The 63,225-nt window shown below is 34.1% G+C and overlaps 3 protein-coding genes across 3 annotated transcripts; all 3 read left to right on the forward strand.

Annotated features, from left to right (window-relative positions):
- Positions 1-27,390: 27,390 nt before the first annotated feature.
- Positions 27,391-30,393, forward strand: LOC107913741 (uncharacterized). Its single transcript, XM_016842392.2, has 5 exons — positions 27,391-27,623; positions 27,955-28,101; positions 28,169-28,276; positions 28,894-28,960; positions 30,356-30,393. Exons 2-5 carry the CDS (start codon positions 27,985-27,987, stop codon positions 30,379-30,381), a joined length of 318 nt encoding a protein of 105 aa, XP_016697881.1. The 5' UTR covers positions 27,391-27,623; positions 27,955-27,984; the 3' UTR covers positions 30,382-30,393.
- Positions 30,394-34,578: 4,185 nt separating this feature from the next.
- LOC107913757 (protein SENESCENCE-ASSOCIATED GENE 21, mitochondrial) lies at positions 34,579-35,444 on the forward strand. Its single transcript, XM_016842404.2, has 2 exons — positions 34,579-34,958; positions 35,049-35,444. The coding sequence occupies exons 1-2, from the start codon at positions 34,885-34,887 to the stop codon at positions 35,272-35,274; spliced, it is 300 nt and encodes a 99-aa protein (XP_016697893.1). The 5' UTR covers positions 34,579-34,884; the 3' UTR covers positions 35,275-35,444.
- A 1,523-nt stretch (positions 35,445-36,967) lies between these two features.
- LOC121202921 (protein SENESCENCE-ASSOCIATED GENE 21, mitochondrial) lies at positions 36,968-37,751 on the forward strand. The gene is made up of 2 exons (XM_016842393.2): positions 36,968-37,292; positions 37,408-37,751. Exons 1-2 carry the CDS (start codon positions 37,219-37,221, stop codon positions 37,634-37,636), a joined length of 303 nt encoding a protein of 100 aa, XP_016697882.1. The 5' UTR covers positions 36,968-37,218; the 3' UTR covers positions 37,637-37,751.
- Positions 37,752-63,225: the final 25,474 nt, after the last annotated feature.

Here is a 63,225-nt window from a genome sequence, read left to right on the forward strand (position 1 = left end):
GTTTTTAAGTTTTTTCTAAGGATTATATTTTTCAAATTTTCGACATTAAGACATTAATTAATCAACTAGGTACCAATTTTTGGGCGTTATGAGGGTGCTAATCCTTCCTCATACGTAACAGACTCCCGGACCTGTTTTTCTAAAATTCGTAGACCAAAGTCGTTTTTTAGGTGACCCAATCACACCTTAATAAAAGATTGGTGGCGACTCCAAATTTTCATCGACAACTAATTTTTTTTTTTTCCGACAAATAAAAAAATAGTTTCGATAGCTTGGCGACTCCGCTGGGGAAATTTTTTAAAAAAAATAAGAGAGTCGAGCCACAAAGTTGATTAATTTTTGTCTTATAGTCGAAAAAATGAAATTCGTTTTAAAAATCATCTTGCATTCATGCTTAATTGATTTAAGTACTTTAAATTATTTTGCATTGTACATTACATGAGTTGAATAATTTTACCTTTTTAAGTGGGAGTGAGAAACTATTCCTTTGTGAGGTTTTCACCTCCGTATAGGATAGTGGATTGCTTTCGGAATACATCGGTACCTTTGCCTTCGTGAGATTATCATCTCCGTATAGTCATAGGGAAAATGTGTTCCCCTGAACCGAACTTGATCTATAGGAGCCTATAATGGGTGAAGATCGAGGAATCTACTGGTTCGGGTACCTTTACTTTAGAGCCAAACCGCATATAATGAGCCTTAGGAGCTTGCCTTAGGTAAAACCACACTAAACCCTAGTAGATGTTCTAATAGACGTTTTACTCTTCCTTGATTATATGCTCATATTTGATACTGACTTTTGTGTTTTATTTTGATTGCATGACATGGCATTTCATTTCTTCATAAAAGGCGTCAGTTCATATTCAGTTGCTAGATAGAAAGCTTATCATGGAAAAAGGGTTTCTTGATAAAGTGGAGGACAATGCGGCTGTTCGAATTTGGTCTGAGGCTATACAATGAGAGAAAGACGATAGTTTGGCTAACGAGTATGTATCAGAATTATTGGATTTTACGCGTATTAGTGTAACTCAAAACAACTTGCAAGAGTTGAGGGAAATCTGGGATCAGTTGAATAATGAGGTTAGACAGTTATTTTATGATAATTATGGGGATTTGCCTTATTTGCTTGATGTGAAGGTAGACAAGCATTTGTTTCGAGCCCTCGCCCAGTTTTGGAATCCTGCTTACAGCTGCTTCACATTTGGGAAGGTCGATTTGGTGCCTACGATAGAAGAATATGTGGCTTAACTCCGATGTTCAAAGTTTCAAGTGGACAGGGTTTACTCGAGAGCAGTAAATGTGCCAACCTTTTCAAAAAAGCTGATGGGTATAACAGGGATGAGTAAGCAGTGAGTTGCTGCACAGATTAAGCAAAAGGGGGATAGTAAATGCATTCCTTGGAGAAGTTTGAAAGATGCAATTCTAACGCACCCAAACCTGAGGAAAAGGTTAGATGTCTTTACTTTAAGTATAAATGGCTTGGTTGTCTTCCCCAAGGCCTTAGGGCATGTGAATGAAGCAGTCATCGATTTATTTGACCGGCTTGATAAGAAGGTTACACCGATTCTGGCAATTTTGGTAGAAACCTTCAGGTCATTGAGTGCATGCCGGAAAACAGGTGAGGGCAGATTTATTAGATGTGCACAGCTTCTACCTGTATGGTTTCACAATCACTTTTGGAAAGTGGATAAGGTTTCGTATCGGGTTTTCTCTAAAAATTATTCATCACTAAAGGAGATAGTAGCTACGCCGAGGAGAGACGACATTTCGGAGGAGAAGTGGATGGCAATTCTTCAAAATCTTCAGGAGGAAGACGTTGAGTGGAGAGCTCATTGGTTGCTTCCAGATAAGACCTTGTATAGGTGTGGTAATTTCGATTGGGTTCCATTACTTGGGATTTGGGGAGCTATTAGATATGCCCCGTTATTGGTGCTACGACAGCATAGGTCAAGACAATTTATACCTGCGACCCAAGGGATAGTTGATTGTGAATTTTCCTACAAAGATTATGGTTATAGAAAGAAGATTCAAGAGATGTCTAGCGCGTGGAAACAGACTCGTCGAATGAATGGGTTAGCTGTGGGTCCAACGATAACTCCTGAGTATAACGAATGGTGGGGTAGGAGAATCAACGAAAATATACCGAAGGTAAGTCAGAAAGGTCGCCAGCCAATAGAGGAGCATTTGCGAGTTATCCCTTCTGAGTTGGAAATCATAAGACAAGATTTTGAGAGAGAAAATACGAATTTAGAAAAGATAGAGCAAATGAAAGAAGAAAAGACGAACTTGAGATTGGACATAGACGTTCAGAAGCTCGAAACTGAGAAATTAAGAAAAGAAAAAAAACAAGGCTGATGAGGAGCTAGGTAGTCTAAAGACGGATTATAAAAAATTACGTCTGTCAATAAGAACTGCCGGGCTGGGAAAAACGTCAGAACAGTGGCGAGCAGAAATTCGTGAAGAAAAGGACAAAACCGATAGATGAGAACAAAAATTCCAAGAGATGCAGAGGCGAAACGAGGCTTTAGAAAAGAGTTTGTCAGAAAGCCAAAAAAAGGGCGAGTTAAAGGATAGGGTGATCGTGTTGAAGGGATCTCTTCGTCAGTATTGAAATCGAAATTTCGTAATAGAGTTGAAAGCAAGCTTGAGCAAGATTGAAGAAATGAAGAAAAGAATCAAAGAGTTAGAAACGGCGCTGCAAAATGGTGAGATTCAGATCAAGCACTTGAAAGCAAATGAAAGTCGTAATAATAAACAGCTCCCCTGCTTTCAGAGTCAAGTTAGGAACAGAGATCATCTTATGGAAGAAGCTGTGGTCCAGATTCGAGAAGTAGCCGATCACATACAGACTTTAGCAGTACAGGCTGACATGCTGAGTGTGAAGTATGAATTAGAATCGGATCGGGGGCAAGAATTAGCTTTGTTACTTAGAAAGATTAGAGTTCTAGGTACTAGGGCAAAGTCTTATTTGTAATTCACATTATGTAAAGAAATTTAATTTCTAGTAAAGTTTTCTTAAATGGAATTGAATCAAAATTGACGCCTTTTTTGCATTCATTTCATGCATTGCATTACTCATATGCATTTAAAAATATTAAAAGATTCTAATTAATTTAAATCACTCATCAGTTAATCTGGAAACCAACCAGCCTATCAAACACCGCTACGGTACTCGATTAAAAACTAGGGACATGGATCAAAGGATGGAAAAGCTAGAACAGTTCTAAAAAGAAATGCAGGAGCAACTTCAACAGCAAATGAATGAGCAGCAAAAATTAATAGACAAAATGATGGAATCTCAAGGGAGTATGATGGCTTAGTTAGCTCAATGGTTGAACAAGAGAACTGATAAAGGAAAAGGCTCTGTGCTCAATGTTGAAGAAAGAGACAATGAGGGACCTGTCTATCCTCCAGACCAGCAAGTTGAGATATACCCGTGTAGGTCCTCTGTTACCATTAATCCTCAGAAATTTCAGGGTGACGCTGCAACGCTAATGAATCTTCAGGCAGGATCAGGCTCTAACCCCGGAGCCAACCTTGTTAATCCTGCTATCCCTGATTTCGATGAGACGGCTGGAAATGAGAAAATGAATGATGAGTTGCCAAAACAGCTAGAGGAAAAGTACAAATGGCTGGAAGAGAATTTTAGAGCGATGGAATGTGCGGAGAGCTACTATGGGATGGATGCTAAAGAATTGAGCCTGATTCCAGATTTAGTACTCCCTTACAAGTTCAAAATGCCAAAGTTTGAGAAGTACAACGAAACTAGTAGCCCCGAAGCTCATATTACCATGTTTTGCAGACGAATGACTGGTTATGTCAATAATGACCAACTCCTGATACATTGCTTCCAGGATAGCCTCATAGGGGCAACATCCAAGTGGTACAATCAATTGAACCGTACCTAGATTAATTCATGGAGAGATCTAGCACAGGCGTTCATAAAGCAGTACATCCATGTGACTGACATGGTACCTGATAGGATCACTCTGCAGAATATGGAAAAGAAACCCGGTGAAAGTTTTAGGCAATACGCACAGAGATGGAGGGAGGTTGTTGTCCAGGTTCAGCATCTCTTCTAGAAAGAGAGATGACGATGCTTTTCGTTAACACATTGAAGGCCCCATTTATTACACATATGTTAGGAAGTGCTACTAAAAGCTTTTCTGACATAGTTATGAATGGCGAAATGATAGAAAATGCTATCAGAAGTGGGAAAATAGATGTTGGAGAAAGTAGCAGAAGGTCGGCCTCGAAGAAGAAGGAAAATGAGGTCAATAATACAAGTTCATATTCAAAAACGATTAGTGAATCAGCCGGGAAAAGTGGCTGTTAACTAACAAGGATCATCAAAACGAGGATCCGATACAAGGTAAAATACAAAGAAGCTTCAAGTGGTAAAATATAAGGTAAAATACAAGGATCATCATACTAACATTGCTCTTGAATTCAGAAGTACACCGAAGTGCGTTGATGAGGATGCTAAATGAGACCTATGTGGCCAATGATATTTCTGTCGGCAAATAAGATCAGTTGGTCAATAATATCAGTGCTGATAATTTCATATTCTTCAATGATGATGAAATACCTCCTGGGGGCGTGGGATCTACTAAGGCTTTGCATATCACTGCACGATGCAATGGGCATATTTTGTCAGGAGTGTTGATTGACAATGGATCAGCTTTGAACGTGTTGCCATTATTCACACTTAATAGGCTTCCCATAGACGGTTCGCACATAAAAACATGTCAAAATATGGTGAGGGCGTTTGACGGTACAAAAAGAAAGATCATGGGAAGAATTGAGATACCCCTATTGATTGGCCCAACAGTTTATGAGGTAGATTTTATTGTGATGGATATCAAACCTTCCTATAATTATTTATTAGGAAGACCATGGATACATTCGACGGGGGCAGTACCGTCATCATTACATCAGAAGCTGAAGCTAGTGTTAGAAGGTCGGCTAGTGACAATAAACACCAAAGAGGATATAATAGCAGCTGTATCCAATGAGATGCCGTACGTGGAGACTAATGATGAGTTAGTAGAATGTTTATTTCAATCTTTGGAGTTTGTAAATGCGGCATTTGTTCCTGAAGGAAGTAAAATTTTGGTGCCTAAATTATCCAAAACTACAGAGATGGGTTTGCAGTTGTTGGTAGGAAAATGAGCTTTACTTGGAAAAGGACTGGGAAGATATCTTTAAGGGAGGATTGAGGTTCTAGTACTAAAAGGAAAGCAAGATCACTTTGGCTTAGGATACAAGCCAGACAGATGACAGAGAAAGAATGAGTTAGAAAAAAGATAGGAAATGAGAAATGCGAGTCTAAGTGGGGAGGAAACCAAATGGGAGCCAACGATAATTCCACATGTATCCAAAACCTTTGTATTTGGAGGAGTTATTCATGCTGAGAGAAAGATACTGGTTGAGGAAAGCATTGAAGAGAAGTTGGGAAATATGCACATCAATGCCATTCATGAGCATGTGAATGAAGAGATGAGCTGGTTAGACATTCGTCCTTATAAGCCTGGGAGTGTTCTAGACAATTGGACTGCGGAAGAAATACCTAAAGTCTTTAGAACTGTCGCAGAGTAATATTCAGAACAAACTTATTGTTTTAGCCTAGAAATAACAAGAACTCTTTTGTGAAATAGGCTTATGTTTGAATATCATTATTTTAATAAAAAACATCTTTGCAATTGTTTTGAGCAAATATTCTTTCATTCTTTCCATACAAGTAAATATATTCTTTCATTTATAATCACATTGCACAAGTAATTGTACATAAATTCATACATTCTTTTGTAACCTATTAGGTCCCTGTATATCAACGACGTGAATGACGCCGCGACGAACTCAGAGTGTCCTTTTGAACGAAACATGTGTTTAGAAGGATCACATAACTTTGAAGGTAATAAAGATTGTGGTTTATCTCTGGATTTGTTGAGGATGGTAGAACAAGAAGAAAAACAAATCCTACCTCACAAAGAATCAATAAAAATTGTGAGCTTGGAAGAAGGAAAAGAGGTGAAAATTGGAACTGAGGTTTCCGCAAAGACAAGACGAGACCTCATTGAATTACTCCAAGAATTCAAAGATGTCTTCGCGTGGTCATACCAGGATATGCCCGGACTGAGTACTGACATTGTAGTGCATCGCTTACCTATAAGGGAGGATTGCAGGCCAGTTCAACAGAAGCTCAGAAGAATGAGGCCTGATATTGTGCTTAAAATAAAAGAGGATGTCAAGAAATAGTTTAATGCTAGGTTTTTACAGGAGGTCAAATATTCTGAATGGGTAGCCAACATCGTTCCAGTTTCCAAAAAAGATGGAAAAGTACGAATTTGCGTGGATTACAGAGATTTGAACAAAGCAAGCCCAAAGGACAATTTCTCATTGCCATATATTGATACTCTGGTCGATAATACGGTGAGATATTCGTTGTTTTCTTTCATGGATGGGTTCTCAGGATATAATCAGATAAAGATGCATCCGGAGGATATGGGAAAGACTACATTCATTACTTTATGGGGAACATTTTACTAAAAAGTAATGCCATTCGGATTAAAGAATGCGGGAGCAACATATCAGAGAGCCATGGTAGCCTTGTTTCATGATATGATGCACAAAGAAATTGAGGTGTATGTTGATGATATGATCGCCAAATCCAGAACAGAGGAGAAGCATGTACAGGTCCTAAGAAAATTGTTCTTAAGACTAAGGAAGTTTCAGCTCAAGCTCAATCCGAAATGCACTTTTAGAACCAGGTCAGGAAAGTTATTGGGCTTCATAGTCAGTATAAGAGGAATCAAGATTGACCTAGACAAAGTCAAGGCAATACGAGATTTACCACCACCACGTACTCAGAAAGAAGTTCGAGGTTTCTTAAGAAGACTGAATTACATTACTCGGTTTATTTCACAGTTGACCGAGAAATGTGATCCCATATTTCGCCTTTTGAAGAAACATAATCCTGATGTCTAGAATGAAGAATGCCAGAAAGCCTTTGAAAAGATAAAGCAATACTTATCCAATACTCCAGTGCTATCACCACCTAGCCCAGATAGACCCTTGATTTTGTATTTGACACTATTCAATAACTCCATGGGATGCGTGCTGGGTCAACATGACGCGACTGGAAAGAAGGAAAAGGCGATATACTATATCAGTAAGAAATTTACTGATTGTGAAATGAGATATTCGCCTATCGAAAAACTATGCTGCGCCTTGATTTGGACAACCAAGAGGTTGAGGCAATACTTACTCTGTCACACGACTTGGCTAATTTTAAAATTAGACCCTTTAAAGTATATGATGGAATCAACGGCGTTGACAGGAAGAATGGCTAGATGGCAAATCTTGCTTTTCGAGTTTGATATAGTATATGTAAGCTAGAAGGCCATCAAAGAGAGTGTGATAGCAGATTTCTTGGCTAGCAGAGCTTTAGAAGATTATGAGCCTCTGGACTTTGATTTCCCGAATGAAGATTTGATGTATGTGGCAAATGCTGAAGAAAATCTCCAAGAAAATCATTCTTGGAAATTAAAATTTGACGGAGCATCGAATGCGTTAGGCAATGGGATTAGGGCAGTCTTGGTATCTCCAAATGGAGATTATCATCCTCTCACCAGTAAATTGGACTTTGATTGCACTAATAACATTGCTGAGTATGAAGCTTGCATCATGGGTATCCGGGCAGCCATAGAGCGAAAAATTAAAACACTAGAAGTATACTCAGTATTGGTAATATACCAACTATGAGGGGAATGGGAGACAAGAGACCCTAAGTTGATCCGTTATTGGAGATTAGTTCTGGAATTGATCGAAGAATTTGACAACATTACATTCTGTTATCTCCCACGGGAAGAAAATCAGATTGTTGATGCTTTGGCCACTTTAGCCTCCATGATTAAAGTGAACAGATTAGAGGACATAAAGCCCATTCAAATTAGTATTTATGAGATTCTGGCCCACTGATATAGCATTGAAGAAGTGGAGAATGATAATCGTCCCTGGTACCAAGATATATTGCTATATGTGAAGAATCATGAATATCCAGATCAGACAACGGAGAATGATAAGAGGACATTGAGGAGACTAGCTATTGGCTATGTCTTAGTTGGAGAAATCCTATACAAAAAGGGAAAGGATCGAGTATTGTTGAGGTGCGTGGATGCTGTAGAGGCTAAGGAAATTTTAGAAGAAGTCGATGAGGGTGTTTGTGGAACGCACGCTAATGGATTCACCATGGCTAGACAAATTATGAGATTCGAATATTACTGGTCCACCATGGAAAGAGATTGCATCAATCATGCCAAGAAATGCCATAAATGCCAGATTTATGGGGATAAAATGCACACGCCTCCTTCTCCCCTTCATGTTATGACTTCTCCATGGCCTTTCTCCATGTAAGGTATGGACGTCATTGGACCAATATCACCGAAGGCTTCTAATGGACATCGTTTTATTTTTGTGGTTATTGACTATTTCACTAAGTGGGTAGAAGCAGCCTCATATGCTAATGTCACGAAGTTAGCCGTCAGTAAGTTTTTGAATAAAGAGATCATATGTCGATATGGAATGCCTGAAAGAATCATATCTGACAATGCGCTGAATCTGAATAACAGCACAATAGCAGAAGTCTGTAATTAGTTCAACATTAGACACCATAATTCATCACCGTATCGCCCAAAAATGAATGGTGCAGTGGAGGCGGCCAATAAAATATCAAGAAAATTATGGCAAAAATGGTTGAAACTTACAAAGATTGGCATGAGAAGTTACCATTCGCTCTTCTTGCTTACCGAACCTCTTTTAGGACTTCTACTGGGCAACCCCTTTTTCTTTGGTTTATGGAATGGAGGCAATTTTACTCATTGAAGTTGAGATTCCTTCTCTTCGGGTATTGGCTGAGCTAAAGTTGGATGAGGCTGAATGGATCCAATCTCGGTATGATCAGTTGAATCTGATAGAAGAAAAAAGACTAAAAGCTATTCGTCATGGTCAAATGTACCAAAAACGAATGATGCGAGCTTATAACAAAAAGGTTCGTCCTAGAGAATTTCATGAGGGGGACCTGGTTTTGAAAAAGATCCTCCCTTTACAAAAGGATGCCAGAGGGAAATGGATGCCAAATTGGGAATGACCTTATGTTGTAAAAAAGGCTTTTTTTAGAGGTGCTTTGATTTTGAATGAAATGGATGGTAAAAACTTACCGAATCCTAGGGATGTGCATAATTCGGGTAAAACCGAAAAAATTCGGTTAACCGACCGAATTCGATTAATCGGTCGGTTAACCGAATTTTTTCGGTCGGTGGCCGGTTAATTTTTTTTATGATTTTTCGGTTAACGGTTAATTCGATTCGAAACCGGTCGGTTAACCGAAAATTTTCGATTAACCGAAAAAATTAATAAATAAAATTATCCAACCCAGCCCAAACTCAATTACCCAACCCAATTACCCAACCCAATAAAACTAAAACTAAAGTTTACCCAATTACCCAATTCAATAAAACTAAAACTAAAAGATAACCCAATTTACTAAAGTCTAAAACCTAATTTACTTTAATAATTTATAAATTTTTTAAATTTTAAAAATAAAAAATAAAAAAAATTCGGGTAATTCGGGTATTTTTTGGTAATTCGGTTAATTCGGTTAATTCGGGTAATTCGGGTAATTTTTAACCAAAAATAAAAAATACATAATTTTCGGTTAATTCGGTTAACCGACCTTATTAACCGAAAAAATTTCGGTTCGGTTAATTTTTTTTTAAAAAATCGGTTCGGTTAACGGTTAAAATTTTTGGAAGGTCAGTTAATTCGATTATAAAAATTTCGGGTCGGTTAACCGAATGAACACCCCTACCGAATCCTGTAAATTCTGATTCAGTCAAGAAATATTTCACTTGAGGGCAAAAGAGGAATCAAAGTGAAAACCCGCAAAGGGTGCTTTGACCCCTAAAAAATAAAAATAAAAATAAAAAAATGGAAAGACCATGGCGAAAACCCGAAAAGGGCGGCTTGAGACCAAAGGGGGTTTGAGTTGAAAACCTGAAAAAGGTGGCTCAAACACTGTCAGATTGGGGCATAAGGTGATCCTGCTACACTTAAGTCAACAAAGAAAGGATATACGATGTCTTGGGGGCATCGAAAAAATGCTGTAAATCCCTTAAACACATGTTAAATTCAGAATGGTTCTTGGTTTGCACGGAGAAGTTCAAGCGGTGATATCCAAGGCACCTAGTCTTCATATAACTTGTACCGAGTTTGTTTTTTTCTTTTAAATACTTCATTCTTCGATGTTCTTGAATATTTTTTCTTTTCAAGACACTTGCTATCAATAAATTCCTTTTCTATTATTCGAGTTATCCCTTAAATTAATTCATTTCTTAGTCAGTATCTTGATCTTTGTGCAAGCATGCCGCATTAGAATAATGATGGATAGATTAATAAACTTTCACAAAAGAAGTTTTACATATTACTATGAGAATTTCTAAACCCGAAACAAGACTATTGTCTAGAACACACCAAGTTTAAAAGAGAAAGTCTAAGTTAAGATTGTTCTTTTCAGAGTTGGTTGTCTAAATATCGAATGAGATGGCAAGAAGTCTTGGAAGTTCCCTCTGGAAATAAAATTCTTCATTTATGCATAAGCATTTGGTAGGACACCCGGGGAATGGTATAAAAGATTTTCATGATCTGCATCCTTGAATTACGATAGGAGAGGATTGAGAAGAGTCAAACTTTCCTACCATTGGGTTACAGTGGAAGGAGGATGGTACAAGTTCTGCATCATAGTGGATTGAGCTTTGAAGTTCACAATGGAGGGCAATTTGATTGAGTGTTTCTTTGGTGATGTCAGCCAAGCAAAAGGCGTCAGCAACAAAACCTTAATAAACTTTAAATAATAACTTGAGTGATAATTCTCGAAAAATGACATTCTGCATTCATTCAAATGTCATTCATACATGTCTAGTTAGGAGCATTGAATTCATTTTGATCATAACATCCTAATCACTAGGGATAATTAAGTTCATAGAATAGATTTTTATAGGTCATGTTCCTTAGAGAACAGATCGAAAGCCAATGATCCTATCTCCCTGAAGTTGCAGTGGAGCTAATTAAAACTACAAATCCTATCTCTCTGAAGTTGCAGAGAGCAGATCACATCTAGTCTTATCTCCCTGAAGTTGCAGTGGAGCAGACTAAGCAAGCAAGCCTTATCCTCCTGAAGTTGCAGTGAGGTAGACTGAATATGGCAAATCTTATCTCCCTAAAGTTGCAGTGGAGCAGATTAGAGCCGATAATCCTATCTCCCTGAAGTTACAGTGGAGCGGATTAAAACCTTGGATCTTATCTCTCTAAAGTTTCAGAGAGCAGATCGCATCTAGTCTTATCTCCCTGAAGTTGCAGTGGAGTAGACTAAGTAAGCAAGTCTTATCCTCTTGAAGTTGCAGTGGTGCAGACTGAATATGGCAAATCTTATCTCCCTGAAGTTGCAGTGGAGCAGATTAGAGCCGATAATCCTATCTCCCTGAAGTTGCAGTGGAGCGGATTAAAACCTTAGATCTTATCTCTCTGAAGTTTCAGAGAGCAGATCGCATCTAGTCTTATCTCCATGAAGTTACAGTGGAGTAGACTAAGTAAGCAAGTCTTATCCTCCTGAAGTTGCAGTGGTGCAGACTGAAGATGGCAAACCTTATCTCCCTGAGGATGAAGTGGAGCAGGTTAAAGCCGATAATCCTATCCCCCTGAAATTGCAGTGGAGCAGATTAAATCCTTGGATCTTATCTCTCTGAAGTTTCAGAGAGCAGATCGCATCTAGTCTTATCTCCCTGAAGTTGTAGTGGAGTAGACTAAGTAAGCAAGTCTTATCCTCCTGAAGTTGCAGTGGGGCAGACTAAAGATGGCAAATCTTATCTCCCTGAAGTTGCAGTGGAGCAGATTAAAAGTCGATAATCCTATCTCCCTGAAGTTGCAATGGAGCAGACTAAGTAGAGCAGATCGCATCAACATCATTTTCAAGTTGCAGCAGATCAAGCTGAAGCTACAAGTCTTTATCTCCCTGAAGTTGCAGAGGAGTAGATTGAAGTACTCGGTCCAGCACGACTGGGAAAAATTGGGCATTTTTAAAGTCTTTGCTCCGTTCTAGTTACACAATAACGAGCAAAGAGGGGCAATTGTAATAGGCCCAATTAGCCCGAGCCCATACCAAATAAATAGATCAAACAAATAGAAAATAGAGTCCAAGTTACAGTGGGCCTATATGGCCCAAACCTGAAATACATAGGCCCAAAAATTAACAGATCCTAGGGGCCCAAAAATAATTTTCGAAACCCTTAGGGTTTCTGAAGAAATCGTCAGCGCCGCAGCCGAAATCATCGCATGAGCCGCATCCCTGTACCTGCACAGCAAGAAAACAACAGAAAAGGAAACAAAATCAAATATTTCGAATCAAATAACAGATTTGTTTCTTTATCTTTTATATTATTATGGCTATAAAAAAGCCATTGTAACACTGTAATGGGGGATCGAAAAAAATCAATAAAAAAGCACGATTATTTTCACAGCAAAGCAGAGAATACAATATAGAGCAAAAATAAATCGAAAGGTTTACATTTTCATTTTTTTATTTTGTTTTATTCTAATCTACTGTTATTGTTTTATTTTAATTCATACATAAATAAAACAAGTAAAAAAGGAAAGAAGCTACCTTTATTCGAGTCTGAACTGTCGTGGACGGTTGAGGGAGCCACCCCTGAGGATCGGTGGTCGAAAACCGAAAGGTTTCAGGATTTCTTCGTGTTTTCTGTTGTTATTTTGAAGATTTTGAGCCTAGATCTAGGCTTGGAGGGGTCGAGAGAGCCAAAAGGGTAAGTTTCCCCTTTTCTGGCCACCGCATACGGCGGTGCCGTCGCCAGAGATCGGCGACCAGCACAGTGGCCGGTGATCGACCGATGACCGGACTGGAGGCCAGACGGACTGGGGAAGGGAGAGTTTTTTTAAGGTTTGTTTTGTTTTTTTTTTGTTTTTTTTTAATCAGTTTTGAAATGAATTTTTTTTTAGAGTTAGGGGCTTTTATAGGGTACCAAAACGGTACCTTTTGGGGAAACCCTAAGACGCCCAAAACGGCATCGTTTTAAGTACTCGACCCGAATCTGACCCGATCCGCCTTAGGGTCCGCGTGTTTTTATGCGGAGGGGTAAATCGCGCTTTTAGCCCCTCCGTCTTTTTAATATTCTACCATTAGTTTTTTTTTATTTTTTTAAAAAAATTGGCCCTTTAATTTTTTTTAAATTTCAATTCAGTCCCCTTTGAACGACGCCATTTCAGAGGTGAAGGGAAAATTCCCCTTCTAGCCCTTTATGTAATTCGCTCGTTTAATTTAGTCCTTTAGGCTTTATTTATTTACGGATTTACCCCAGATTTTTTTGTTTGCAGTTCAATTCAATCCTTTTTTACATTTATCTTAAAATTAATTAATTTTAATAATGTAATTATTTTTATTTTTATAATTTTCATATGTAATTATTTTTTTACATGTATATTTTTATGTACATATTTATTATTATATTTTTAAAAAAACTAACATTTTTTTATATTTATATATATACACATATTTATTTTCGATAATGTATTTATTATTTTTAATCTCTATATATATATATTCTAAAAATAACAAATATTCTTTTATATTTATGAACACGTATATATGTTTTTTTTATTTTCAAAAATGCTTAAATATCTACTTATACTTTAACACATATTTTATAATTTATATATATATTTCCATACTCTTCTTTATTTTCACAAATATGTATTTTGTTTATATAAATTTTTATAATCTAAAGTTTATATATAAATTCATGTGTATTCTTCATAGTTTTAATGTATATGTCATGTACCTTTATTCTTTATATTTTTTGTTTATTTTTTTATTTATTTATGTTTTCATTAATTTTTTACCTTGCTCGTTTATTTAATAATTTGCATGTCATTAACTTTTTCTCCTTTATGTATATCTGTTTCGTTTATTTATTTGTTTATATCATTTCTATACCATTGTAATATTTATTATTGCATTGTATATTTAATGTAGCATCACATCATTTTTTTACTCGATTTCAAACTTTTCAAAATTGAGATAATGCTTGTATTTAGGATTTTCAAGGAAATTGAGCCCTAACGTATTGGGTTCCGATTTTCTTCGTTAAATCTAACAATCGAGCATTTTTCTTTAATCAAAAAATAAGAACTCATTATTGGAAATTCAACACGTTTTGTCCTAACGTATTGGATGTGACGCATTGATTTCTCGAAATGAAGATTTTTTCTAAAAAATAATAAAGGAAATATTCCAAGTTTAGGATTTCAGAGAAATTGTGCCCTAACGTATTGGGCCGCGATTTCTTAAATCTTGAATAAATGGATATTCTTTTAAATTTTTATTACACGAGTATTCTGGCCTAATTCATTTTGGAGGAAATTAGAATGTCGTGCCCTAACGCATTGGGTGTGACATTTTCTTTCTCTGAAATGATAAGGGTCTTAATACGTAACGATTTTAAGTTTTTGCTAAGGATTATATTTTTCAAATTTTCGACATTAAGACATTAATTAATCAACTAGGTGCCAATTTTTGGGCGTTATGAGGGTGCTAATCCTTCCTCATACGTAACCGACTCCCAGACCCGTTTTTCTAAAATTCGTAGACCAAAGTCGTTTTTTAGGTGACCCAATCACACCTTAATAAAATATTGGTGGCGACTCCAAATTTTCATCGACAACTAATTTATTTGTTTTTTCCAACAAATAAAAAAATAGTTTCGACGGCGTGGATGCGTTTTTAGGGGATAACCCAAAAAAACGCTTCCACGTTAGTGCTTTTTTCCTTAGGTCAGGCAAAAACGCTTTGCCGTAGACGCGCTTTTGGTCGTGTAATCCTCAGTGGGTTATTTTCTAATTAGGGCCTAGGTTTAGGGTTCTTGAGTTTGATTAGGGTTTAGGAAATTTTAAATTAGGGTGTTATGTTTTTAATTGTTTAGGGTTTTAGGGTTTAATTTTTTTAATTGTTAAGTATTGTTCTGGAAAAAATAATTTTGACAAGATGGGTTCTGAAAAAATAAATTTGACGTGATGTGTTCTGAAAAAATTATTTTAAAAACACTTTTGATTCTGAAGAAATATATTTGAGAAGATGATTCTGAAAAAATATCCGGGGATTCCCGGGAAATGTGATAGTGGGGGTTGAAAAACAAAATTAACCCTTACTATTTTCATTTGGTCGACAGAGATATGCTTATCATCGAGACAAATTAATTGCTAAGTTATTGCTAACATGATCAAATTTCTTAGAAATTAAAAAAATAATTATAATTCAGACAAAAAAAAATTAAAGAGCTTTGAGAGCTTTTTTGAGAAATTTAGAGAGAAATTTGGAAGAATAATAAAATTTGGTGTGAAAAAATGGGTTGGGGTTTTATACTTTTTTTTTTCCTGACTGTTGGAGGCCCAATGGTCAGATTTTTAAACGACCGTTGGAGGTGACCGTTGGGGGGAAACACCGCCAAAAGCGCGTCCACGTCAGAGCGCTTTTTCCTGACACAAGGGAAAAAAAAGCGTTGACATGGAAGAGTTTTTCTGAGTTATCCCCTAAAAACACGTACATGTCAGCGCATTTTTGGGTTTTCGGTCCATACCCGTTATTATTTTTAGAAACGACCTATTTCCGTAAATAATTTCGGAAATGGACCTTTATTGGTACTAAACCCTTAATAAGTAGATATGTGTTTTAAATTTTTGTATATGAATAATGTCGTCGTTGATTGAGTTAATGTTACAAATAAATACGATGCTAGCTCAATATTGATGACAAATTAATGATAAACAATTATATTCATTTAGTATTCTTAATCAGATGTGTTTTTACATTTCAATTTTATTTTACTCACAATTTAATTTATTTTTAATTTTAATAACGTATATATTTATTATTTAATCTAAATTATATTTTTATTATTTATTATAAAATATTTTTAAACACATATTTATATTACAAATATATAATTTATATAATAAGATTTCTGGTTATATATATGAAAATCTTTTGAATAAATTTACAAGTTAATTATTATTTAATACAACTGTAATCACAATCATTTAGATAGATATAATGATGACGAGTCTAATAGAAAAATATATAAAACTCAATTCAAAGCCAACCTAAGTGCCGACCCCGTCTCTTGCGAACAACACGAGGTCACACTGTTTCATTGGCCTTAAATAAAACAAAAAATGTTATCACAGTATTACGTTACCCAACAATTTTTGGGGGCCAAAGCAAAGTACCCTATTTGACAAAAGGAGCCCCTTTTTAATGGTTTATGTAGCTTTTTAGCCATTTGTTCATAGGAAACTAATTTCCCTCACGAACAACATCATACCCTTTGTTTTTAAATTTAATTTGACTTTTATTATGTACTTATATCACCAATCTGAGAATCAGATAAGATTCAGGTTGCTCACTCACAACTTGAAAGTTCGCAAGGAGAGCTCGCGATCTTAGCTCGCACATGTCAAAGGGTGCTCGTAAGGGAAGCTCGCTGTCTCAGCTCGCATATACTCAAAGAGTTTGCATATGGGGGCCACGAAGTCCAGTAGGCAACCCAAAATAATACGTCTTACATACATAAAGTCTACTAAAAACGTTAATTCCATAAACAATAATCATATATATAAATATCCGATTATCTCCTTTAATTGAGACACAACGAAAAATTACTCAACAACTTTCATAATTTAAACTACTTTTATTCGTTTCATTAGTCTTTGGGCATGTACGTTGACATTTTGAAGAAGATAGGAAAAGTACATAAGTTGACTATCATTTTCTTTTAAATGTTGTTTTTACACATTTTCGCATACCCATAGCATATAATGGCGCCATATATGATTCTAGAAAATGTATTAACTTTTCGAGTCAATCATTATATTCAGTAATATTTTTTTGGATAAATTATACTCAAAATTATTAAATTATTAGTAAATTTATGTTTTAGTCACTCGATTTTAAAAAATTACAAAATAATCATTGAATTATTTAAAAGTTTTCATTCAAATTATTAGACTGTTAAAATAGATGTTGTATGGTCTTTTCTATTCGTACGATTTGCATCAATCGAAAGCTCTTCTTACCTTTTTCATTTGCAATTCAATTTTTTTATGAAATAATTTTAAACACCATGAATATAAGAACCAAAATCCAAATAGTTTTTTCTTTAATCTTCGACACTAAACGTCAGACTAACTTAGATTTAAAGTATGCTATTCTACTTATTGATGAGTACTGATCCACTATACCGAATGTCGAATCACAGCTTGGAGCTCGCTAACCAGACTTAAAAAAAAAACTTAATAATCTAGTTATTTAAATAAAAAAATTTTTAAATAATTCAATAATTATTTATAATTTTTCAAAATTAATTGACCAAAATATAAACTTATTAATAGTTTAATCAACATAAAAATGGAACTCTTTTTATTTTATTTAAAAAAATGAGGTTTGTGCTTGGGAGTTGGGACACCAAGCCATATATTCATGCATAGCCTAACATGTTGCGTTTTAATTTATTTTACAAGGCGCCGCTGCTCCGAATATTTTATTTAAATTAATAAACTTAAAACCTTATCCCTTTTTGTGATTTGAAACATTAATTAAGACTATTTTACTTTTAAAGGCTATTTTTTAAATTTATTTATAGAAATGGGGTGATTTCTGTATTATTTATCGAAAAGGACCGAAAATGACAAAAACATGTCCATGTAGGAGTATTTTTGGATGAAATTTCAGCAAAATGCGCCCCTGGGGAGCGATTTTGCCATGTTAGCATAAAACACGCTGACGTGGACGCGCTTTACTAACGTGGCAAAATTGCTCCCTAGGGGCACGTTTTGCTCCCTGTTTTTTTCCCCAACGGCTATTTTGTTTTACCATTGGAGGGTCCAACGGTAAAAAAAATCTATAAAAACCCACCTCCTATTTTTTTCACACTTTATTTCTTCAAAAATTGGCAAAAAACTCTTAAATTCCTCTCTAAAATTTTCAAAGCTCTCAAATTTCTCCTTAAATTTCTCAAAGCTCTCTTTAATTAATTATTTTCTTTTATTTTTTTTCTAAATTAGTATTATTTTTTTTATAATTTCAAAAATATTTGATCATGTTAGCAATGGCCGAAGAATTAATTCATCTCGATCATAAACATATCTCCGTCAAACAAATGAAAATGGTAAGGGTTAATTTTAATTTTTGAACATTATTTAATATTTTTTATTTTATGTAATTTTAATTAATTTTTATTTTATAATTTTTTATAACAGTCTATAGATCGGGTGTTACAATGTTATATTCGTAACATGTCTGGTCCTCCATCTCCGTTGATAGAAAATTATTTGAGGGAAGTGGGTTTTTGGCACGTGGCCACTATAGCCGGAGGCGCAAGTTGGACCTGAAACTCATCAGCGCCTTAATAGAGAGGTGGAGACCCAAGATGCACACATTACATCTTTCATGTGGAGAGTGTACCATTACTTTGGAAGACGTGCAGTTACAATTGGGATTGCCGGTGGATAGGTCCGCAATCACCGAGTCCGTTCAATCTGCTGATTGGGGAGCCGTATCCTACAATCTTTTGGGTGCGATTCAAAATAATATTTACGAAGGTCGGATCAAGATAGGCTAGTTACAAGACACATTCTCAGAGCCGGGGAATGATTCCACTGAAGTAGAAAGAATACGATATGCTCGGGCATACATCCTTGAGATGATTGAAGGTTATTTGATGTCGGACTTGTCATGAAACCTCGTACATCTGAGGTGACTGCTGAAACTTGTTGATTTTAGAGCAGCTGGCGAATTTAGTTAGGGGTCTGCCGTGTTGACAACATTGTACCGGGAGATATGCGAGGTGGCGCCACCAAATAAAGCCAAAATCAGAGGTTGCCTATCACTATTACAATCATGAGCTCAGTTTTGCTTTCTATTTTTACGTCATCGAGTGAACCACCCATATACATTCTCACTCATAACGAGGTAAAATTTATATTTGATTTTACAATTATTACATACATTTAAAATATAATTGTATGCTAAAAATTTATTTAATTAGGTGGAACCATTCGGCGAGTTATTTTAGAATACCTACCGCTCTTGAAGATATACGGCTTCTATTAGACCAACGGTCGGAAGTGCAAGTAAGTATTAAATAAAATAAAAATACATAAAATAGTTGTTTCATATTTAGTATTTAGTACTATGTATATAACTAATATTTTTATCACGTTCATGTAGTTTCAATGAACACCATATGAGGATCCGACAATTCGGGCAGTAATTCCAGATGAATTCTTTCAAAATTTGAACATTTGGCATGTTAAGGTCCCATTTGTCAACTATGCTACTGTTAAGATGCACCAGACGAATAGAGTGTTACGACAATTTGGATTCCGACAACTGATTTCTGAGGCACCTGAGGTGCTCGATGATGAGCACAAAATTTACTTACGGTAAACGAATACGAATTGACCGACATCCTTCTCGAAATATATCAAAATTTGGGAAAACTCATATGATCATATACCTACTCGCGAACCAATCATCATTCCAGAGTCAGCGTGCGCGCCGGATTACATGCCATTGTTTAGGATCCATGGCAAGCCATATTTGCTGTCAGAAGAGCAGAGGTGTTGGAAAATCCGTGTCGAAAAAGAACGACGGGGACCATTAAATCCAAGGAGAAGAGATGACGGCACGGGCCCATCAATAGCGCCCACACTATCACCGGCCCAACGCCTTAACCGACGACACCCACACCACAGCCCCTTCAGATTATGTCAGGTGCGTATCCTAGCCCTTATATGTATCCTAACCCTTATATGTTTCCTTTTCTCAGTCCTATGCTAGGTTAGAATGCATGGCCCGGTGCATCTCCTTTCCCGATGACTCCGACTCAACCCCTGATATATAGACCATCGTCGTTGGAGGGATCGCACGAGGCACTGTCTAAGAGCTCATCTCATTACTAATCCCCATCGCCTTATGAGATTCAAACACCTCCACCGTAGGTGATGCAAACACCTCCACATTCTTTATTTTATCAAGGTGGGTCATCCTCCCAACACCCACAACTGGAGCAACCACAACCCCCGCTGGGAGCTGAACTAAGGAGGAATCCAGCGCGTAATCATCGACCACTCCCATGTGGCACTGATTCCGACTGGCACATACATTGATTTTTTTAAATATATTTGTACAAACTTTTTTATATTGTTTTATTTAATAAAATAAATGTTGTTTTTAATATTTTAATAGTAAATTATTCTTATATTTTTATTTAATAAAATAGAAGTTCTTTTGAATAAGGCAATAGAAATAATGCAATATAGTTTCATTACAGCAATTATCAACTATTTCGGTTTGGACATAATCAAATTGTATGACTTGGGTTCCTACACCATCCGCACAACTTCTATTAGTTTGTTCTTTCTCGGATATCCATATTATTACGTATTCTACTCGAGCAAGGTTGACTTTTTAGTTTACAACGCAATTCCCTATCCAGTAATAACTTAAATAGAGCAAGAAATACAGACGGCCGCTTATGTTCATCTGGGATCGATGAGAATACATGTCTCTACACATTGTACATGTATTCTATTTTGTAAACTTTGTCGACATATCTCATGGGATCCAAACAGAGATTCTAACAAGCTACAATTGCATGAGCGCATAGATAACGAAGTGCGTCAAATGTTCCACAGTCGCAAGTCCTATTTCCCAAGTGTACACGATATTTCCCACCTGTAATACCTTAGTTCGGTTTGTCAAACTTGGTCACACGAAACCGTAGGTTGTTGCAATTGTGACACACTACGTGCATGGTGTTGTCCCGCGTATTCGCCTTGTTAATTTCTTACAATACCTTCCGGAACCATACATAACCTCCCTGCATTTGGCCTTTATAACTCGTTGCTCACTTTGGAAATAGTGCCGCCAAATAAAAATATGTCTTTTGCACAACCGAGGTTATCGGCAAATGACACGTTCCTTTTAGACCAGAATTTATGCATTCTGCCAGGTTTGAGGTCATATGACAATATCGTAGGCTGCCGTCGTATGCTTGTGTCCACTATTCGAAAGGTATGTTACAGAGGTAGTCTGCGCCTTGTTCGTTAACTGAATGCAAAATCGCCAACATCTCATGAAAACAGTCCTTATTGATCTCATACCCTGCCAATATAAGTTGATAACGAAACTTACATACCACTATTCCATTCAGAATAAATTGAATATTACAAACCAAATTTATATTGATAGAGATTAAATACTCATGTTAGTCACTTGTAGTCGTTCAATGGTAGACCGATATTGCCCGTAGTAATTAAACGTAACGTACCTTAGATAATACCGATGGTGTGTGCGATCCCATAGGTTTCTCTGTCGCTCAATTGTAGCTAGTATTCTTGTAACACCCCTTAACCCTAAACCGTCATTAGTACAGGGTTACGGAGCATTACCGGACCTATCAAACAATTTACAATTAATATACAAATAATTATCAAACATAATATAAAATAATCTTAAAGTCCCTTAGATGGACCCTCAAGGTCCAAAATACGAGTTAGGAGTGATTCAGGACTAATTCAGGTGCTCGGGGATTTTTTTGTTGTTGTGCGAACTCAATATAACCCCTTTATAAATATCTAACCTTCCCTACAATTTCAAACCACAACCAATTCAAAACCAATATCATAATTCATACAATTTCGTGTTCAAATAACATAAACATATATTTTTATAACTTAACGTTTCATTTATCATCCAAACATTAGAGACCAATTCTTTACAACCAAAACTTTCAAGACTCTTTAATAAGACCGAAGTACATGCCACATTTACCAAAGGAAAAATACATCATCGAAGTTATGTTGAAGTCGAGATTGATCTGGACGCTGAACCTGGACCTTTGACTTCTATCGACCTCCGACTGGAAACAACCGTACGCTGAGTATTTCATACTCAGTGGTATTACCATAATTCAAATTATAACAATAATAAACATGTAATGCATAAATCATACATAAAAATTTAAACTCAAATTTCATATTTCAACAATAATAATTCATCAATTAATATCATATATCTACAATTTGGAACTTGGACACATAACCTTAGGTTCTTTTCTCAATCTCATATCACATTTCAATTCACAATTCAACTTTTTCATCTCATTTCAGTAGCTCGATTGATCAACTCATTCGGTTTATCATTTCATTATTTACCCTATTAACAAAATTCGGACTTTGGCGAGTACACGGATCCAACCAAACACTCCATTATGGCACCCAGTGCCTAATCGGATAGTTTGAAGCAATAGTTGACACCCAGTGTCTCATCGGCAAACCCGAAGATAGTTGGTACCCAGTGTCTCATCGACTTAAAGTCGAAGTATCCCTGAACTCTTCCAATCCTATGGCATGCCAACTATATCCGATTCAGCCCGACTAGTTAATAGGGTCCCCAAATTCACATTTCAAATTTCACTTTTTCACTTTCAATCACAATTCGATTCAAAATTCACTTTTCCATTTTCAAGTCAATACTCGATTCAATTCCACACATATATTCATCATTCAATTGAATTTCTTTCAACTAAATAATAATACTTACCATATATTTCACTTATCATACATATAAATTTAAATATAGCATTTAATAATAAATAATTTGAATTATAGTAATACAAACCCAGATTTGTTAGATTACTCCTCGACAACTTTTCCCTTTCCTTTCGATGTTGATGCTTCGGGTTCTTTGCTAGCTACGAAAATTAAAATAATTATACCATTAATTACAACACTAATTATAACAAATAATTGAATTTCTATTCAATTTACACCTTATTTTCAATTAGGTCCTAATTAACTCATTCACTTTACTAACTTAATTCGTAGTTCATTCTTATTCAAATTCCTATCAAATTCAACCTAACTATCAAGTGTTCATAATAAAACCCTAATTTAAAATTTCTTTCAATTTAATCCCTCAATCACAAAACTTATAGCTTCTTTTACAATTTAATTCATTTATCAATCCTAACTTGAAATTCATTCAATTAAATCCCTAATTCAACAATTTATCCAACATGAACCATGCTTAAAAACCTATGAACTTCTAAAACCTCAACTTAATTTCAACAAAACTTTATTTTAAAGCTTCTAAAACATCAAAATTAAGTAAAAAGGGCTTAATTGACTTACCAATCAAAGCTTTAAACCTTAAACCCTCAATTTTCTTTTTTTCTTTTCTTTCTTTCTTTTTTCTGTTTTGTTTTGAAATGACTTCTATTCTATCTTTTTCATTTCTTTCATTATAAACTAATTAATAATAATAAATATCTAATTAATAACAAATATTTATATTACATTTGTACACATATATATTTTACACTTGTCTATTATCATGACCATCCATTTGTCTTTCTTTTATTTATTTATCATACAAAAATCTTATAATATAATTATTTAATTAATAAATATCTTTTAATTAAATAATAATTATAATACAAGTGTATATATATTATTACCCTTGCATCATCTTATCACCATACACTTGTCTTAATTTTAATTTATTCCATAATATAATAATATAATTAATATAAATTACAATTTAAATAAATAATAATATATTTTATAATAATTAACATAAAAATCTAAGATTTTTATACACATTTGCCGCCTCATTTAATGGAACAGGCTTAATTACCTATTTAGTCCCTATTATTTTCTTTTAATCTATAATTAAACTTTTACCCTTTATTCAATTTAATCTTTTTTCTTAATTATCCTTAATTGAGCTAAATTCACTTAATTAAAACCTAATTAAGCTCACTAATAGACTCATAAATATTTCTAATAATTATTTACGAACTCATTTTGCTAAGACAAAGGCCCGATAATGTACTTTTTCGATGCCCTTGAATTTTGGGTCATTACAATTCTAGTGCCCCGATCCGATATAACGCAAATATCTGGTTGGGGGCATACATGTCCTATTAACCTAGAAAGAAAGAAATCTTAGTCATCATCTGACTCTTCCGGTGTTATTGTAAACGTAATAAGAAGGATTCTCCCACCGCCATCTTGTGCCACAGCTAGGAATAGTCGATAGGTACCATCAATTTGTACCAATGGCTTGCAGTACACAAATGCGTCCCAGCATTGCTTAAAGTTTCAGAATAGAAGCTTGAACACTTGGCATCCACGGAGCAATCAGTCGTTGTAGTACGCAGGGCTCATTTCAAGGTTTGTTATGCAACCTAGGACGTACCTCTCCAGCACTTGATACCATTGCCACACCTCATTATATGAAGTATCCCACCCACTATGCTACTTTTCTAATGTCTTTTGCTTAGCTATCCAAGCCTTGTGGTAAGAGGGCGTGTACCTCAACTGTATACGAATATTGGCAATGAAGACTGACACAGAAGTCATGGGATCCGCCTTCACCGTCGGTAGTATTAAGCTAGCTATCATACCTGAATCCATCTTGGGATGATCTTGTGAAACACCTGTCAACGAAGTAAGTTAAATAATGCAACATTAAATAATAACATTATTATTCAAAAACCTTAAACACCCAGTGATACTATACTGGCAACATAAGTATGTGGACCTTTGTACTTTTTTATCTCCCACAAGCCTTTCTTTTTCTTAACCAAAGCCATGATTTTCCATGAACATGTACCGTCTTGCAATTCACACTTGGCCTTGAACTTCTCAGATTTGGATTTAACCACATTGTAGTTAACCCCGTGATGGATGCTATGTTGTTTCAATGCACCAAGAAAACCATCCTTACTAAAAAGCTCCTTACCGACTTTCAATTCACCCGAATCCAATGACAAACTTGTACAGTCACGCCTTCTGTGTAGTAGCTCTGAAAAATCCAACGTATCATCTGTCGATATATCGATATTATACATGTGGGCTAGAGGCGAGTACACCCTGAATCGCGAATCTTCTTCTTCATCATCTGAACCCCCTTTTATGTCTTCAGGTTCGGATGGAACAGGCTCTCGAGGTGGATCCACATCAGACTCATCATCCAACCCACCATCATCTGCAACGTACAAGGTCTCCTCATCGGTAAACGTCGTAGGGAGTACACCATCCCTTCTTGTGGACATTTCATAACGTCCCCAATCAGATGTGGATCGCAACCACTAGAAGTTGATGTCATTCCCCAATACGTATTTTCAGCATCGAACACCGATCCACCGATATGCATGTCCCATCCACTAACTGAGTGTCGTGCAAGAGTTGTGTATTCCATACTGCCACAAAAAAAACGGGCACTTCCATATTCTGCCTCCCACTAACTTAGTGTCGAGTAGGGGTCGTGTATTCCTCTCCGACAATAATAGATGTTGAAGTCGCAAATACTTTATTTCACTACACCAAAACAGGCTTTTAGCGGCACTTTTAGCGGCGTTTGGACAAAAAACGCCGGTAAAAATCAAGCATTAGCGGCGCTTTCTGGAAATCGCCACTAAAGATTGAGCATTAGTGGCGTTTTTAAAAAAATACCGCTAAAAATGAGCATTAGCGGCGTTTTTCAAAAAAACGCCGCAAAAAACCTTAGCCCAACGGTGTCGTTTTCTAACATTTCGTGGCTTTAGCGGCGTTTTTCAAAAAGCGCCGCTAATGCCTGGGTCTTTAGCGGCGTTTTTGGAAAAGCGCCGCTAATGGTAGGGGCTTTAGCGGCGTTTTTGATAAAGCGCCGCTAAAAACATTTTATCTTACTTGGTTTATTTATATTAATTAAATAAAATTCAATTTATTTCTAATTGAATATTTAAAATATTCAGAAAAATAATAACACGTAGAAATAATTTGAAAATAGAACACATGGAACAATTAAAATACCATTATTTAAAATAATTTTAAAGTTTTTTAGGTATATGATTAATTTAAGATTTAAGGCCGGTTTAGGAGTTACTGTTTTAAGGTTTATGGAGTATGGATTTAAGGATTATGGATTAGGGATTATGGTTTAAGGGTTGAGATTTAAGGTTTAGGGGTTAGTGGTTAGGGGTTTGGGGGTTAAGAGTTAGGGATTTAGGGTTTATGAGTTCATGGGTCAAGTTAGGGTTTTGGGTTTAGATTAATTATTTTTAATTTATTTTTAAATATTTTTTAATTTATATATTAAATAATTTCATATATAATTGAAAAAGATAAGATAGTATTAATTTTAAAATAAATAATTAATTATTATTATAGTTTAGGGTTGATATGGTTTACGGTATATGGTTAATTTAAGATTTAAGGCAAGTTTAGGAGTTACTATTTTAAGGTTTGGGGATTATATATGGATTTAGGGATTATAGTTTAAGTGTTAGGATTTAAGGTTTAGGGATTAAGAGTTAGGGGTTAGGGGTTAAGAGTTAGGGATTTAGGGTTTCAAGGGTCGAATTAAGGTTTAAAGTTTAGATTAATTAGTTTTTTTAATTTATATTAAATATGTTATTATATAATTGTAAAAGAGATAATAATAAATTTAATATATAGAAATTATGGGTATAGTTTATATTATTTAAGAGATATATAATAGATAGACTTTATATATATTGAATGGTTAATTTAGGGTTTAAGGTTTATTTGAGATTTGTTAAATGATACAATTTTATACAATTAATTAATGTTTTTATATTTAAAAATATTTAATTTAAACCATTTGATATATTTGATATGGATATATAGGTAATTATTTAATTTGGATAGGACCAAATTATAAGAAAAAAATACAAAAATAAAAATGAAATAAAAAACTAAAATTTATAATATTATCTAATTATTGTAAATATTACTTAAAATTTTAATAATTCTTTATGTAAAATTTATATAAAAGATACAATAATTGAATATAAAAAATATGTGAGCTTTAGCGGTGTTTTCAACAAAAAATGCCATTACTATGTATTAAAATTTCCCAACTTTTCAATAGAAGAATTTAAATTTTTTAGTGGCGTTTTCAAGAAAAACGCCAGAAAAGGTAGACATTGCCGGCGTTTTGATAAAAAACGCCGCAAACATGTATTGTAATTTTTCAATACAGTGTCGTTTTGATAAATTTCTTAGTGGCGTTTTTTTCTTAAAACGCCGCAAATGTGGAAGGAAATAAAAGGTAAAATCCCGCTCACTCCCAAAAAATGATTTTTGGTTACCCGCTCATTACTCCCTCTTCTTCTCATCTCTGTCGGTCGTCCTAAATCCCCAAATAAGAGTTTGTTTTTCTTAGCTGAAATCCCCCAAATAGAAATCGGACCGAGCAACTTTGCATCAAGGAAGAAGAAGAGTCGGGAAAGCACAAGCAGTTAAGTTGCCCTCATGGCTTGTGAAGGCGAGTATTTTTGGCATGTAATTCAGCTACAAAATTTTCAGTATTATGGAACCATTTATGTTGGGTTGATTTATTGGGATTAACTCTCGCGCTTCACGGTGGTTGTAGGTAGGCAGGCAGTAAACAGGAAAAATTATTTTCAGTCCCGCGGTTCCCGTCAAAGGTCCTCAAGCTTTAAGCTTTTTTAATCTTTTCCTTCTCTCGCGCAAGAATAAATAAATAAATATATTGCTACAGTATAGTCGTTTTAGATGTTATGTGTAGCAGTGTTCTCTATGTATAGATATTTACATTTTGTGATTCCTAGCAGCTCAAGCTAAAGGATAAAGTGTAGTCCTAAAGCTTCTTGGTGTATCCTTGTGTGTTCCTTATTCAGCTAAAGGCTAAACCCTCTTCTTGATTATTTAAGGAGGATTTCTACTTCTTCCCTAGTTATGATGACATAAAATTCCCAAACAAACTTGAAGGTGATTTATATATCCTCACTTTTGCAGCATCTACTTCGACTGCATTCCATCCAAAGCATGTCTGAAGAATCTTCTAAGCAACTGAAGAAAAGAGGTCAACCAAACCATTTTCCAACCGGCAACCAAAAGACGAACAAGAGAATCACCGATCAAAAAGCTCGACTGGAAAACAGGGTTAGAGCCTTTTGCTTTCAGGTTTCAGCTTTGAATAAATGTATGACTAAAAAATCTTTACTCTCAGGAAATTGTAGTGAAACTTACAGAAGCAGCCCCAATTGTTAAGCAGCTCTTGGAAGCCTTTAGCAGCATCAATGAAGGCAACTTGCTGCAGACAGTTACATATATACGGGTAAGTCATGATGCCTTATAGGTTTCTATATGTTACTGAATTTGCAGCTTGGTAATATTATTTTTGATGAACCATACAATACAACAACATCAAGTTTCAAGTATTGGATTTAGGAAAGTTATCGTTAATAAATCTGAAATAGCAGCTGATGTAGTTTATACAAATGGAGTTCAATTTAATTTATTGAATCATTGAAATTTGCCTTAATCATTTTACTTAAAATTGAATCATTGAATTTCATTTTTGATCCTATAGTTATCTGGTTGGCCTGCTTGCATTGGCATCCTATATATTTTGAGCTCAATATTCCCACTTTGCAGCACCAGCTAGTCTACTATATATTTGATTATTGACAGTGAATATGATGGGTGGATGGAGATTGATTTTGCCTTATTAGCCTCGACCCTTGCTTCAAGCTCCACTACTGGGGTCTGGCTTCCAAAACTATGATTTCGTCATTCTTGATTCTTGAAGCAATGTTGTTGAAGATTCTTTGCATCCTAAAGACATTTGTTTTAGATTCTTATTTACTGATTCCTTTCTATTTAATGGATGTTTAATTATGTATGCTTGAAAACATATAACTAGTATATCTTTTAACTCTTACCGTGTGTTAGGAAAGAAGATTTGCTGTCTTGGTATCATCACTACTATCTAGCCAAACCAAAGATCATGTTACTCATGGTAACTCCCTAATCTTTTAGTTTAGTTTACAGTTATATATCAATTCAACTAATCATCTTCTTGAAGTATTAGACATTCTAGTAATAATTTGCAATAGTAGGAAATTGGGGCATCTAGTGCTTGTTTTGCTTGGGGGTTGTAAAAAGTTTTGCATCATAAAGTTCTTAAGCATTATACTTTTATGACTATTTATGATGAAAAAGTTTTCTTCAAAGTATATCATGGTTATGCTTACTTTTAATATATATTTTTCATAATCTAAATTCTTATAAAATCTCAGTCAGGGATTTTTAATGTTCTCATTTCCCTTTTTCTACTGGATCTGTAAGAAGTTTTTTTCATGTTTTTATTTTTGGCGAAGAAGTTTATCATGGATGAAACTTGATGTAATGATGAAATAAGTTGTTCATTGTGGTTGCTTGGTTGGTGACTTTCTATCCTAACATCTAGATACTTGAAAATAAGTATATGCTTTTTAATTTAATGCGTGCCTTAAGAGTTTGTGCTTGTAATCTTAACTGCGAAAGGGAATGATATGGAGAAATGTTTAAAAGCTTATATAACTGTAGCTCAACATGAACATGAAAATTCTTAAATAGCTCATAGTTATGGGCAGTGGGCACTCGAAGTAGGACAAGGACATTACCAAATCAAATTAGTTTATGATTTTTTTCCATTACTTTAAACCAAACTTATTTTTCTTAATGTTGTTAAGTGAATTTAAAATCCCCCATATAGTTTGCTTTATGACCCCTCGGTTTTTAAAGTTTCACAATTTACTTCATATTCGTTATTTTAACCCTATTTATAAAGTCTAAAAACTCTATTATATAAATCAGAAAATGCCCCTCCCCAGCACAAAAATAATTAGAATCATGTTAATGAGTTGATATGTAGGGATTTCTTTGACTGGTTAGAGCAATTCTTATGAAATACAAAAATTACAAATGATTCTTTTTAGTAAAAAAAAAAAGGAAGATTAGTTGATGATGACAAGCTAACAATTAGTTTATGATGATAAGATTGATATTGTGAGCTATTAGGAGTGGTTTTATTTTTAGTGATTTGAACTTCATCTAGTGTAGCCAAGCTAACAACTAGTTATCTTTTTTGTGAAAAGAAAATTCTTTGCTCTGTTCTTATTTTATTTAAGATGTTATATGTTAGAAAATATTGACCATTGTAGATGAGCAAAAGAGGCAACGGCTATGGCCAGAGGAAGGCAGAAAATCTTTCTGATTTTGAATTTGTGAAAAAACTAAAGCATAGTTGACTGCTTACGTGTGTCAGAGGAAATTAGAATCCTAACACAGATATTTTCTGCCTTATGCTGTCTATACGGTACCACATCCCAAAGGCCTTTTATTTGCTAATGCTTGTGGTATTTTCTTTCAGCTATGTTTTTGATGGGCAACCTCTAGATTTGAAAAAACAAGAGCTTGCTAAGCAGTACTTTATTGCAAATTATTCAAATTGTTTTTTTGATCGTTTCCTTCAATATGACCGGAGCTTGATGAGTAGAATGTTGATTTTTCATAATTTTTATACTAAATTTGTTATGTAGTTACTCAAAGAGGGCAGATGCTACTGAGGATTTGCAAGAAGCCATGGTGGTATTTTTCTTTGGTCAAACATGGAGTGATAAGTAAAGTTTTCTTTTGTTGTTTCACCACTACGGAAATTAAGGTGCTGTTGTTTTTACCATTAGACTGGAAATAAGGAGAACATTGAAAAATTAAATATGTAGCCAAAATTGTCAGCTGTCAGTAGTAGATACTCGTAGAGTTCAATCAATTCAACGCTGCAAGAAAACGGAAGCGTATGTATAATAACCGTATTTGTAGTAGTACTAATTTTTGTTATATAATACTGAAAGGAATATATGTTCTTTTCCCATATAATGAAATTTATTTATTTATTTTTTGTTAGGAAATTTAATTGTTTATGTTAATTTATTTATTTATTATAGGTGAATGTTGAAATTTATTACTATAATTTCTTTTACTTTTATTGTTAATGAAAAGTAATACATTCAAAATAAAATTTGACCTTTCCATTTGTTATTACAAAAATTTATTTAATAAAAATGTTTAGCGGAATGGCACTTTTAGCGGCGTTTGCGAAAAAACGTCGCTAAAAGTCATGATCTATAGCGGCGTTTATAAAAAAAGCGCCGCTAAAGGTCTTGATCTATAGCGGCGTTTGTGTAAAAGTGCCGCTAAAGGTCCTGATCTATAGCGGCGTTTGTGGGAAAAGTGTCGCTAAAGGTTCTGATCTATAGCGGCGTTTGTGGGAAAAGCGCCGTTAAAGGTCCTGGTCTTTAGCGGCGTTTGTGGGAAAAGCGCCGCAAATACTTTCAGCGGCGCTAAAAAGCGCCGCTAAAAGCCTGTTTTGGTGTAGTGTTTGGCGATGAAAATTGTACATATAACTCAAGATAGGGTGATCCACTAGCGAGATAAGTCTACACCATCACCTCCAACCTACGACACCTTTGATAACAAATGAGTCATATGTCACGAGATCAATCAAAACATAAAATCGATACTTAATAGAAGAAACCCTCATTGGTGTTGTTCCGAAGATTTTACGCCTAATTCTTTTACAAAGTTCTGTTAAATCTATATCCTGGTTAAAAACCAATCACGTTATATTTTTCGATAAAAAAACAACGCCGTTCTCGGTGTCACGAACCTCACCATCATAGTAAATAATAGTACTAATATGTTTACTCATCTTCAATTTCTATTCTGCTTAGCCTCTCTAATTTTTCTTACTGTAACTTATGCAACCTGATAATGAAATTTGACTGATTTATAGCCCCAGGTCAAACAGGAACTACTGTAGAAAAAGAGCGTTCACGTGGGAGCTTTTTTCATCAATTTTGCTGATATTGTATCCTACTTAAAGCGTTTTTGACACTATTTGTTTAGAATTGTCTTCTCAAAATTATTTTTTCAGGAACTACTGTAGAAAAAGAGCGTTCACGTGGGAGCTTTTTTCATCAATTTTGCTGATAGTGCATCCTGCTTGAAGCGTTTTTGACACTATTTGTTCAGAATCATCTTCTCAAAACTATTTTCCAAGAACTACTGTAAAAAAAGAGCGTCCACGTGGGAGCTTTTTCCATCAATTTTGCTAACAGTGCATCTTGCTTAAAGCTTTTGTGATACTATTTGTTTAGAACTGTCTTCTCAAAATAAATTGAATATGGAACTATTGTAGAAAAAAAATCTTTATTGTCAATACAATTTTCCCTAAACCCTAAACACAAAGTTATTTTTAAAAAACACTAAACCTTAATTTAATTAATTTTCTTAAAAACTCTAAACCCTAATTTAATTAATTTATTTTAAACCCCTAAAACCTAATTTAATTAATTTTTTAAAAAAACACTAAACCCTGATTTGTTTTTTAAAATTCCTAAAACATTAAACCTAAAATATTTTAACCTTAAACCTACAACCTCAACCCTAAATTAGTTTAACAAAGCCCTAACCGTAAAAACTCTAAACCAAAAAGCCTTAGGGACTAAACATGCAAAAAGCCCTAACCTAATCACAGAGCAAAACAAGCCCCTAGGGGAGCGATTTTGCCACGTCAGCAAAGCGCGTCCACGTCAACGCGTTTTATGTTGACATGGCAAAATCGCTCCCCCAAGGGTGCGTTTTGCTGAAATTTCACCCAAAAATGCTCCTATGCGGATGCGTTTTGCCATTTTCGACCTTTTTCGATAAATAATGCAGAAATCGACCTATTTCTGTAAATAAATTTGGAAAAGCGCCTTTATAGGTAAAATAGTCAGTTAGAAGCTATTTAGTATTTCGAAGAGCTATTTCTTTCTCTCTTTTTTTTTGTATTTAGCACATTAATTTGGAAAAAAAATCCTGAAAATAGAGAAAGAGGACAAAAAAAATTTAGGTAAATGATGAGAGGTAACCATTTGCAATTTAAAAAACAATAAATTGAGAAATACAGAGGTAGAGAGCTAAAGAAGAGAGGCATCACGGGAAATTGATCGTAAAGGGGGAAAGCTGATATGATTCTTTCAACATCACCCTATATTTGTATGCCCAAAGCTAAGCACTCCAGACTCTGACCATTATCTTAAGGCGGTTGCTAGTTGTTTCTATTCTTTTTCTTAATTATTATTTTAGAATACCACTGATAAAGTTAAATCTATAATATTACTTTACTAAATTAAATATTAAAATTTAAAAAAAAATGTTTAAAGGTTTGTTGATACAACGGTAGGGTTGGAGTAATTCGTGATAGTTCACTCGAAGAGTTGTAAGTGGTTGTATCAGAATTTAGGTTAAATATAAAAATTTGAAAAAGAGGAAGAAGATAATTGAGGTTGAAAATGTTTTATAAAGGTGTTTCTGTATCCTTAGGTCTTAACTACGAAATTGATAGGGTGGGAGATAAGGTTGAATGAAGCATGATTAGGAGACTATTAATAAACAATAGAAGTCAGGCCTCATCATTATTATTTTATGTAGATAACAAAATATAAAAGACTTGGTAAAACAGTAGAGAATCGGAACATTGAAGACCAAGGAGTGGATTGGCGAATTGACCCTTGGAGAGGGTGGATGGTCAGTTACTTCGAGAAACAAGAAGAAATTTATGCTCTCCGCCGCCTCTTTCCAACTATGGTTATTCTAAACGTGGACATTTCTGATTTGATCACAGAACCCTTATCAACGGCTACAAATCCGTCTACCAAGAGAAGACTATCGCACTCGCGTCGACTTTTCCTCGTTGAACCCCCACCATCACATGCTTTGATATTGATCGAAGAAAAGTCCGCCGCACTCAAATATCATACTCTCAACCGTCGCATCGTGAACCCCTCCACGCCATAAATTTTGACCCGGGTCAATGAAGGGCCAACTAATCTCGTACTTCTCCATTATTTTAACTCAAAAAAAAAAAATACAAAACATTTACGCCCTCCTCTAATTATTAGTATAATAATACCAAAATTTTTTATTTAATATATATTAAAATAATTAGATATATAATAATTAATTTAAATTTAAAAATAGAATGATGAATAAAAATTCTATTAAAAATATATATTTTTTAAAATAAAAAAAATACTTCTTTTCTTTTGTCAAAGATAAGTAATGTAGCCGATTTTGTCTTAGTTCGATTGATATGAGCATTGTTACCAATGCAGGAGGATGTGAATTTAAGTGCGCTGAAACATATTATCCTCTTATTTATGGGTTGGAGAGAAATTATGAATAGTTCTAAACATTGTGTCAAAAAGACATGATATAATCAAAACATTTTACCAAACGTAGCATTAAATCATATAAGTTCATTTGAACGGTAATAATTAATTTATTCGTGTCATTTAATTCTATTTTTTTTGGTGAATTATAATAACAATGTAAAGTCCGAACAACAAATGCAACTAACATGATTCAAACTCCAACCACATTTGAAACGGTTAATACCTTTAATTATCCTACTATCATATATGATTCTACTTTAATTCTATTATATGACCATTGAAACAGACGATTTAATGATTATGATTACTAAAAATCCATTTATATTTGTATTTGTACTTGTATTACATTCCCCACCGTTTAAACAAATATTAATTCAAAAAATATTTTTCAAAAAAATCGCACGAAAAGATAGGACCATTGTTGGCTTGTGGACGGCGTCTTCGTTTATGTTTCCTCGCGGCCATCGCGTCTCTCTGGCACTTTTTCTTGTCTATATAAACCCAAGGAGAGTCGCTCTTAGAACCCATCTTCATAGCATTTTCTAGAGAGAAAGAGAGAGTTTCTTCTTCGCTGCTGCGGAAGGTTTATTTTCTTTCCCAAAGAATAAAAGCTTTTTCTGCAGTAGCGTTCAAGTTTTTACCAATCCAAAATTTCAATTTAAAGAAAAAGGAGAAAACAGAAATGGCTCGCTCTTTCTCAAACGCTAAGCTTTTCTCTACTTTCGTTGTCGATGGAATCTCTAACGTTATCTCCAGGTACCCATTAGTTCTATTTTTCTTTTCATCTCCATTGCTCTGTTCTTTTTTCTTTCTTCAAGTCTAATGATGTATTGTTTTATTGTTTAGACGAGGATATGCGGCGGCGTCACAAGGAATTGTGTCGAGTGGAATAAGAGGAGGAGCAGGAAGGAGCGCTGCTGCGGTAGTCAAGAAAACAGGGGAAGAGATGTCTGGCGGAGCTAAAGAGAAGGTTTCATGGGTTCCCGACCCGGTTACCGGATGCTACAGACCCGAGAACTGTGCCAACGAGATCGACGTGGCGGAGCTCAGAGCCACCCTCTTGAAGAAGTAGTAAATAAACAAAAAAAAAAATACTAGTCTCCATATATTTAGCTCAACAAAGCTAACCTGCTTGCTTGCTCCTCCGTCCTTTGTGTAATACTTGATTCTTGATTTCTCATATGCGAATCAAGAAATTTGTACTAGGAGTTTCAATTGATCTTAATCAAATGCTTGTTTTTACTTGCATTTTCTTAATAATTATTTGTGGTGTTGCTATTTAAACGTGATTATATGGAAACATTGATAAGTAAGGACACATATTAGAAGAGAAAGTGAAAGACAATTGTTTGGAAGTATGAAAGCGTAATTTGCTTCACAACTTGCGGCGGTGATCCGTTTGTAGAGCATTGGTAAATAATGAGAAGTCACCCATGATTACAAAGTAACAAAAAAAAAAAAAGAGTATAAAACTCGCGATTCAATGAATATTTAAACACTACTTAAAAAGAAAAGACGGTGGAATGTAATTATTATAAAGTAGGCTTTCTCTTTTTACATGAAATCCTGTTTTAGATTCGCTTGCGGGAAAGAATGCTTCTAATCCAACTAATTAATGGTTGATTTTGCCCAAACAAATCAATAATACTTGAAGATTTTACTTTAATACAATAAACAAAGCGTGAAGATTGATTGATGGTGTGGTATTCTTTAATTTTCTTGAGATTCTTTTATATATTGGGTGGGCCTTCAGAGGCTTTTAAAATAGAGAGGCGGTGAATTCACTGAAACTGTCTACCTCCCAAGACATTGAGAAGGTGTCATGTCTGGAAGCAACCCCAATTATTAGTGGAAAATAAATAATATAGAACAACCAAATGATCCAATGGATTTCAAGAGATGTGTTTCAAATGGGGGAAAGTGAATGAAGGGAAACTGTTTTTTTGAATTAGTAAAAATTTAAATGGAAGTAAAACGGGATGGGATAGAAGAAGAATGAATGGAATATTCAATATTTACGATGGAGTGTCAAATAAGAAAATTTAATTAATTAGTAGCCCCTCTCAATTATTTAAGTAAATGGGAAATTGTAATTTTGGCCTCCATCTAAGCATTAATAATCTAATCTAAGCTTTTTGTGATCAAAACATAACGTGCTAACCGATGCATGACTATTCTTAGAATAATGATGTAAACTGGATTTGTATGGCATTTTGAGGAACTCAATTTGGTTTGGAGTTGAAAGGTCCTTAAATTGAGAATGAATCTGAACTGCCTCGTTTTCTCATTTATTGTTCAAAGAATCCAAGTGCTTTTCAGTTTGGCAAACATGAATCATCACCCATATAAAGTCAAAAAAAGGTCCACATCACTAACCACGAATTTCACAATTTCCTACCCCCTCTAGATATCGAATGGCAACAGAGCTGTAGGTAGTGAGATCAAAGAGAGATTCATGACTGGACAGCTGCAAAATGTTTCAAGTGGGAATGATGCAGCACAAGTTGTAAAATATCAATTTATCTGTTGCATCCCCATTGGTTCTTTCAGCATGGACAAGGTAATTTCTCAAATGGATGATATCATTTGATTGAAGAAAATGTCCGCACCATTAAAACCATACACCGTCTCAGCCGTCGATCCTTAAATCCCACACGCCATAAAATTTCACCCAATAAAGAATGAATTGCCAGGTGGCAGCAAAAAGGAGGACCATTACTTGCGTGTTGACGGCGTCTTTGTTTTCGTTTTTGTTTCCTCGCGCCTTCTCTCGCGTCTCCCTCTACTTTTTCTTGGCTATATAAACCCCAACCAGAGCCACTGTTAGAACCCATCTTCATAACATTTTCTAGAGAGAACGCGAGAGTTTCTTCTTCTTTTCTTCTTCGCTGCTGTAGAAAGTTTATTTGCTCTTCAACAATAAAAAATAAAAAAAGCTTTCCTACAGCAGCGCTCAAGTTTTTATCAATCCAGAGTTTGAATTTGAATTGAACAGATCAATATTAAGATAAGAGAAATGGCTTGCTCTCTCTCCAACGCTAAGCTTTTCTCTACTTTTGTCGTCGATGTAATCTCTAACGTTATCTCCAGGTATCCATTAGTTCTCTTTCATTTCCTTCCATGGCTCTGTTTATTTTATTTTTTACGTGTATATATAATGAAGTGACAAACGAATAAAGATTTAGTGATGTTTATTTTTCTTTAGACGAGGATATGCGGCGGCATCACAAGGAATTGTGTCGAGTGGAATAAGAGGAGGAGCGGGAAGGAGCGCTGCTACGGTGGCCAAGAAAACAGGGGAAGATATGTCTGGCGGAGCTAAAGAGAAGGTTTCGTGGGTTCCCGACCCGGTTACCGGATGCTACAGACCCGAGAACTGTCCCAATGAGATCGACGTGGCCGAGCTCAGATCCATGCTCTTGAAGAAGCACTAAATAAACAAGGGTGACCTGGTTGCTTGCTCCTCTGTCCTTTTGTCGACGAAATAGATTTTAAGATTTGATGATGTAATATTTATAATAAATAATAATACTTAACATTTTTAATCAATTTTGTTGACTTGCTAATCCATATGTCTAAATATTTTTACTTTATTAGTAATATCTAAAGCTTTCCAGGGAAAATAATACACCATGGCGTATAGGTAACAAGCACTGATAAAAATTGTGGATGAGCTCTTGTGTTTTATCGCGGTTGCCGACATACCGGATGTTATTATGATCATCATGGGTATTGCAGTCGTGAATTTTTTTTAAATTCACATAATTTATTGTAAAACATAATAATTATAATTATAAAAAGTCACTTTTAATAATTTTTAGAGTGTTTTCTAATACTTATGAACTTTTATTAATATGATAATATAATTTTTACAATCATCAATTATTCTTATATTTATTTACGAATTTTTTAAGAATATTATATTAACTAATAACAAAGTAAAAAAAATGAAATATTAAACATTCATCATATTTAATAAGTTTAACAACTTTGAAGATGGTGAAGATATCAAAACATTCTGCAAAAGGAAAAAAAAAGAATAGATAAATGTATAAATTCTCATTAATTATTCTTATTTCCTACTACTTATTCTCACTCTCATTCTACTTTCATATATAGTTTAGCATGCTTCAAATCTTAATTATATTTTCATAAAAATATATTCCATTCATTTGTCTATAGATGTATTTTAAATGTTTTAATATCATTAAAATTAAAAACATTAATAAAAGTTTTCTTTAAAAAAAAACCATACCTTACAAATAATGGTAATGATACAATTTAGTTTTCACCAATTAGTGGAATGATGAGGAGGATCAAATCATTCACCTTCACTTTAAGAGCATTCTTGACTTGATTCTCGTGGTCTTTGTCCAAAAAAATATATAAAAAAGTAACATTTTCACCTTGATTTTGATATAATTGATATGAAGGATATATTTGAGGAGGAGGATACATGAGAGGTGGAAGTGGGTGATACATTGGTGGTGGAGGATGCATTTGAGGCTGATATGGCACACCATAATTAGGAAATGGTGGATAATAACCATATGGTTATGGATAACCATGTGAAGGTTGAAAAGAAGAAGGTTGTTCCGGTGGATAAAAACCATGAGTGCTAGTAGATGAATTACTATACCCAAGATTACTAGAACTCAATCTCCTACCAGATGAAGAACTTATAGAAGTATGCTTCTTGCCTTTTCCTTTTGATGGAGCTCTAGGTTCACTTCTATCTCTCTTAGGTTTAGGAAATATATTTCCATCAATTTCTGATCTATTACGGAAATGTCTACTAGTGGTACCAATCTCATATTCTCCTCCATACAGACTAAAAGACTTAATTTCACCTCTATCACCATTATGTCCATCATTGTCATCAATTGGACTTAAACCACCACCATTGGGTCCATTGCCAATCTGACTAGGCGTTGCACTAGAACTTGAATGAGACCAATTTTGTTGTTAAGATTGATCAACATTCATTTCATCATCAGAGGTATCCACAAACAACACACCGACATTTTCACCATCTAACAATGGATTATCTTTCTTTTGAAGCCATTCTGGTAGTGGATCAACATCTTCAAAGATATGATCAAGGTTGATAGGATTAAAACTAACATTTATATCATCAATGCTCATTCTTTTTTTTTATGCCTTATCTGAAGCCTCATATTATAGTAGGTAAACACTAGTTTCTCAAGTTTTTTATACTTCAACTTATTGTAACACCTCTAACATTTGTTGTCGGAACAGGGTTATGGAGCATTACCGAACTTTTCAGGTTAAATACGAATATTTCATAACATTTAATATAAATATAAAAAAACAATCATAAATCACTCATATTGTCCCTTGTAAGAGCCCTCGAGACCCAAAAAACGCATTAGAAGTAAATCGGGACTAAACTAGAAGCTCAGAGAATTTTTCTCAAAATTCTAAAATTTTCCCTAGGTGCAGAGGACACATGCCCCGTGTGGCCAGGCCGTGTGGCTCACATGGTCAAGAGACATGCCTGTGTCTTAGGCCGTGTGTGCATTCGATGTGAGGCACACGACCGTGTCCCAGCTCGTGTCCATACCCGTGTAACTCTCTGACTTGGGTCACACGGTCAAGTCACTTTCTTAGCATCATTTAACATTTTTGCTACATTGGGCTTTTTCCCAATATCTTCAAGGCATAAATCTAAACAATGAGCTGCAAATGAGGTCTACTATAAATGTTTTCTTTTCAACATTAATTTTTTTTCTAGAGGCTTTTATTGTTGCCTCATTATCAGTCACTATTTGGAAAATGTAACTTCAATTTTTTCTACAACTAAATCTAACAAATTGTAGTAGAATTCAACATCTTTACTATGAACACTCGAGTTATTCACAGATTTTAAAAAACAGTTCCTTTACTTCAATAAACAAGGAAATTAATGATGTGTATTTAATTCAATTTGTTGGTCCAACCATCACACATTAGAGTTGCACCCAATTTTTTCCAATGAGTCTTTAGTCCAATTACCCAATCACGAACTCGTTGATACTCTAACTCCAAATACACATTTGAAACCTCATAAGGTATTGAGAGCTTTACACATTGTCCAACTTCTATTGACACTTGAATTAAGTTATACAACCATAGAGAACTTGCTAATTGAAAATGAAGTTGTTCATATATTAAAAATTTAGATATCGCTTCACCTATCTTCCTGTGTAAAGTCTTTAAAAAAAACCACTAATCTTTGGTTGCTTTGAGCTTTTGCTTCTAGCCAATTCAGGTATAGCTCCTCTAAAGGTTAACTCAGACTCACTTGGGATGGATTTACTTGTTTTTTCTCCATGATATTCTCCAGCTGATCCATGAGAAGATCGCCCTTCTTCATAAATGTTACTCCAACCACTAGTACTTCGTCTAAATTCTTCCCTTCTATGCCACTCGTGTTGTGATTGGATACTTTCTCGAGGTGCTTGCCTTATAGCAGAAACCTCAACAATGAATTCCTCGTGTTTATCCCCCTCTCATCGTAATTGGGATAATAAGTCATTTGTTCTCCTCTTTTTGTCTATTTTCTTTGTGTTGCTTTCTTTCAGTATATTCATCATACTTTCTCTAATGACACCTGTTAATAAAATAAAAATAATTCACACTTTATATTATTATCAATTATGTATAATATTTATTTATAAATTTATAATAACATTTAAAAATAATAATAAAGTATCACATACCAGTAACATTAGGGCATGGTGCAACATTGTCGGTTTTATGAGCAACGTGCTCTTTAAATCGTGTTATTCCTCTTTTCACAACTTTACCACAAAGTTTACATATGACATTTCCTTTCGTATTTGAAACTGAAGTTCCAAAGTGTCAACCTATATCATTACTTGATGCACATTCCAATCCTTTAGTCGAGAACTCTTCACGTGGTGGCATGCTTTATTTTTATTTATATACAAGAAACATATAATTATATTTAGAAATATAAGCAATTCATTACTTATATTATCAACAATATAATACAAAAAAAAGTAAGCATCACTAACATCGAAAAATTAAATTTATTGTATAATCCATAATTTATTTTTAAAATAAACAACAGGAACCCACCATAACCCATTATTATTCGGTCATGCAAAACCCAAAAAATAAAAATTGAAACAAAAAGTTCCCCAAATCCCCCAAGACTCCAACCCACTTCCTTTTCTTCTATCGTGAGGCAGAGAGCCAAAAACAAAAGAGAAAAAAAAATTAGGGTTTAGGTTTTCTTTACTTTACAAGATATGTCCCTTCTTTCTCAAATTTTTTCCAATTTCTTTAAACTTTGCCTAGGCTACCATTAATTCCTACCAAAATGCCTGAAAATGTAAAGATGATTTGCAAAGGTTTTGTAAAAAATTTCTCATCAATCTTTGCATGCTATAACAAAAAAAAAGCAAGAATCAAGACAAAAAAATTTAGGTACTTACTTGAAAATTATGAATTTCTGAAAATGCAAGTGAGATTTTGTTTAGAAATTTTTGTGATTGTGTTGTGATTTTGTTTAGTTTGGAGTTTGGACAGTAAAATCTGAAAGTGAAATTTTTTCTGTTTTTTAAAAAAATTTCTTGTATTGATAAGTCAATAACCGGTTCATATTTTTCTATTGCTTTTGGACTGTTTTTTTTATGTTGATTTTGGACTGTTTTTTTTTCTTATTGAAAATTATCTAATTTTACAAGTGAAGAATATATTTTTTTTGCCTTATTATATTTTTGTTGATCTTTTTAAAGCAGTTGGATTTTTTTAAAAAATTTTACTATAACAGAACAATAATGGGAATAGTGGCTCGTTATTGTCGTAATTGGTCATTACCCATTAAATTGCAGCCACGATCCACTGCTATTGGTGTGATTCTACTTCACACCGCTATTTTCAGCAGTAGCGGTTTCGAACAGCGTCGCTACCACTATATAATGGATCCTATTCCGCTACTCGACCACTATTTAAATCCCAAGTAATTTCTTTCACAACCTAATATTCTCTTTTCTCCTCACTTGCTATGGAGAACTACCATTGGTTGCGTCATAAGATTTTTAGTTCAATATATCTAGGGAGCGCAGAGGATTTTAGCCATTATAAAAAGAAAATGGATTCTTGAAACTTGTTATATGTTAATATCTTGAGACCCGAACCCTAGAAAAGATTCGAACCTCTGACCCATTACCCGTTCGTAAGGCAAAGCTATAGACTGCCAGACCTAGCTTGCAGGATTCCCGTGCGAGCTCATAAGGTAGGAGCGCAAGAACAACTCGCAGAACTAGTTCGTGAGATAAGGGTACAGACCCAGCTCGTGAGGATCTAAGGAATGTGGCAGTCTCACTTCGTATATACCCAAGGAACTCGTAGGAAGTGCCACGTGCTTTACAAGCCACCTAAACACGTGTTCAGTGGGTACGGAACTCGCCTAGAGCGCAAGTCTTAGGAGTAGAAAGGAACGCATGCTCCGTAGACACGTGCCCAACAAACTTGGAGTTCGTAGATAATGTCAATACTAGAGGCAATAGAGTCGAGATAAAATAGTGAGACCCTATCATTAGCTGTAATAGTACAAGTAACGACATGTCTGATACTCATATCAATAAAAAACAAGTAAAATATTACTCAACAATTGGTACGGTGAGCGTAGAACTTACTTTCGATTATCAGATTTCTTTTGGTTTGGTACAGTTTTTCTTCGACATTCGAAGCAAATGCTCACCCAACTGAAATTTCCTTATTCAAGCCCCCACTAGAACAAGTCAGAGTATCGGCCTATGGAGTCCAACACGATGAGACAAACTTATTTGCTACATGGTTCACCCACAGGCCAGAGAACCTCGACAATGCGGTTCATCGATGATCTTCCTCTTCCTTGGACCTGAACCTCTCTACAGGTCAGGGACTACCACCTCATTCCTCTCAATTAGGAGGCACTCCCGTAGTAATTTCTACCCTTCAAGAGCAAATAAAGTTTACGAGAGAGCAGATGACCGCTCAAGAAGCGCGATTTGTAGAACAACATACCTTTCAGCAAGAATTACTGAGACAAAATGAAGAGTTGCGAATGAAAATGCACGTGAACAATTCTGGTTCCTAGGATAATATAAATACACAAGATGAAGTCCCAAGCACACAACTGAAAGAATTACAAAACAAAATGGATGATCTATGCTGAAACGTACGGGCATTACATCTTGAGCCATAGGACATGGATTGGTTACTCTACTCCAACAATTTGTTGGCCTCAGAAACCACGACAGTAGGTTTACTATGCAATTTCAAGGTCTTAAAGGATATGTTCGAGGGAAGGAGGGTCCTATGGGCTCACCTAATACAATATAATGATTATATGAATGTGTTGTGGCTATCAGACGTAGCGAAGTGCAAATTCTTCTAGACAACATTGAAGGGAAACGCCAAAGATTAGTACTTATCTCTCCCACAAGGTTTAGTCCGCAACTTCTCACAACTGGGGTAGATGTTCTTAGATAGGTTTAGAGCCCATCAAGTGATCATGAACATACTCATGGGATTGATGTCAGTGAAAAAATGAGAAGGCGAATCCTTTCAAGACTACGTAAAAGGTTCCATATAGAGACCCACAACACGAAAAACTTAGAGGACCAATGGGATAAATGTCTTTATCATGGGAGTAAAAAATGACCACCTGCAGTACTCATTTACAGATAACAGATAACAGATAATAAAGTATGGGAGACCTATACGAGCAGGCTCATAAGTTCGCAGAGACCGAGGAGATTGAAAAGAGCGTCGCGAGCTACCTTTCAAACAGAAGATAGGTACCTCAGAAATAGAGCTCCCAACTGTCACACTAAGGCTCGTAAGCGAAGAGTGTAGCCTCCAACATAGTTAGTTAGAGTAAAGCTCTCAGCTGCCACACTAAGGCTCGTAGGCGAAGAGCTACAGCCTCCAACACAGTTAGCGAGAGCAAAACTCACAATTGTTACACTAAGGCTCGCAGGCGAAGAGTCGCTGCCTCCAACACAGTTAGCGAGATCAAAACTCCTAGCTATCACACTAGGGCTCAGATGCGACATACTAAACCTTGATGGCAAAGAGCCACAGCCTCCAACGTAGTCACCAAGAACAAAGCTCCTAACTACCACATTAAGCTAGCAGGTGAAATATTACGACCCTAAGCATAATTACCCAAAGTTAAAATTTTACAGCCTTACAATCCTCTAAAATTTCCCCAATACAAAAAAAGTATGTAGAGTCACATTCCTAGCTTATTACTTTAGAAAATTTTCCCAAGTATAAAACAACTCACGGATCTACATTCGCAGCTCATTATTTTTGAAGATTTTACTTAAAGCCCATATAATTATATAATTATGTGACAAGTATAACAAGATCGCACAAGATAGGTTTCCTCAAAGTAAGCTTTCGTTTCATTAAAGAAAATAAAAAGAGAAAAAAAAATTACAACACATTTATAATACATTGTCTTCCCCACTAGCACATTGGACTCAACATTCTCATTTGTCTTATTCTTAAAATCCTCTAGGACCCAACACTGTTCTCTGAGCGTACTGTCCACTTGGTCATGACACTCCCGAATAATCCTGTCATTTTCAACTGTGTACTCTTCTACAACCCCATTCAACTCAGCCTGCAAAGCTTATTTGCTCTCCCTTTCAACGATCAACTCCTGCTCTAACCCCTTAGCTTTAACCTCCATGATGGACAGACACTCCCTAAGATTCATGTTTTGTTTATTAATAATCTTATTCTCCTCCATTATCTTATCGCATTGCTCAAGAGCCCTTGCCAACTCCACTTTAATTTTAGCGAGCTCCTTTTAACAAGCTTCTTCATACTTCAATCCAACCATGTTGGCTTCAAACAATAAGAATTACAGATACGAGAAAAGACTCATCGCCGAGGGTGTTGCTGAGCTTAAGTCTCCATGCTATGAATATGAACACCCACTAACCCCAACAGGTGCTTCCTCAGTAACAGGTACAATATGAAGGCCTTGAGAGACAACTGGTGGGGTATTTTCGTCGACGGCGATCGATGAGCTCACAGGGAGAATAGATGGTGAGCTCACACGCGAAGAATTGTGAGGATTCAAAGTTCTAGGGACGGTGGGAATAGCACCAATAGGATCTAACCTTCTCTTACTTCACCATTTCAACCCTTCACTACCCTCTCTTTCTTATTCTAAGAGCTAATGCACATAGCCCCCACGATGGTCTTGCACTTTTTACACACTCTGATAGCTAGCGAATCAACATTCATAGCCTCGTTAAGCTCGAGAAAAATGCTATTAGTCCTACTTAAAGTATCATTGGAGCCTTGATCAACCCCTGTACCAACAATAACCCTGTGATCAGGAGGAGCAGCTAAAAAATTAACCTGTTGGCTACCACCTTCCACACGCAAAGACTCCAAAAAAGCGAATGGGCGTAGCTTATTCTCATAATAATAATAGAAAAAATTTACCGGTTCCTCTGCATAACCCGTCAATATTAGGCCTAACACATCACAGGAGTAGTAAGGCCACGTGCGCTGCTCAGGTAAAGCACCAACAGAAATGACAACTTCCTCGCTGTCACCAAGTCTCCACCTGCTAAGGCTATAACCCTCCAAACAGTACTGGAAGACATTCCTCGCCATGATCAATTCCTCTAAGACCAACAAGAGCCCAACAGTAAGTCTTTAGAACTGAGCCACGACTTCGTATGAAGGGAGACTCCGCTGGAACGAGCACATATCTTGACTCAGCGAAGACCACCTTATTGGAAACCCAAAGTCCTTACCGAGTTTGCTGGAAACTCGAATATACTCCCCTCAATTTAGATGAAGGTTCGAGTAAGGGTTTGCGATGATAGTCTTTACCCTTTTGCGATGAGAGAAATAGTTAAACCCCAACGAGTTCTCCCGATTATGGCTTTTTCGACTGATATATATGTTAAAAAATTGTGATTAAGGGAACCTCGCCGTGTCAAGGGCAGTCAATGAAATATGGCATGACTATCTACCAGGTGAAGCTCGAGAGCTAACCAGGGGCAACTTTGTAGTCCTTAAGCATACTACAAAAGAAGGGATGCAACAGTAAGTGGAACCCAGCTTCAAGCACATGGAGAAGGAGCAAGAAATTGTCTTTAGTGGTCTTGCACAACCGATGCGGCCCTTCTGGAATGGAGAACTCGAATGCGAAATTGAAAAGTTTTTTCCCTCAGACGGCCAACATTCGTCGCAAATCCTTCGACTTGGTGAAACAGGGGTAGAGTTTATCAGTCACTAGAACCAGAGACGATCGTTCTCGCGGCGAATGGAGTTGAACTATCCGATTTTAGATACCCCTCGTCTTCACCATAATTCAAGTAAAAGAAGAAAGCAGAAACTATAAAAGAAAAAGTAAGGTTTTTAGAAAATTACCTTTGTCATGATTGTAGAAAATACTAAAGATGAAGGATTTAGGGCTCAGGGAGACACCCTTTTATAAAAGAATTAACTTATTTAATTTAACAGATATAGTTTTGTGATGATTGAAATTTTAAAATTTGAAAAATATAGAGACTATAAATGATCAAATTAAAATATAAATACTAAGTTCATAGCTTTCGTAAAATAGAAGGACTAATAATAAAATTTAACTTTTAAAGACCATTAAAAAGTAAGTCAGGACACTTAAAAATATACTTTTTTTTGAATAATCTCATTATAAGATCTTATCATTTATGATTTTTTTTACACAATGCCTAGAACTACTTATAGTCCCTCCCCAATTCATAAATAGAAGGATAATGCGCTTCAGCGTACTCAAACTCACGTCTTTCTATATAGATAATAATACTTATATCAATCAAATTAAGATTTAATTAAGAAATGATGAGCTTTAAAAACATGTCACGTCTTGCTAATTGGACTATGGCATTATTGTCCAATACTTTTGTTAGGTTTTATTTATTTATATTTTATATTAATTTTACTTTATTTTGAAATTACTCGAACAGGGCGCTCATAATTTGCTTTATATGACAAACAAAAATAGAAGGTGAAAAAAATTTTATCCAACATTAGGTTGCAATTTGGTTACTTATCGTAATAATTAAAATTAAGATTTGATTAATTGAAAAAGAAAAGAAAATAAATGTAATGGTATTTTTTACCAACAATGATGTGAACCAAAACAATGAGAAAATGGGATTTCTTAATGTGGAATAATAATTTAGATTGGGATGGCATTTTCGGTAAATTCAATGAATCATGTGGTTGGGCAGCCAATGGTTCACATCACAAACCACGAATATCTTAATAAAAATCTCCTCAAATTTTTAAAAAAATATTATTATTTTCTTATTGGGAATGGAAGAAAAAGATGTTTAAAGTAGTGGACATCACCAAATACTTTCAAACATATAGTTATGTGATTATTAAAATATTTTATTTTAGGTATTCAAAATAATTTTTTTTTTATAATTTAGATATTTATTCATTTTGATTATTCCCATTAAAATTTAAACACGGAAATTTGATATGAAATTTCATCCTTTCGAAACAATAATTTATTAATGAAAAATAGAAAAAGTTTTATTCTTCCTAAATAAAAATATTGTTTCAAACTTGTCGCTACCACCTTCTTGAGTGATTTTCTCTGACAATTAAGTACACCAAAACTCTCTTATACTTCTCTTGTCAAATCTAGGTTAGTTTTGCGTCAATAGATCACAAACTCTTCAATATTGAACTATTGCTTTCAAACCTCAAATTGGTCTTGAAAACTTGAGTTATTTCCCTCGCCAACCTTTGAGCTAGAAGCTTTCAGATCAACAGCTCCGTGCCCAGAATAATTTTTTACACAAGAGAAAAGAGGTTTAACAATACAAATGTCCCAATCTTTTTGGGGTTAGATTGAGACTAAAATGATAATTTTCAGTTTACTTAAATTATGAAAAAAAATCAAATTTATAAAAATAATTCCAAGTTATATTTCCTTTGAAAATTTAATAAACGAATTATATAATGTGGGTGTTTAGATTATAAACTTTTTATTTAGATGCCTAAAATAAATTCTTGAGTGACCATTTGTAAAATATACCGTATATAGCACAAGTTGTAAAAATATCGTTTCATCTTTTGCATCCAATTGGTTAGTAAATTCCCATTTAACAAGAGATTATTGTTGAATAATATTTTATTTTATTATTGTATTTTCAATGTTATAAGAATTTATTAAATCTAAAATATAATTTGCATTTGTGTTAATTTATGTTTTGAAATTACAACTATTCATTAATCAGGCTAAAGTCCGATTCCAAAAAGATGTTAATGCCTAAGCCAGTTTTCAGGTTTGGCTATTCAAAAAGTTCGTTTTAATGTTAAAAATTTAATAAAATATTAAAAATTATTTTAATTGATGTTTTATCTATATTTTTATTATTAAAATTAAATTCAGGTTAGGCCAAGCTGGGTTGAGATGCAAAAATTATTGTTCAAGCTTGGGTCGTGTGCGCTACTCAACCTTTGAACAGGTCTATTTAAGAAGTTTGGTGTCCGAAATTTATTGTCTAAAACATATATAATTATATTGATACCCCTTGCGATAATTTGCAACAATATTTTTATCTAAATGTTTTATTCTTACTAGAAATTCTATCGTACGCATATATGTGAAAATCACGAATTTAGAACACAAATGTGTGATTTGTAACTAATTAATCATATGTATGATATTAAAATAAAAAAATTGTTAAAATGTTAGTAAAACAAAATTTAAACATATAAATACACCAGATTAACAATAGAATTGTTTATCATAGTGCTGTCATCAATTGCGAGTTAGTGTCGAGTTGACTTGTGACACCAACTCAATCGGTGACATTATCTATATACACAAAGTTGGTGAGAGATAACCTTTTAGGTTAAAAAAGAATTATTTTTAAAAGTTTACTCAATAATTATAATTAATTTACTAGTAAAAGAATTAATTATAAAAGTAGAAAAAGGTGAAAGAAACCATAGTAATAATAGTAATAAAATGATGTTAGCTTTAAGAATTTGATAACACTGTAAATATAAAGCTTTCCCGCCAACTAATTTCTTAATTAACATACACTTCCCTATCTAACTTAGGTTTCCAAGATTTATCTTATCGCATGTGAAGAGCGTATACATATTCTTTTCTTTTCATTCATCCAATTTATATAACAACGGAGGAGGAGGATCTCATTCTGTTTATTTTACGTATAAGTCCTGTACCAATTACTTTTACGCTTCATACCTTTTTTTTATTTATTGTGCAGTTTTAATATTGTTTGAGAAAATTAAAATTTTATTAATTTATATTATTATTTAAATCTTTAATTAAGTCAGTGTCATCTTCAATCAGATCTGAATTAAATTAAAATTATGAAAATATCCTTGTATGTATAAATAAATCATTGACTTCTCGGTAACATAAGGAGTCGAACTTTTTCCAAAAAAAATAAAATTAAACTCCTCCGATTTTTTTGCAGCCAATTGAACCCTTAAACTAACAGAATTGCCCAAAGAGATCTTTTGGCTGACATTGATTGTTAGTACTTAACGATAATGTTGATGGGCTATTAATAGACACCACGTCATCTCCGATTGCTTATGTGGCAATGCCAATTGATCTCAAATTGCTGATGTGGCAATGCCACATCATTGTTTGTTGTTTGGTGTGGCAATGCCATGATAGAAAAATAAAAAATAAAAAATAATTAAAATAAATACACAATGAATCTGGACAAATGATTGTCAAGGTTTATCTAAATCTGGGCACCTAGGCTCATTCTAAAATTAATAAAAAAGCATAATTTTTTATAAAAATTATAAAAATAATTAAATCTATTAAAAATTATCAAAATTATAAAAAAATATTAAAAACCATAAAGATTAGAAAAAATAATTTATAAAATTATTAGAAATTAATTAAGAATCATAAATTTTATTAAAAATAAAGTTATTTTTTTTTATAAAATTTATTTTTTTGATTACTTTGACTTAGACCTGTCCATGGACCGGGCCGGGCCGGGTTCGGGCCGGGCCCACAAAATTTTTCAGCCCGTTTACTAGGCCCGGGCCTGGCCTGAAATATGGGCTTGAGATTTTACCCAGGCCCAACCCGTTTTTAATTAAAATTAAAATTAAAATTAGTTTTTTAATAAAATTAAAACTAATTGTTAGTAAAATTATCAAATTATTAATTGTTAATTGTATTAATTGTTGTAATAAAATCTAACATTTGATTAGTAAATTTATCAAATTATTAATTGTATTAATTGTTGTAACAAAATCTAACATTTGATTAGTAAAACAAACTTGATGTTTTATTATTATTATTATTTTGTAACACTAGTCAAGGAAATGAAAGTAAATAAACTTAAAATAAAAAACTATTATATTTTAAAAATAAAAAAATATTTAATATCCAAAAAATCTTGCCCTAGGCCCGGCCCATTTTTTTAAACGGGCCTAAAATTTTGCCCAAGCCCATATTTTGGGCCTATATTTTTACCCAAACCCTCCCATATTTCGGGCGGGCCATTGGGCCGGGCCGAGCCGGGCCGCCCGGCCCATGGACAGGTCTACTTTGACTAATATAACTTGCGAAAATTGAAAAATAAGAAGAAAAAATATAACAAAAGATTTTAATATTGATTTTACTATATAAGTTGTTGATATTTGTTTAATGATTTAAAAAATAAAAAATAAAAAATAAATTATTGTTTTATTTTTTTATAAAATTTTATGATTAATTTCTAATATTTTTTTATAATTTTTTTATGTTTTGTATAATTCCAAAATGTATCTAGACAAATGGGTGTCCAAATTCAAATGAACCTAGACAATAATTTATTTAAATTTGTTTTGTACTTTTCCTTTTTAAAAAAGTTATTTTATTTTTTGATTTTTTTATTCTTTGTCAATAACCACGTTAGCGTTGCTGTTAAATACTTACGATCAACATCATCAAAGGGCTTATTTGGCCAATTATGTGCTTTAAGGGTTAGTGCAAAAAGTTCATAGATATTTAATTGATTGTTTTGAAAGAGTGTGGGGGTTTATAAATTAAGCCTAAATCATATTGTTGCAAGAATATTTTTATATTTTTAATAAGACCGGTAAAAAAATTGTATATTTTTAATTTTATTTATTTATTTATTTACTAGCAATTTGAATTTTTTTTTTTAAAAAAATTTGGTAGATATTGCGTTACTGTTATTAATTTTAAATATTATATTTCATTATTTATTATATGTTATTTTTAAACACATATTTATGATTTAAGTGCATTATTTTTACAGACCTTACATAATTTCAACTAAAAAAGAAGAAACATCAACATGAAAGGAAGTGTGGGAGAAACCTCCCACTCTTGAAGATGAGCAATGGATAAGGCCACCTTTGCGAGCTTATGAACCATTTGTGTAACCCACCTAAAGGACAATTTGGTTCGCTGTAATGGGTATGCGATTACCCATCTATTCCGCGCGCCTCACCTAATCCGGCGTTTGGTTCGCTGTATGCCTATTACAGGCGTATTACATTACCGGCCTATTCCCCAAAATCTCTACTTTTGTATTCCCTTCCCAAAACGACGATTAGCTATTACGGACGTCTTCCCAATTTCTATGCCCTGTTTTACCCTCCCAGTCTTTTTCAACCAACGCTGAAAACTCGTCTCTTTCCAGCTCCCTCTCTGAACAAGTCTTTAACAACCATTTCCCTATTTCCCGTTTCCCCTCTTCCCCAAATCAGAACCCTTAAACCTTGCCCGACTTTGAACAAGTCTTTAATTTGTTTTTTTGTTATGTTGTTTAACTTTGTTAGTTCTTTGGTGCCAGAGCTGAAAACCCGAATCAAGAAGTACTTTGAAGGGTATGAAGAGGCACTCCCTTCAGTTCTTGAGGCCATTTTGCGGAGAAAGTTGGCTGGGAAGCATAAGGAGACCGATGATGAATTGATGGATGAATTGGAGGTGCAACCACGAGTCGATGTGGATGATGAAAAGTTCGAGTCAAATTTTACTAATTTGTACTCGACTGGTGATGAAGAGGACTCTTCGCTGGGACAAACTCCTCCCAGGTTTTTATTGATTTTAATATCATATATGTTCTTTTCTATGTAAGGCTTTCTGCTTCTATTATACTGGATTGCTTTACTTTCTATCGTGGACCTGTAAATCTCTACCAATTCTAGCTTATCATTTGCAATACTGATGGATGTTTAGATTATCAATCTATTTTCTTGTGAAATGATCGAATGCAATATTTTCAGGGTGTCTTTGTGTAGTGAAATGAGTGGTAGACTTGGTAAACTTGCATGTGTTACAAAATTGAATCTAGAGATCCGTTTCCTAATCTTGACTTGAGCAACTTACTGCCAATCTTCCTCCAAAGTAGTTTCCTAATCAATTTGGCTTTATGTTTAATAATGAGAGTTTGCTATTGGTTTTTCTTGTTAGAGATCTGTGTGTTTGTTATAGTTGGTTATAGGTAAAATGTAGGGACGAATTGAAAGAGAGTAGAATGAGTGTGCTTCAGGTTATTATTGTTGGATTGAGAGAAAACTAATAGCTGACAAGGTCTATGAATCTTATGGTGCAAAGGCAATGTGTTTGGCTTCAGCATATATGGAGTATATAACTAGGCTTCATTTTGACTGTCCTTATGGTAATTGATATTTTCTTTGATTGCAGGATGATTCCTTGCAAAGACTAAGCATGGGGTGGCAGCTTTCGCTGGTGTGAATTGAAGGCTTATGAGGGGATTCTTGCACCATATGACAAGACAAGAGAATGGTTATTCCTGATGCTCTCAAGTTTTGCAGTAGTTGGTTTCTTTTGTGGAATTTAGAATTTCGTTTTCTTACTTGCTTCTGTGGATAGTTAGTCATGCTCAATGTTTTTAAAATTGGTGGAGAAAATAACATTAGCCTGGAGTAAATATGAAATATAACATTGAACGCTTTTATGTAGGTTATTTTCAAGTTTTGTTTTTGGCTGTTCGTAATTCTGAATTCTCTTCACGAACATTGGTGTTGCCTTGGATATTATATAAGTTTCTGTTTCTGATTGTTCGTATGCTCGACTATGAAATGGTTCCTATTAGCACAAAGGAGTGCATAATGAATTAGACTTCCTTCCTGTCATTTAAACTAAATATTCTTTATTGCTTACTAACTGAGCATGTTGTTTTCTAATTATGCCGTTTTCAAGGTATTCATTTTCATTTTCTTTCATTCCTGGAAAACCCCTTTTCTCTCCTTTGCTTCTTCTTACCAAGATTCGGCAATATATATCAGTTTGAGGGCTCATAAGGTTTCTGCAATTAAGCTGTAGGTTAAGGGGTTAGACTGGTACTTGTGGCTTGTGATTGCGGTTGCTTTTAGTGCCCAAACAAATTCAATCCTTGACATGCTGGTTCTTGTGACTTGTGGTTTACTTTTGGTGCCAAAACAAATTTAATCCTTGACATGCTGGTAGTTGTGGCTTGCGGTTGCTTTTAGTGCCAAAACATAGCAACTTTTCTGTAATTGATTATGTGTTCAATGTCACACATTTTGAAGCTTCATTTTCTTTGATTATTTTAAACTTCAATTTCATATGCTTATTTCAGATGTATGGTTGCCAAGTTAATGGCTTTGTTTTCCTTGTACAAGATCCAGCCAAGTTAATGTTTAATATTTTTTTAAATTTGTCTAATTCTTTTTCATTGCTTTTTCTCCTTAAATTGTTTTATTTATAAATTTATTATTCTAATAAATAAATGTCATGTTAAAAAATGAGAAAAATAGATATTCATTTATTTTTAAATATTTTTATAATTTTGTATGTATTTTTATCGAAAAATAAATGTTTAAATTTTTTAGTTTTTTAATTTTTATTTTTGAATTTTAAGAATAATGGTTAAATTTATATAATATGTAAAATTGAAGGTTAAGTTTATTGAATTTTTTAAAGTTAGGACCAGATTAATAGAATTTGTAAGTATTGTAGTATTATATATATTATGATTTTAGAAAATTCATATAAGAATATTTAATATTAAGAATTTTATTAAATTATATATTTTTATTAAATTATATTTAATAATAATTATGTTAAATTATATTTTATAGTATTATATATTATGATTTTAGAAAATTCATATAAGAATATTTAATATTAAGAATTTTACTAAATTATATATTTTTATTAAATTATATTTAATAATAATTATGTTAAAATATGATTAAATTATTTATTATTTATATTAATAATCTTATTAAAATTTAATAACAATAACAATAATCATTCACCTAAACAAATTTATGTTAAGGGTATTCTAGTCATTTTAGTTTTTTTCCATTATGCTATTACACTTCTATTCCATTCAACCAAACACAATAATACTATTACGCCTCTATTTCATTACATTCAACCAAACAATTGATTTGCTATTACGCCTCTATTCCATTAAACCTTTATTCCATTACGCCTCTATTCCATTACGCCTCTATTCCAATACAGCGAACCAAACGTGCTCTCAGAAGTGTCATGCCGTAAAGAGTTAAGTGCATCCGATTCCAAATTTACCCTTTTTACTCGCCTCTCTTATGGTCAATTAATTGATAAATTATTAAACATTCAAATTTCAACTAGAAAAAAAATAATTACACAAAAGCCAAAGCATTCTAAAATAAATACTAATGGCTTTTAGTGTAATATTATTTGTATTTAAAAATAATTATGTTATTAAAAGGAAAAAAAAAGGGAAGAGTTATCATCATTTATATTAAATAGTTTTTTAATAAAATGTTTAAGATTATATATATTTAATTTTATTCATAAATAATTATAGATAAATATAATGTTTACTCTTAACTTTAAATATTAGTAATTGATTTAAGTTTAAATAAATAAGTTTTTAATTTTAAAACTTATGTTATTCAATTATAATAAGTAAAATAAAATTCATAATTAGATGGATGGATGATATTGATACCCTGGAGCAGGGTATTGTATGTTGTAATGTATAGTGGAAACTAGAATCCGATAGATAATATTATCTGATACTATTAGAACCAATATCTCTCTTTTGTAAGTTTTTTTTATACAATGTTTAGAACTCCCCATAATCTCTCTTCAACTCGTAAATAGAAGAATAATACGCTTCGGCGCACTCGAACCCGCATCCTCTTACATTAGCAACAATGTCTATGCCAATCGAGCTAAGATTCGATCAACCTCTTTTTAGGGTTTTCCATAAAAGAGGAGATCATTGCTTTGTATTTAATAAAACACTAAAATGATATTACATTATTTTTCCTTTCATTTAAAAAAGAATAAATAGGAGTCGATTAAATCTTATCTCGATTGACATGGTATTATTACCAATATAAAAAGATATGGATTCGAGTGCATTGAAGTGCATTATTCTCCTATTTATAAATTGAGAGGCTTAGTAGTTCTAAACATCGTATAAAAAAGAAGAAGATATAACCACAATCTATAACGTAGTGACGAATCTTGTGTTTCTAAGAAACGAAAAGAAATTTGTCAAAATTTTGAGATCTTAAAAGGTCATGTAAACACATAAAAACTCTTGAATGGAACTAGAAAAGAAATGTAACCCCAATTTTCTTGAAAATGGTAAAATCTTGGGCGCAAAAAAAAAAGTCTGATCTGTATCTTGACTTGGTTCTGATTTCCTTTTTTTTTAAATACCGCACGTGCTCAGAGGTTTCTTTTATTGAAAATCCTAGTTGAAAAGGAAGAGATTTCTCAAAGAAATGAATTCTATACTTTCCTCTTCAAAAGCACCAATTTCCTTACCTTCTTTCCCTTTAAAATCTCATTCTGCGAAGAAAATATCCTCATTGTATGAGGTAACCTACTTCACAGAGGAAGAAAAAGTTCAAGCCACGGACTTGCCACTTGTAAATCCATACTCTACCTATCAAAAACCTAATTTTTCCCTAATAAAGAGTATAAAGTCATTAATCAGTACCAGTCGTAAGAATGTTCGAGAGTATGTCAAGTCCTCAAAGTTCGACAAACATCTGATTTATGGAGGTCAGGAAGAACAAGTTGTCACTTTTGAGATTCCTTCAAATTTCCCACAGGATTGGGTTCAACATGGATATTCACATATCCATTTTGGTGCAGTCAGATTAGCTCTCAACTATCATGGAACATCTGGGAAACTAGTTATTTCTAGGATTGCTCTGTTAGATTCCATGTACAAAAGATATCAAGACGCCTGTATTGGGACAGTTGAAGCTACTCTGAGTTCAGAAATGGCGCTGGTAACTTTATTTCCTAACTTTACCATGTCCCTTCAAGATCCAAACTTGTTGGATGCCTTAAAAGTTCAGATCCAGGTTATTAGTGCTGAAATGGTTGAATCAGCAGTTACAACAACCCTTAACTATCAGATAGTGTACAGGGTTCAAAATCATGCCTTTAAGCTATCAAATCATGGTTTTGAAAATTCTCTTATCATTTTTGTTAATACCAAAGAAGAGCCTCACTGTGAGCATGTACCAAAACAAATACCCAAGCAAGAGTTGTTGAAACTAATGCCAGAAAAGTGGGAAACAAATTATGAGCAAACCCACCAACATGGTCATGATCAACCTATCAGATCAACAAAAATTCAGATCATCACTAAATCAGATGGAACAAGTGAAGTTCGATTTGATCACATTCATCTGTGATCTCAGCCTACACCACCAAATTTCCAACATAGTTGATGATGCAACCTTTTCAATCTGAAAGTCCAAGACCAGAGTCAACTCTTATAGAGAGTTTTCAAACAGATGGAAAACCTCTATATTGTTTTAAAGATCCTGTTACAGAACATTATCCATGGGATCTTTTGTGTTATTGTGAATGATGCCATGAGCTAAACTTTGAAGAATGGGTTGCAAGCATGAATAATGAAGCTTACAAGCCCCACAAGAAAAAATCTTACAAGAAATCAACACATTTTGAGTTTTACAAATGGTAGATAAATGGTGATCCAAATATTGGTCCTCTGGGAGAGGATAATGGCAAATTTATTTATCTTATTGATTATTCTGTAGATAAGCTGAATAAATCGCCAGAAGCTGAACAATAGTCTTCCTCACCACCTCCACTATCAAAGAAAGATCCTCAAGACCAACAAAAATGGGTTCAAAAATAAAATCAGATCCAATCTTGTTCCCAACAAGTCCAGACTTCGATTCCATCTCAGATAAGTGAAGAAGTATGCATGTATCAGCCATCATCTTCTTATGATCAAGACTTTTCTCCTATTGCATAATTTTCTAACAAGGAGATAATTTATGCTCCAAAAATTCCTTTAAATCATGCTCCAAAAATTCCTTTAAAGTTAAAAGCAGATCTAGAAGGAAAACCAACCAAAATAACGGTAGCAGAAGCTACTTTCAACTGGCAGACAGAAAATGCTTTGGCTCAAAATTCTGTTTTGAGAAAAATAGACTTGAAAGTCAATCAAATTGATTCAAAAGTATCCAAATTTGAAACCAAAGTTGATGAAAATTCAAAGATGATAAAAGATCTTATTCAACTTTTCTAAAAAAGACTGAAAAAAGTTGCCAGTGAACCTACAGTGCCAGGCTGAGATTTTTTTCTCTCACCATGCACAGAGAGAAAAAGAAATGCAAAATCTCAAAGAGTATATCCAGATATTACAAGAAATAGGAAAAATACCACCTCTTAGTCCTTCTAGGAATGGTACTAAACTATTTCCTTCAGTAAGACAGTTGGATACTCCTCTATCATCCGGAAACCAAAGAAATATTTTCCCTCCTCCTGAAGAAAAGAAAAAACCCAATACTTATGATCTATTTTTACAGGTCAAGGTTAAAAAAAAGCAGAAAGAAAGGAGGGAGAAGAAAGAAAAAAGCAAAAAGAAAAGGATTTGGGAAAAAAACCTATTGAAGAAGAAAATACAGAAAAAAGTCCTCCACCCAGCCAAGTGTCAAAATTATTGATGATTCAGAAGGAAAAATTTTCTGATAATAATCCGTTATCAAATTTTTCGAAGGATTACAACCAAGAAATGCTTCCAATGATATCTGTTTTACAATAATCTGAAGAATCTCCTATTGAAGAATCATCTTCATTAGAATCTATTTCAAAAGATTTTGAATCTTCAGATGATAATTCTGATATTGATCTACAAGTAATGGCCAAAACACAATCAGAAGTAAATGTTGAAACATCATATGAAGAAATGAATGAAGCAGCGACAGAATCTTCAAACACAAGACCTCCACATCACATTTTAGGCGGAAAAATGATTTTCACATTAGATGACATTCCAATGAATAGATGGCTAGAAAGACTATAGGAATTCCATGCTTGGTTGGAAACCAGATAGTTCACTGAAGAAAGTAATTACAACATCCTAATGGAGTTTGTCTCTAGATTTACTCGGATGTTAAGAGACTATTGGAATTTCATAAGACAAGGGGATCAAATGTAATTTTTAATGATAACAGATCTATCACAAGCAATCAGGATTATACACAATCACTTTATTGGAAGTCCTGAAGATCTGTTAACTCTAAAAAGAAGAGAATTCTTCAAGAGAAGATGTTCATATAGCTAAAGAGATTTGTCAAGGCATTTTTATGCAATGACTAAACTCTTTTGTGCGCTCGGATTGGATCAAAGCCTCAAACAAGCAGTCCTTGCATCTATTCCTGATTCGCTTCAAGTTGCAGTCAATCAGAATTTACACAGGCAGGGTAAAAATATTCTCAATTTAACCATGTGAGAAATTCAGTAAGAAATATATATAGCTCTTGAAGACTTGTGCAAGAGAAGAAAAGACTTTAAGGATTATCTTCAAGGTGACAGAATATTAGACAAAGCCTGTGATGATTCTTATCTCAAAATCAAGTGTGGAAAAGACAAATCTTGCTACTGCCCCATTAGAAAAAGATCTTTAAATCTCCAAAATCATTCAAAAAGAAAAAATTCAAATGAAGATTTTTAAAGAAGAAAAGGTCTTCCAGAGGTCATTTTGTAAAATCAACCTGCTGTTATATCTACAAACAGAAAGGACATTTTGCAAAATCATGCCCCAACAATAAGAAAAGAGCAAAAATGATCTAGCAGATACAACAAGAATCTGGAATAAAGATTGGCAAAGATGAAGATCTTGAGTCTCTTTTTCTATTGATGAGGAGCCAAACAAGCAGTCACTATGTACAATTCAAAGTCTTGAATATAGTGACTCTGAATTTTCATCAAGTGAGATATACATGATGAAGTCTCAAATACTTTCAACAACCCAGATTTCTATTCCTCATATTCCAGTTTCGATCTATCTCAATAAATACAGTAAGCCTATTACAGTTATTACTTTTATTGATACTGGAGCAGCAGAAACAATCATGAATCCAGAAATTTTGCCACCAGAATGGTGGAAACCACACATTCGTTACTTCAACTCTACAGCTGACAAAGTATTTACAACACACTTGATGGGCAAACCCATTAAATTCCAGTTTTTCTCAAGATATGTTGTGACTATAACAGTTTTAGGGTCAAAACTCTCAGGTAAAGATCTTACTGTTGGTTTTGATCTCTCTACAAAAGCCAAACAATTAAGAATTTTGCCTGAAGGACTAAGGTATAAACAGATGTTTAAACCTTTTGTCAAAATCCCTAAATTATTCATAGTCCACTCAGAAAAGATCGAAAAAGTTGAAGAATTGAAGGAAAGATCTTGTGCGGACTCTCATTCAAAATTTCTTCAAAAATGTAAAAATCTATTGTGGAAAAATTCTAAATTTTTTTATCAAACTTCTTTTTAAAAGGAACGAAGATATCAATCCTACTAGAGCTAGTCACACTGGAGTGAATCCAGAACATCAAAAACTAGCAGAGGAAGAATGTCAACAGTTGCAACAACAAGGATTGATTGAAGTCTCAAATTCACAATGGGCATGTGAAGCTTTTTATGTCAACATGAGATCGGAACAAGCAAGAGGAAAATTGAGACTAGTAATTAATTATCAGCCTCTTAATCATTTCCTTCAAGACAATAAGTTTCTTTTACCCAACAGAAATTCATTATTCTCCAGTCTAGCAAAGGCAAAAGTTTTCTCCAAGTTTGATCTGAAAGCAAGATTTTGGCAACTAGGTATCTATGTAGAAGATAGGCCTAAGACGGGTTTTTACATGCCAAATAAACATTTTCAATGGACATCCTTCTTTACAGCCCATTATAAAGATCTTTACAGCCCATTATGGATCAAGCCATGATTTATATAGAGGACATCCTTCTTTACAGCCCAAATCAAGAATAACAAGCCAATCTTTTGGCTCAATTCAAGCAAATAGTCCACCAATATAGAATCATGCTCTCAGAAAGAAAAATGCAGATCGATAGAGAAGAAATAGAATTTCTTGGTATGAACATTAAAGATGGAAAATATCAGCCTGGTAAACACATTGCAGAAGAATTGAAAAAATTTCTAGATGAAAATTTATCCAAGAAACAAGTTCAACAATTCTTAGAAATTGTAAATTACCTCAGAGATTTTATTCGAAAAATCTTTAAATTTACAAATCCTTTAAGAAAAATGTTGAAAAAAAGATTCTCCTCCATGGAATGCTAGACGAACCCAAGCGGTCAAAAAGTTGAAAGAAAAACTATGGAATTTGCCACATTTGCAAATTCCATCAGATGGCAAAAAGGATTTTGCAGATAGACGCAAGTAATAAATATTGGAGAGCTGTACTTTTTGAAGAAAGAAATGGTAAAAGACAACTGTCACCAATGCTGAAATTCATTACCACTCCACTTTCAAAAAAATCTTTGCAGTAAAGAAATTTATATCTGAAATTTATTACCACTCCACATTAACACCATGGGACATAAGGATTAAACCACCGACACCTTATCAAGAACAGTAGAAGAAGGTATTAGAAAACTACCAGTCAAATATACCAGATCTAAAAGAGTGGTCACAAGACTATCCATGGTTTTCTAGTAGTGTAATAGAAAACACGCCAGCCTAGACTAATTTGCAGGAAAAGACATCACCTATGAAATTAGAAGGCAATCTTGACAGCTCACGCGACGGTCTTGAACAAAAGATTGAACAAATGGAGATAAAGTGCTACAGAGCTAAAGAAGAAAAAACAAAGATGATAGAAGAACTGAACCTCACTTCTGATGTTAGTACAGACTATGAAAGTGATTAGATGTGATTAGATGTTTCACTATTTTGTATGAGTCATAAAAGTAAGTTTGTTTGTTATATGAGTCATAAAAGTGAGTTTGTTTGTTAGAAAAATGTATGAGTCAAAAAAGTAAGTTTCTTTGTTATATGAGTCATAAAAGTAAGTTTGTTTGTTATGTAAAGGAGATTCCTCATTATCATGTTTGTCTGTAAAAGTGTCTAAGGGATAAGTCCTGAAAAACTCCTCCTCCAGATTTTCCCTATATATAAGGGAAAAAAATTTTCAGTTGTAAGAATAAAAATACCATTGTGTTTTACAATGTCTTTTCTAAATATTTCATGTTCTCTTTCTAATCAACTTAGGCCAATCTTTAAAAGAAAATCTCCCGTGAGTTTAAAAGTATGCTCTGTGCTTGCCAAACAATGGATCCTGCACAACAGAAATTAAACTTAGACTAGGGTACTAATTGATATTGGATTTAAGGAAGTATACATAATTAATGGTTTGACAACTAAAAGGCAGTGCCTTTTTTTGTGGCCAAGGAGGAAGGTCCTATTTTTGGCATAACATACTTGCTGTTAAACCCATTAAAATCTAATATTCCGGCCTTAAATCCTATATTCAATTTGGTATAATTGGAAAATAGAGACTCAAGATCATCATCTTTGCTGATATTTATTCCAAATTCTAAATGTAATCGTTGGATCATTTTTACTCCTTTTTTATTGTTGGGGCATGATTTTGTAAAATGTCCTTTCTAATTGCAGATATAACATCGGGTTGATTTAGTTCCTCTGGAAGACCTGTTCTTCTTTAAAAATCTTCATTTGGATTTTTTGTTTCTGAATGATTTTGGAGATTTAAAGATCTTCTTTTTTTTGAAATGCTTCTTTTTTCTAGTGGGGCAGTAGCAAGATCTATTTTTTCCATACTTGATTTTGAGATAAGAATCATCACAGGATTTGTCTAATCTTCTTTCACCATGAAGATAATCCTTAAAGACTTTTCTTCTGTTGCACAAGTCTTCAAGAACTATATATGTTTCTTGCTGAATTTCTCCCATGGTTAAATTGAGAATATTTTTGCCCTGCCTGTGTAAGTTATGATTGACTGCAACTTAAAGCAGATCAGGAATAGATGCAATGACTGGTTGTTTGAGGCTTTGATCCAATTCGAGCGCACAAAAGCGTTTTGTTATTACATAAAAATGCCTTGACAAATCTCTTTTGTTATATGAACAATATCTTCTCTTGAAGAATTCTCTTGTTTTTAAAGTTAACAGATCTTCAAGACTTCCAATAAAGTGATTATGAATAATCCGGATTGCTTGTGATAGATCTGTTATCACTAAAAATTTCATTTGATCCCCTTGTCTTATGGAATTCCACCAGTCTCTTAACATCCCAGTAAATCTAGAGACAAACTCCATTAGGATGTTGTAATTACTTTCTTCAGTTAACATTATGGTTTCCAACCAAGCATGAAATTCTAGTAGTTTTTCTGGTCATCTATTCGTTGGAATGTCATCTAATGTGAAAATCATTTTTCTACCTGAAATTTGAGGTGGAGGTCTTGTGTTTGAAGATTTTACCGCCACTTCATTCATTTCTTCATCTGACATTTCAACCTTTACTTCTGGTTGTGTTGTGTTCATTACTTATAGACCAATATCAGAATTATCATATGAAGATTTAGAATCTTTGAGATTTTGCATTTCCTTTTCTCTCTGTGCAAGGTGAGAGAAAAAATATTGGCCTAGCGCTGCAGGTTCAGTGGCAACTTCTTTCAGTCTTTTCCGGAAAAGCTGAATAAGATCTT

The sequence above is a fragment of the Gossypium hirsutum genome, chromosome D08 (assembly GCF_007990345.1).
Source record: "Gossypium hirsutum isolate 1008001.06 chromosome D08, Gossypium_hirsutum_v2.1, whole genome shotgun sequence".
Classification (NCBI taxonomy): Eukaryota; Viridiplantae; Streptophyta; class Magnoliopsida; order Malvales; family Malvaceae; genus Gossypium; species Gossypium hirsutum.

Bases quoted from the DNA above. Each gene is read 5' to 3' on its own strand.
- LOC107913741 (XM_016842392.2), top strand. From the start codon at position 27,985: ATGTCTGAAGAATCTTCTAAGCAACTGAAGAAAAGAGGTCAACCAAAC. The intron at 28,102-28,168 runs GTTAGAGCCTTT...CTTTACTCTCAG, and splicing joins AAGCTCGACTGGAAAACAGG to GAAATTGTAGTGAAACTTAC. The intron at 28,277-28,893 runs GTAAGTCATGAT...ACCGTGTGTTAG, and splicing joins AGACAGTTACATATATACGG to GAAAGAAGATTTGCTGTCTT.
- LOC107913757 (XM_016842404.2), top strand. From the start codon at position 34,885: ATGGCTCGCTCTTTCTCAAACGCTAAGCTTTTCTCTACTTTCGTTGTC. The intron at 34,959-35,048 runs GTACCCATTAGT...TTTATTGTTTAG, and splicing joins ATCTCTAACGTTATCTCCAG to ACGAGGATATGCGGCGGCGT.
- LOC121202921 (XM_016842393.2), top strand. From the start codon at position 37,219: ATGGCTTGCTCTCTCTCCAACGCTAAGCTTTTCTCTACTTTTGTCGTC. The intron at 37,293-37,407 runs GTATCCATTAGT...ATTTTTCTTTAG, and splicing joins ATCTCTAACGTTATCTCCAG to ACGAGGATATGCGGCGGCAT.